The following is a 72,089-nucleotide window of genomic DNA, read 5'->3' as shown; positions in this document are numbered from 1 at the left end:
AGAGGGCGGAGACACAGAGAAACTCGAGGTTCCTTGGTGCTGAGCTGCATCTCCCGGTGGTTGATTCAATCTGTCACCTTAATGTCACAGCAGGATGTATAGCATATGTAGCAGCATATGCGGTATAAGGGAATCTGCCGCCATCTGCTCTTATTGTCACCAGGGAGCTCTGTGTCGTAAAGTGGAGAGATATATTCAGGTCCCAAAGAAGGTTCTCAATCCCACAAAAAGCTGCAATGTCAAAATTGCTGATGTCTTCCGTTGTGTTGCTATGGAGGAGCTGCCCATTGCTCAAGGTCCCAGAACCTACTAGATCATCTCCCACCTCAGACTGTGTGACCACATGCATCTTCTCAGAGCTGTGGAATAGCTGACATAGAGGTCCAGGACCTTGAGGTGTCAGAGGAGTGGAAGAGGAGCTTGTGAGCTCATGTTAACCCAGCAGGAATTTGCCCATTGTAATCACCTGAGTGATTACCCTTTGCAGAGTTTCCCCAGCACAGAATGAAAAGCTGAGAGAAGAGATGAAAGACATCAGCGAGTCCATCAGCGAACCTGCTTCACCAATATTGATGGTCTGGAGGAAATCAGGGCAGAAAAAATCACAAAAGCAGTGGAATATATGAATAAAGCAGGCGATGAATGTTGTTGATAGATCTAAAAATGTAGAAGTGTTGTCTGTCACTCGATGTTTTTAGAGGACTGAGATAAAATGGGACTGAATAATGACTTCATGTGATGTATCAAGCTTTGTGGGATGAGTGCAAAAGAAATAGAGCATTACAACATTTTTCAAACCAAATAATTATATTTGAAAAAACCCTCATTATTTACAATTTTGACATAACGTGCATGTTTGCTCGACCTGATGGCAGAGAAGGAGATGGTGGCTGCTGGAGGGATGTGGTTCACTGGGCCCTGGAAGCTGTTTATCTTCTCTTCTGTTCTGTCCATCCCCAACAGCAGCAGATCTCTCCCGTTTCACACCTCTAAACTCGACCTTCAACAGAGATTTACAGTCATTTCACATTCAGTTTGAAATCATCTGCTGCTGAAAACTTCTTCTAGCCGCTCCGATGTCGACTGAATGAAAACTGAAGTGTTTGCAAGGTGGTGGGTAAGCCCTTCATGATTTCCCAAGCGCCCATTAGTCAGGGGTGAGAGGCAGATGACGTGTGTGACGAGCTGCCTTCTCGGGCCTCCTGTAGGTCGTGGGTCACGGACACAGAAGAGGAGAGTCTACCGATTCTGAGAATACTGACACCATATTTCTGTGTATCATCATTGCAAACATATTGATAGAAACATCAAGACGACCCCAGAGGGTTATTAATGTCCAGTAAATGTCCAGTTCTGCAATTTCCCAGCTTGGGATAAATAAAGTATATCTATCTATCTATCTATCTATCTATCTAAATCCATGCTGACGGGATGAATAACTCTGATTAGAAAGCCGTTCTGCAGCTATGACTGTATCACCTTGACACATGACAGGGACTGGCTGTATACATCTGAACACATAACAAATGAGTTTCAATAACTGTTAATGTCGTTATGTAGACTGTGTTTAAATCAATTTCATCACTGGAAAAAGACAGCATATTACTTACTGTGTTTTTTATGTCCTGTGGGTTTTTTTTTTATCCTAATAGCATTAAATGCTGTTACTGTATAGATAGCTCTGTAGTAGTGATGCTTATTATTCATATGTCTTCACCTTATTCCTTTTATTTAATTCTTTACTAAATTTTCTGTCCTTGAATGAACACCCGGATGAGAGTTGGTATCATAAAATGAATATAAAATTGAGTTTAACGTTGTGAAGGCAAAATATTGTGGTATCATTCAAATGCCTTTCATTATCGTATTTAATTCTATACTTAGTTTCAATTCACTTGGGTGAGCGGTAATAATGAAAAAAATCAACAACAAATCTTTTTTTATTTCTTTATATTTGGTGTTCCTCTAGTTGAGGATGTTGACGACACCTTTGCTTTGACCACTGCCTCGAAGGCTCTGTGGTAATTGATGAGTATTATTCAAATGCTTTTTTACTGATTTGTTACAGATGTGTTTAAACTTGATTGTCAAGATGTTCGAAATTCCTTGGTATGACGATGTTGGTATTAATTTATGAAATATTAAAATTAATGTTTTGCACACTGTGTGTATTTGGTCCACATTCAGAGCAAAACCCAAAGCAGTCTACTGCAACAGTCCTGCAATAAATCCTCCCCTCGTGAAGGTCATAATGTTCAGTGTTTGCTGAAACTGTTAGAGGTGTTTCTATTATTCAGTCTAACCTGGGTGTGGGCTTGATATTAGAAATTTCTCTCACGATATCACAAAACAATTAAATAGCCCCACAAACTACAGGATCTGAAATGAGCTGTCGAAACAACACCTCTCTAAAACAGTTTCAACCAAAACAGAACATTATAACCTTCGTGGAGCTTGGATTTATGGCAGGACTGTTGCATTAGGGTGCATTAGTTTTAGCAAGGTGCTCATAAAACACTGATCTATTGATCTATTGATCTTTATTGATCTATTCTGTGAGGAAAGCTCTGTTGGATGTGTTTGGTTGGCTGGCCAGCAGTTCTCTCTCTCTCTCTCTTTCATATCATCTCTTTTCTCCTCTCATTTGTGGTCATTTTTCCGGTTGTTTTTCTGGATTACTCATTTTAAGTGTAAGTCTTATTTCAGTCGCTGTGGGTGTGCAAATTTGAAGTGCCGGAATTTCCCACAACATATTCCTGTGATTGTTTCACAATGAAATCCTTGTTAAGAAATGAAGGGGTACTGCCACTGAAAAGCTAGAGGGCTTTTAATTTGAGAGGGATACAGGGAAGTGCCAGGTTTGTATATGAAGTTTAACAAACAGGGCAAACAGGAGCTGATCTGACAGTCTCACAGTTGTGGCCTCAAAACCTGCTCATTATATCTACCAGGTCAGGGACGGAGAAGGAAATGAGTGTGTGGTGCACCGCATCTTGCTTCTTCAGGTCAACTTTGCCCTTGGATGAGGCTCTGGCTGATGAGACCACTCATCACCACTCGCCACTCAATGTGACCAATGGCCCCTCTGTCCGGTCTGCGTGAGACTCCAATGTCAGTTGTGAATACGGGAGCTGCATCAGTTGGGCCCTCTCTTGCCAATTCCCTTTCCTGCATCAGTGAGCATGATGACAGCAACATGGATCCTGCAACAGTTAGGGCAACAGTTCCCCACTGATATAGGTCCAGACACTGAACTACGTCCCCCGTCCCCCGGGTCTCTTTCATTGAGCCACAATCCCTCCCTGCCCACTCTATGCTGAACCTGGGGAGTCAGCTATGGACCGAAGACTTATCACCGTTTGGTTCCGTCATTAGACCAGCATGTCCTTTGACTGAGTCAATGGCTCAAGTTAAGACACTCCTTCGTGTGAAACAACTTCACTCTTCTGTTACACTATAGATGTGTTATTCTGTTAGCAGTGTTTGACCAATTACCATTGCTGTGCAAGTATACATAGGCCATAATTATACTTTTTGCTAATGGTAATGGACTGTGTTCCTTAAGAGTGAATGCCTATTGTGTATGTGTATTTGTGTGGTGTAAATGGCACCTGATTTTGTCTGTAGAGTAACCTGAGATTTTTCTGTGAAGACTCTCAGTCATCCAGGTCATGGTTATCCAAGGAGGGTTGAACAGGGCAACTGGACTGGACTGGTTGTAGATACTTAAACATGTGTCAAATCTCATCCAAGGTGCTTCTTCCATTTCAACAGAGTGGTTTTGAGTTCCAGGCATTTGACCTCCGTGTTGTTATCAAGGTCATGATACCATCTGGTTTTTAGTGCTCCTGGCTGTTGTAACTGCAGCTGTTGCCGTCGCTGGAGTCACTTGAAGCCAAGTGAACAAAGAGGCCGAGGACTTACTCCAGAAACTGATATAATATCTGCCCAGTGCAGTCTTTGAGAAGGCACAACCATCTCAACACACCAAAAGAAAGACACAGAAATTCCAAATCCTATTGTCATCAGCCAGCAACACAAAGAAGGTAGAAAAACTTACCTGGAGACAAAACAAAGATAATTCCACATCTGGATGAAACACAAAACAAATGGTTGAAGAACATGTCAGACCAGGAACTTACTCAACCAGAGTAAAATGTCCCAGCCAAAGCCATCACACTACAGCATTTACCAAAAGTTGACCTCATTGTATCAATCATGAGGAAAAAGAACTTAACAGAAGCTTAACAGGTCAGGTTGAAGGTATTGGCAGCACTTTCCAATGCAAAAGCACCTCCTTCCAGCCTCTGCACCCAGGAAATAAGGGACGTGGCATCACTGAGCAAGGACCAAAACATCATCTTCCTACTGACTGATAAAGGACACACATAATTACAGCAGACTACCATGTCAGCATCACACTACTGAGTGACACTAATACATAGGAAACACCCAGAATAGATCCCACCAGTGGATACAAGAAAAAGGCCATAAAATGTTTACTACAGCTACAGAAGGAGAAGAACATCAGTCATGAACAATATCATCGCCTGTGTCCTAGAGAAGGACGCCCCTCAGGCTCATTATCAGCAGCATTAACTCTGTTACTTCAAACTTTGCCAAACCTTACCAACACTCCTCATTCAAAACTCAGTGGACTTGGTGAGCAAGGTTTGAGGATTGAAACTGGACCCAGATGAAACCATGGTGTCTAATGATGTGACCTCATCGTTGACATGCATCCCAACTATGGAAAACATTAGGAAACGACTGCTACAAGACAGTACTCTGAACAATAGAACCAACCTCAGCCCAGACCAGATATGTGAACTGCTGGACCTCTGCCTGACACCACCTTTTTCCAGTACAATGGGCAGTTTTACAGACAAAGGCAGGGCTGTGCCACAGGCTCACCGGTATCCGTCATTCTGGCCAAACTTTCCATTCAAGAAGTCGAAGGCAGAGCCCTTAGCTCAGTCAGAGGAACAGCACAGTGCCACTGGTTTAGATGTGAGCTCATTATAGTTTTATGCCACTTAAAGACATGAAATCAACACAATTATTGTAGTTAAGAATGTCAAATATGTCATCTGCTAAATGGATGTGTTGTTTTTGGATGGCACTTTCACTAATAGCAGAGCTGTCTTTAAAGGAAAGTGATTCAGTGATTCTGGCTCATTGGACCTCATTGGCATTATATTTTTTACATACTTTGTGTGAACCTCAGACCTCTGAATCATCCCTGGCTGACACCAGAATTCAGCACAAACAGCAGTGACAGCTTCATTTGTTTTTTCTTGTTCTTGCAAACTTTCCTTCAGTGCCGCTTTGGTTTGTTCAGAGTCTGCTGCTCACCTTATTTCACAGCCTGTTATACTCTCCTCACTGCTCATGTACTTAACTGCTCCTTGACAATGAGAAGTGTTATTTTCTGAGGGTAGACATGCTCAATGCCCTGAAGGAACACACGATAAGCAAGGTAGCCTTCATACCCACATAAATAGGTAGTTAAAAGAAAGTGTTTTAGAGGCCTCGTAGGTGGAATAAAGGAAACAGGTGAGTCAGGAGGATGTAAATGAGTCACAGTTTTTTAGCCATTGTTCAGACTCCAGGCAAATCAGATTTATCAAATCAAATCTTTAAGACAGTCTGTCCACACTGTTGTTTGCAGGTAATCAGATGTGTTCACACATCACCAGTCTATCTGTGTGGGTCACTGTGGTAACGATGTGGGTGTCAGTAACTATGTACATTGGTGATGTGGCTTTCCAACACGAAAGTTTGAGAAATGGAGATCCAGCATCTCGCCGTCCAAACAACTGGTCTGTCAAGTTGTGGTGCAGGAGACTGATGTTCTGTGTTTCCCTCCGTACCGCACATCTGTCACTATCACCACACCATCGCTGTGTGTCAAGTCTACAACCGTAGAAGTGTGACCCGGATATAATTACACAAAATCTCTGTGAATAGTTTTTACCCAACATGTAGGGCCTCCAGAGTCAGCAAGTGGAACGTTTTAGACTCAGGTTGTGTGCCCCAACATTGATTTGTCAGAGATGAAGCAGAGATCACCTACAAAGACATCTGGTTGTGGGCCTCATTCATCTTAAATACAGTGCAGAGGACTCTTAACGCTAACCGCTTATATATACACTTATATGTTTACTTAACAATTACTGGCGAATTAATTTAACAGTGAGATTACTCAGGGTGTCAATTAAAGGGCATTAAAATCCTTCATATTTCACACACGGTGGGCAGCATGTGTTAATGGAGGGATGTAGTCATTGGAGGATCTTCACAAGTGCTGCAATATGAGTGAATACTATCTTTTCACTGGTCCATAGATTGCAGTCTGAATGCTCCCGGGGGGCTCATCTCAGTATTGACACAAAGGACTTTATGGCTCTTAGTGTGGCTCTTAGACGACTTTAAAGAGAGGTGGAGCAGTAATCCAGGCCACAGAGGCATTAAACAGGACCCTTGTTGGAGCTGAGTCTCAACCTTTTAGGCACCTTATCCCCAAAAATACACATATCAGCAAGTTACATTCATTTGGTTATTTTGGACACGGATCAGTAAAGTCCACATCAGCTGGGACTGGGACTTCCAGGCTTCCTTATGTTTCACAATTTCTTTTTATCTTCTGTCTCCCGCTCCATCCTTCATAACTTCTCTGCATTATTTATTTTCCAAACCCTACTTTCCATAGTTTGCTTTTCTGTGGGGTGCTATGTAATGGTGCGGGGAAGTGCCTCAGGGAGCACATCACATGGAATACAGAAACGCTGCTTCTTACCCGCAAAAGGGTTGTTTGTTTATGTGGCATGAACACATGAGTTTGTACAAAAGATGAGTGTTTGAGTGTTTATACTCACTTCAGGCTATAAGAAATGATCAGTGTTTATACTGAAACAGAAATTCATCCTGAGAAAAGTGGAAATGCTGATTCAGTCTCAATCTGGAGGTGAAGAGTGGCCGTAATACTTCATACACACAAATCATGTAACTTCATCATGAATGAAGCGCTTATTGAGCTATTATCTGTTGTTATCAGGAGGCAACCAAGTGGCCAAACTGTAACACTTACCAGAGAAATTAACTTAATACACCATTCAGATGATTGTTGTAAGAAACACCTGAAGTAACTCAATATCGTGCCCGTGTTGATGGGAGACTGTAATTCTAACCAAAAACTTAAGCATTCTCATTAATCTACAGCATCAACCTCCAATCTCAGGAAAAGGTAAAGTTTCACCTGGTGGTTCAGACAGCCAGGGGAGAAGTTGCTCTGCAGAAGAGAAGGAGGCTGATGATCGTTGCCATGTGTGGGCCACTCTCTGGAATAATCTGGCATTTTTCAGGTGCACTTTGTCCAACTAATATGTCTGTGTGTCTGTCTCTGAGCGGAAGGGGTTAGCATGCTAAGCAGATGCGTGACAACTCCTATGATTGCTTCCTGCTTTTTTCTGTCTTTATCTTTGCCTGCAAATGTTGTAAAAGCTTTGTATTATAGGTGTTGCTGTGATGGAGTGTACAAAGAGTTAGCAGAGAGGTTTCTGGGAGTTTAGGGAGGGATGTGTGTGTTTGCTGGTCGGCTTGCTAAACACCCGTGTGGAGTTCACCAAAATGACAAGGAAGCACAGGATTAAGGTTGCGCAGGCTTCCTCTTGTACAGTGGAGGACTGCAGTCCGGCTGTGGGGTTGTTGACCACAACAGCATAAAGCCGCTCGTCATATGAACCATGATGTGGTCATCTTTGTAGAAGCTGTTGAAAAGTTGACCGTGGCGGATGGAGAATGAGATCTCAGTGAACGATATGTTTGTATCTGTGATGCCACACAAAAAGCCGACTGACTATCCCTCGTTCATTAGCAATGAAGTGTTTCGTCATGGATAAATAGTTGTGGGCAGGGCAGAATGTTTCCAACGCGGCACCTTCTGACAGAAAGGAAACTGAACAGAACCATGAGACAGAGACAAGAGAAGACAACCAGGACAGTGTGGTGGGACAAAAGGAGACGGGTGAAGTAACATAGGAAAGGCAGAGTTAAGGATCAGAAGAGCTCACAGTGTTGGACAAATCTAAATCAAATAGTTGTTACAGAGAACAAAGAACATGAAGGCAGTGAAAGCAGAGGATTACTTCTCTGCCAAAGTTACCCCCTAAACCCGTCCAGCGACATATGAGCAGTAAAGGGAGAGGAGGTTTCACTATGCAGGAGGCGCACAGACTGAAGGAAATGAGACAAGATCGAAATAATGAAGATGATGCTGAATATGATTCAGTGTGATTGATATTTGCTTTTGATAGAACAATAATAATAATAATATGTGCAAGACACTCAAAGTGATGGTGTAAATTAGCCTTTGCACCAGCATCTCTGAGGTAGAGCAAGTAAATATTGAGTATTTTTTTATTTTTAGGAGATTTTAACTGGACTGAAAATTGGGAAATGGATAGTGAGGAGGTAGAGATAAAGCAGCTTTGTCAGCAGTACACTCTTGTGTAGCAGAATCCACCGGAAATCAAGGCCGTGATGAAGAGCTGAAGTCTAAAAAAAATGTGCTCTTATAGAGCTACTAGGCATTGTGTGAATAAAGAATACAGTCCTGCCGCTGGTCAACAAAATCACAGCAAAGATTAGTGGACAGATGAAGTGGGTGAATGAGACAGATGACAGATTAGATGAAAATGGTCGTGAGGATGAAGTGACAGTAAACAAAGATGATGCTGAGGCAAAGTCGTTGCATTTCAGCAGGTATTATATATAAGCTTTTAATGGGAAGATTTATTCTTCAAATTTGGGGTTGTAGATATACTGGTGTAGTTCTATTGAAACATGCTACAATTAATATGGAATCAATCAACACTATCACAGCCAGCATAGAATTGATCTGCAACTAAATGAACATGTACTCAATCCAACGGCATCATATCCTCCATGTCAGCAGCGAACCATACTGACTGCACCAGTAATGATTTTTCAATGCAAGATAATGTTATGACGGCATTCTGCAATCATCAATTTGATCTTCTTACTTCACTATATTACATCACATTCATTTAGCAGATGCTTTTGTCCAGAGTGCCTGACAATGAGTGCATCCAACCTCCACTGAAACATGAGCTATATATGATAGTTTGTTTTTTCTGTTTGAAGCATAAGCATGGGTTGTGAAGGTGTAGTCACCACAGGCTACCTGAACTTCCCGTCACTGCCCTCTAGAGCAGGGGTCGGAACCTTTTTGGCTGAGAGAGCCATGAACACCACATAATTTGAATGAAATTCCAGGAGAGCCATACAATATGTTTAAAACTAAAAATACAAGTAGGATATTTCGATGCAAATGCAGCATGGTGTGTGTTGAAGTGCCGCTTTATATTTGACCGCTTCATAGATGCAATTTTATCATTGCATATTAGACACACAGCAGAACCAGCTTTCTCCACAAAGGCAAATTCCTCTGTCCATTCCTGCAGAAAAGTACGATACTCGTCGTCTTTTTTTCTTTTAGCCATCTTCTCAGAAGCGTGTCAAAAATTAGTTAGCTGACAGCGGGATTAACGACACTGTAGTGCGCCCCTTTGCGCATGCGCACATCGACCGCTACTTTCGACAGCAAAATACGGCAGCCTCACTTAAACAGTGCCTGTCACTACCCGATCTGCGTTGCCTCGTCTGCGTTGCCTTTGTGATTGATGGATAGATAGATAAATAGATAGACACAACGACATGTATGTTTGCCACTTTCCCACTGAAATGACTGCGAACCGGCTTTCTAGTCGCTGGCTCGCGCGTGCGCAAAGGATTTGTCTGCGAGCCAGATGCAGCCGTCAAAAGAGCCACATCTGGCTCGCGAGCCATTGGTTCCCGACCCCTGCTCTAGAGTCTTGAACTGGAAGTGAACAGAGCAGAGAAGCGTGAGGCGAAAACAGTTGAGGTTGAACTGGACTAGATGCAGGGTCTCATTTGAAGAATGGATGAGAGTGACAGTAAAGGAACATCAGACACCTGGTTTCAAAGGGTAAAAACTACTTTTATTATGTGTTTCAAAGAATAATAAAAGAAGAACAGCTGGTGGTGTCATAGGTGGAACAATACAGAGATAGTGTGTCTAATGGTCCATTCATAGCTACTGATCAGGGTGAGGGTAAAGTGGAAAGACCCAGTCTCAGCCAATGAAAAAAACCTGATAAGATAAACCATTCACTGTGCAAAAAGAGCAAACAACACTCAACCCTGCAGCGAACGGAGCAGTCACACAACTCGCATCAAGCCTTGGACAAAGGAAAATACACACTTCAGGTTTGGCAGATGGTGAGTACACACACAAGAGCTAACCTTAACGCATCCAATTAAGGAGCCTCTTAAATAACAACACTGACAAAACAGCAGTCAGCACAGCAAGAAAGAAACAAACAATAACACACCGACATGAGCCACTACTGAAGAATGATCTAACATATTTTACCTCAGCAGGGACCGAATGTGTTCTAAATCAGCTGTTGCTCAGGGCTCAGGCGACAAGTTAGGGTTTCTAAACAGGAAGCACTCTGCAAAGTGGAGCTGTATTGGTAGCAACTCGACATACCATCAGCGCAGCTTCAAGCCCGTCTTTGCATTTACTGTATACATCACCAATCATACGCACATCACTTGCGGTCTAACTGCTCGTTTGTGCAGGAGCGTGCATAAAATTAGACCACATATCCATCGGTCTGCTGCCCCATTGTTGGGAGGCTTTCTGACAGAGCAACCCATTAAAATGCTACAATTCCCCCACCAGAGTGTCTAGCTGTCCCCAGGAACCATGCGACCATAAAGAGGGTTCAGAGGTGAGGCCAACACTGTCACAAAGTTGGCCTGATCCAGCCCGTCCTGACCAGAAAAATTACTGTAATCCACTGTGCAATCAGGTGTTATGACCCATATTTACACTTATTGTTAGGCAGCAACCTCTGCCTGTAGCAACCTGTAGCCATAGTAATTATGACGGGAGAGAAGTAAGAAGTCAGGTGACATAGTATAAAGAGCAAGAAAGTCCGCATTTGGACGAAGGTGGGGCGGATGATTGGGTGAAATAAGACTTTGACTCAGGTGGCTGCTTTTAATGTCCAGTGTGAATCTGTTAATCAACTTTGACCTATTTTAACCCTATAATGCCGTGGCTATCATATTTGATACATGCATTTCTGAAACGTTTTGCATTACCATATGGTAAAAACTTTGCTCAAAACGATACAAACAAAAAAACATATTTGCTAATTAAAAAAAAATATATATATTGTTAAAGGGCCAAATAAAGTCTTCAAATTCAAAAAAATAGAATTTTCTGTCCATTATTTCTTCGGTCAGGGATTATAGGGTTAAGTAAGTACTGAAGTTACATCACATACGAAACTGTAGCACTTTATTGTAACCCATTCCTAAACTACCCAAGTAGTTTGGTGCCTAAACTAAAGGAAAAGGAAGCTACAACCATTTCTCAACGTTAACGACACGTGGAAACTGATACGACGAAGGTGTGCCTCCATCATACCGCGGGAGTCTGGGGCTGTTACTCAATCCCAAACACCTCTACAGACAGAACCAGGAGCCAGCACGTCAACATCCGTGCAACCCTTCAAAGCACAGCTGCAAGGGACCATGGGAGTGCAGCGTCGGCACCCGCCGTGTCTTTCTGAGCAAACCAGGGACATGGTGGACCCCAAGTCTTTTTGTCCCAGTGCATGCTGGGAGGCTTTGCTACATAACAGTCTTCCCCTGGAAAAGTACAACAGTAAGATGACAAAAGGTCAACAAAACTGCAATGTAGCAATATATCCACTTCAAGTTGAGAAACAAGCATTTCCTCAAACCTGACACGCTCAGCCATTTTTGTTATAAAAACAACTCTATCTTTCACTTTTCTAATGGATTTCTCCCTTATCTCAACACATTAACGGGCAACTACTCTCTAATTTCTAACCATTAATGTATTCAGTTTCTTGCTGATTTTCAAACATATTAGCTTGCAGATTTTGCAAAATTTAAATGGATCTCTTTTTTTGGCTAATTTGACCAAAGTGCAGAGGGAGGCGTAAACCAATCCTGGACAACCTGATTATCTGTGGTCATTTTATCTTTCGAGTCATCAATATGAGGCATTTTAACCCTGCCATTATTGGTTGGAGCAAGACAGCGAGTTATGTTGTTACACTGATGCCTGCAGTCCTCCCTATGCCTCACCAGCATACACACACACATATATACAAATTTTATACTCTGCGATGTCCCATAGCGCATGCACACACACACACACACACACACACACACACACATTTCCAAACCAACTTTATAACTTATCTCACCCCATTCAGCCATGTTAATGGAAGCAGACCGCAGATCCAGCACGGTTTTAAATCCCACTGTTAATTTCCCACTGTTCACTAATGCTTCCCCCCAATTTACTAATGCTCCATTGCCACAAAAGCCACGAGTCAGCAACCCTCTCTCTCTCTCTCTGTATCTCTCTCTCTCTCACACACACTCACACACACACACACACACACACACACACACACACACAGGCCACTACGGCCCATTAAGTGGCATTAGAGCCTCTTTCTGGCAGATTATTCTGACTTCATGGCACCGCAGTAGCATTCCACAGTCACCCTGTAAGACTCTAAGTCTCACCACACATTTCACATCACAAACCACGGCTAATGCACTGCTCACAATATTACAACATACAGCAGACCATCACCAGAAGCCCCCTACAGAGCCATTCTGTCATTCAGTCATTCTGTCTGTGTTATCTGCTCTTTACCGTATTACTGTGACTTTGTCATACTGCAGGTTTCGGAAGAGTGCTGTCAAACTATATACTGAATAGATTGCTTTTGTGCACTGCATCATCTTCAACTTGATCACACTGAACAGGACAATTCTTAGAAACTGCTTGCAGCAGAGCAAAAAATATAGGCTTTGGAGTATACTAGACCACACTACACTTTTATTTTTGTATTATACTGGACCTTCTTTGGTGTTTTTGGTCATTGGGGATTTATAAATATGTAAGGGATAATATATACTGAACAGGTTCCTTCATGTCAGGCTTCTATGTCATCGGGGTTTATTTCTCCAAAGGAAACTGCTCACTATACATTTTCCCTTACATATATAAGAAAATGTGGTTCTACACCTAAAACAGGAGTCTAATTACTTGACTGTACCCACATACTTGCCCTATAAAACAAACTCTGGTCCTGGTTCGACAGGAACAGGCAGGCTCTGTGATGGGCCAAGGCCATCAGATTATGAGATATTTTTTTTTGTATACGAGAGGAAATTGTAGCCTAATGGTGGTGCTGAAGTAAAGATTGTTCAGTCACTGAGATTTATCTTCTAGAGACCGTGAATATCCAAGGCCATTGTCAAAGAATCTGACGACAGACATGTTGCACTGCCAGACTGACAATAGCAGCGTCCTTGGGCCTGACGAATAATCCAAGCACAAATTTTATGCATTCATGTCTTTGTGTTGCACTAAAATGATCCGCTAAAAGCCAAATAAAATAGTTTAGCCTGGGTCAGTCGTGTTTTTATGAATTCTGTACTCAAGGAATAAAGCTGGTGATAATCTAAATATGATAGGTTGTCTCTCAGACTTTCTCTACCCTGTCTTTGGCTCTCAGCTGCGAGTACAAAGACGTAAATCTTTGAAACCTCTTCACAATATACAGGTTTAAATTTAAAAAGGCTCAGTAATTTGCTAAAACAGACAGCCAGTGTAGTTTTTGGCTAATTTTACTCAAAACAGGAGGAAACAGTATACTTGTTGAGCAGTATTTTCAGTGGTGGATCAATCCACATTTGGCACTTTAGTATTTGGGGCAGCGGGACGGTGTATGTGAGATTGAAAATAAACTACGGTGTGTGTGCATGGTTGCAAGGGAAAATGTCACCCAGAGCAACAGTGTGTCTCACTGAGGTCTTTTTAATAGTTTTTGAACAATAAAGCTCTATGGCACAGATGACGAAGAAATATCAGGTTTTAGATACACACACAATGCTTGTTTAGTGTGATACACAGTGTTGTTTGGGTGTTTCCATGGGATTTGATGAGTATAAGAAACATAGAATATCATCGGACTTATCCTTGTGTCAATAATAACTCACTATCACAATTGAATGACAAGTTTTTATGGTCACATAATATACCAACAGGTCATCTAACCTAAATGACAAAACCGATGGCTTATCATTAGATTCCAAAACAAGCCATATGAGCATTTCCAAAAATCTGTATGACATTACAAAAATGATTCTGTTCCCAGTGTGCCAGCTCTGTGTTTAAGATCAGGTTAACTTTAAGCAACTAAGCCAACCTGGTGATGGTTGGCAAAAAGCATCAGCCTGATACACAATTTTCCAGGCCGAAGCAGGCACCACTCACTGTGTTCTCCACCAGCTATGCCGATGTTTTTAGCTTTTAGCCAGCCACACTTCTACCATGAACATCCCCACAACAACGGCCTCTAAAATGGAAACTCGCTCCTGGTGCCACTGCCCTGTCAGGTGGCTCAGTGTGAAAGTCTTTCTAATTGAAAAGGAGTTAAACTAACCTGAGCTGGAGAACGAGAAATGCATTGTAAAACTCAATGTCCTGTGCAGCATCACAGTGAACCTGTAGCTACAAGGCACAGGCCAAACTGTAGCCCAAAAAGTTGTCAAGTAGTTGCAGAAGATACATCATATTTTTTTCACCCTATTACAAAGATCAATTCTTGTCAAAAAGGTCTCAAATGCAACCAGTACAGGGTTAACTAATCTAGGCAGGCCCAATGGGGATAGCTGAAATAGCTGCATATCTGCCAGTGACGCACAGTGTCAGCTAATGGTTTTAATAGTCCACGACAGGACTGTTGTGTGAAATCCCTCATGCACAGAAGACACTTGACTGTCAAAAGTGAAGGTCTTCTTGTCGTGTTCAAACTGGAGCCTTTAGTTACTACAGAAAAATCTACCTTTGCTCTCTTCTAGTGGATTGGGATTGTTTGAAATGAAATGCAGCATATTAATATCCAGGCATGTTCACTTATCCAGACAAGCTGGTGCGTTTGAGAACAGCGGTGTTTGCATTCTGATCTGCTGATATGTGTTAAAGGAGATTGGGAAGGATCAGGAGGAGCCAGTTTGCCGGAAGGTTGATCTTGATTTGTTGAAATAAACGTATCAGAGTTATTAGTGTCAAGCTTTTTTTTAATTTATGTCGGCCTGCAAGCCGGCACCTCACTGTAATCGGTATGTGTTTTCTCTGAGTTTTTGAATTAACTGCTGATACAGAATGTGTGAACGGATCTTTTCACGCCTCAAGACTACGCTGAATCCATTTTGCAGTTGACCGACGACAGACCATCCGGAGGCACGTGTGTAGCCGAAAGTATTAGTGTATTGTTGTTCTGCCACTGAAGCTCAGCTGTTTATGTGTCCAAGTATACATCTGATTGACATCTTATCACACAACACGCTCAAAGTCAGGCTATAAAGCCACAAAAAGGTGTGTTGGATATGCATTCAGCCACTTTCTAAAACTGTATCTCATAAAATATCTGCTTTATAATTTGCCTCTCATTCAGCCATTCATACACACACACACACACCGATGGCAGCATGCTGGCCCGACCATCGGGAGCAGGACACTTCGCCATGTGCACAGGAGGAGCTGAGGATCAGTGGACGACCCGTTTTACCAACTGAGCCACAGCCGCCCAATACATTGTAAACATTAGGGCCACAAAATGCGTTATCTTCAGGTCATTAATACACAGGAGATTAAACAAAAGAACAGAGAACCCAATTATAGAAAGGGCCGGAGAGATATAGACGGAGAGAGCGATAGTGGAAGAGCAATATTTAAGGGAATAATGAATGAGGAGGTAAAGAAAAAATAAGAGGAAGAGATTTAAGATTACAGCACTAAAGGCCATCCTCTCTTCCACATACATCACATCTGATCGTGTGTGTGTGTGTGTGCGTGTGTTTGTGTGTGTGTACGACCACGGGGTTTGTTCTTTATTAAAGTCATTACAAGGACATCTCCTAACCGGCTCACCACAGAAATCTAAGCCCATATTATTTGGAATACAAACACAAACACACACACACACACACACACACACACACACACACACACACACTCAGGCTTCTTGTTCATTCTACTGTAATAGGAATCGCAGCAACTGGTGCAGGAGAGAAAGTGATAAGAAAGATGAGAGGGCTCTTAAATAAACACTGAAAAGGTCAGAAACTCCAAGAAAAACTTTATTGGTAGATCAGCTACCTCTCATTCCCACGTCACAAACCCATCCACAGCAGCTGTAGATGCTCATGGCTCATAGGGCCCACCCATTTCTACCATAGTAGAGAGAGCAACAAAGTCCTTGAAGAGGTGGAGGTTGGGGTAGAGTGGTGGGTCAGAAGCTAAAGCTGGGTGACATGTGCTCTCAAAATAAGACAAGTGGGTGACACTTGAAAGTGTAGCAGTGTCACTCTCTGCCTCTCCGTCCCTCCCCCCAGCCACATCCCCACTTCATCAAACCACCATTGTTTTCCTGTCCACCTTCATAAAGGTTACCATGTTCCGTTTTTGTTGAAATGTTCCACAGACCCTTGTTGGTATAAATGTGGTGGACAAAATGACTCAATGCGTCAGTTTTTAATGCATGCACAGCAGCAGCAGTAAAGCTTACCGCAGCAACAAAGTAAGTAAAAACTAAACAATCTGGAAATCTGGAAAAATGCAGAGCATACTGCTTGCATAATGCTAGCGGAGTGAATTATTGGTGTAATCAGAGTACAGTGCCGCCATTCACGTGGTCCCTTCTTTCAGGGGATTTGGTGTCTCCATCTGGACAAGCAGCTGGGACCATCTGCTGCTGCTTATCTGGACAACCTGCTCTGCTAAAGGTGCAATAAAGATGACTGTTGCTGCCCGACATGCTGTAATATACTTACAGGGAGCTGAGGGGCTTGCTGATCAATACTAGTGGCTCGGCAAGTGTTTGGATAAACAGTGGAAATTTTTCATTTTCTAAGGATATTTAGTGGTTCGACAACATTGTTAAAACACAGAATTAGAAAATAGTACAAAAAGATTGTCTCCTGTGTTTTTTATGTTCCACTTACAGGAAAAATAAAGAGGCTCCAGAACAGCTTCAGTGCTCCTTTTCATTGACCCTCCAGGTGCCTGCATCCCTGCTGAACGGATGAGCAGCGTTCTTCCAAAATATATCCCCTCATTTGGTGTTTTGATGATGGTGGTGAAGAGCACTGTTTAACACGACACTCCAAAATCTCCCATGGGCAGGGCTGGAACAACGCTGAGGGTTTCCAGGATTTTTTTTTTTGCTATCTCTAATTGTGTAACTTTTAAATCTGGTGTAAATTAGTCAGAATAATAATCAAGGACCACAAAGACTTTCACTCATTTTTTAGGAAAGTGTTTGGAATATGTTTGATCAAATTCTAAAATATCCTGGACTCATAACCTCATTACTTTGAAAATCTTGGCAGCTACCCTGATCAGTACCAGTAGTTCCCCAAAATTAGCAAGATGAACTGTAGAATGAGCTGTGTGACCTCCACGCTGCACATTTCCAGATTTGTGATTTAGTCAAAACGAGAGAGCAGACAGGTTCATCTCCTTTAAGAGAAAGCAAAGTACTCTTGAACATTATTGTTGGTAATAATGCAGCGAAAGCAGTGGTGGGTATTATGTGAGGCTGTAAAAATAATATAAAGAAATGTGAAAATACAACTGTGAAACACCTGTCTCCAGCCCCGTCTGTCCTGTGCTGAAAATGAAGTAGATAGAGCTATGGTGTGAAATCTGCCGGCAGCATTGCAGAGTCTGCAGGTCAAACATCGCAAAGCGCATGTCTGAACAGCCACGGGCCCTGGCATCTGCTGGGCTTCGACACTGACACTCTGTTAGGATCACTAATAGAGCATCAGCTAACTAATAGGAGTGCCACAGAGCTGCTTTCACATGGGAACCCTCAGCCCTTGACCTTCATCATCTGTCGGGGAGTTCTAGGTTTCAGCTATCCTGTTTCAATGATAAGATCCACTGCTGAGACAAGACAGGACCACACTGAAGGAAGCACAGTGAGGGAGTCGATCGCATGAACCATCACTATCCCTGCGAGCTGAGGGATAAAAGGAAGAAACAGATTATGGCTGACTGAAAGCTGCCCTGAGACGGTTTATCACTTACTATTATCAATAGCTATTTCATATGACTTCTTTGCAGTACTGTTCGAGGGTCGTGCCTGTCTCATTTATTAGCATTAAGAACAAAGACTCTGACTCATTTTTAAAGAAGAGACAGAAAGTGAATGAGCTGACAAGAGCCAGCCAGAGTGAGTGAGAGACAGGAAGCAGTGGTCGAGCGAGCTAGTGACTAAAGAGAGAGCGGCAAAGTGGGTGATTTAGAAAAAATAAAACTTCAGCAACAGCAAGAGGAAATACAAGGATGACTGTGTTTTTGTTTTATCTTGTGACAACTGCATTTCAAACTCCACAGTCATTTTTTAATCCACCATGGGTCTAATTTGCATAATGCACATTTTTTGATGCAAACAGAAAATTGTCAAACGCTCATGAGATTAGTTCCTCTGGTTTCACAGTTTCATAGTGGAACTTTTTGGTTGATAAGGGGCAACAGATCACAGTCAGGTACAGCTAGAAGGCCGTGGGCTTTAGATTTGTTTTAGTTTCGTTTTAGTTTTGTTCTGTCCTTAATGTTTGAAAGACAGGACAAGATTTATGCAACAATCGCAGTGGCACTAGGTCTTGGCGAACATACAGAAGTGTATCATCAGCATAGAGATCAAATATAAAGTTGTGTCTCATTAAAATGTGGCCAGCTGGCAGGATATTTAAAACAAGAATGGTCCCAAAATGTATCCTTCCAGGACAACGTAGGTGAGGGAGGAAGATGTGGACGAGGCCTTTTAACCACAGAGAAACTTCAGCCGGTTATGAGAGCCATAATACCAGTCCATTTTTCCAGTTGTTCTGTTGAGATTTAGTGGCCGACTTTGTCAGACCCGGAGATTAAGTCAAGTAGGATCATGTTGAAAGACGTTGTGTGCACGTTGACATTTTGGTTTAAGGACGACTCAAGTGAAAAGGTCACCAAATTTGATATAGTCCAAAAAGTTAGTCAAAAAAACGTTAGCTCTGTTGGCGCAATCAGTTAGCACAGTTCTTCTATGACAGTAGGATTATAGGATAGTGTGACTTTGTAGGATCAGTGTAGGTCGCTTATATAATTTGGAGGGACTACAATGTCCATCTAATTCTAATTCTGAAACATATGAAAAAAGATGGATGTGTGTAATGGAATATGTATGACAATGTCGTAAAATATAGAGTCCAGCTCAGTTAAGGAAGTAAGGAACGTCCAAATCATACATTTCCTGTTGCATTCAAGCCCTATGAGCATCCAGCATAAAGACAGTGAACATGTGGGTAAATTGAGATCAGCCAGCAGAGAGTGAATCATCGCAGCGTTCCATTCATTGAGGATCAGTGACCTTGTGCTCAGCAGCAGGTTAGAGCTTCTTCAGTGTCGATAAGTGAAGTCCCAGTTGTGAGCACTGAGTCCACTCAGTCACGCTGGAGATGGCCATAATGGCCATACAATACTGAAGCTGCTGACTGCATGTCTGCCCACTGCCACTGTGATGTGCTTCAGCTACAAACCTGTGTGTGTGTGTGTGTGTGTGTGTGTGTGTGTGTGTCCCTGGTGTGCCTTTTCAACAGTGGACCAGTGTCATTACTCATTTACCCACAGAGGACCGGTGAGCCATGTTTTGGAGGTCCATTGTTGGCCATGCTTTGAATCATGCTAAAATCATATCTAAGACCCTCTGGACTTTTTCTTTATATAGTATATTTGTTTAAAACCTGCAGGTATGTGCATGGTAAAGTTCATTCTCGGCCCTGCCCCGGCAAAAGTCCTAACCCTAAAAAAAATCCCCTGACAGGATTTCAATCAATTTTAAAAATGCTCTTGTCATCCCCATCATTGACAATGTCTTTTTTTTTTTTTTTTGCACGTTTACTGTACAGATAAACAGAGACCCAATTGCTAGCACACAGCAACATATAAACAAACATCTTAAAATTGTTAAAATTTTACTGCATGTATGTGTTTTTTTTTCCAAAATGACCATAAACAGAAATCCATAGTACAGCCCACTATGGATTGGTAATATAGGAATATATTTATGTGTGTGTGCGTTTACGTGTGTATGTGTGTGTGACAGGCTTTGTCTCCACATCTGCTCTCTAAAGTCAATACAACACACACCATGTTACTTTTCCACCAGATGTAGCCTTTGAACTTCATTATTGATTAGGTTAAGGTCAATCTCTCTCTCTCTCCATCTCTTGTGCCATATATGAGCCAGGAAGCAGAGCGGGGGACAGAGTGGTCACATTATTGATTAGACAATGTCTAACAATGTGTATTAAACACTCTGGTATTATGCTGCTAACTATGTCACTTCCTGCCTCGTCCATTTACTCATCTGGGAAGTCTCGCTCTGTGCTCCACTCTTGTCGGACAACAGATGCACGGAGACGTCAAATTCCTCATCTCCTCAGATGTGACATTTATTCAGACTGCAACACTGATGACTGACGATGGTGTATTTTGTGTTTCAGTTTTCACTCTGCTGTGGAAGAACAAGCAACCCTCGGAAATGGAAGCCAGAGTCTTGCGTGGCGAATTGATTTTTGCTGTCTGCATCGCTGTGCTAAGGAAGCATTGAAGGCATAACATACACAGTCACAAAAACAAGCATTCATTCACACACATCACATAGTCTACAAGGTTAAGAAGATTATCTTCGTATTATCAATTCATGTTATTGCTTTTCCAATGAAATTTGAAATATTTCCAGTTTATCAATGTTCATCATCGTCGACTGGCTTGCCAATCTCTGGCAACAAACCAAAAAGTTCATAATTCATAGTTCACCCATTCTGCAGAATCAGATTATTCTCCACCTCCATCCTCTCCACTCCGTTGACCCACCGTCAAACCTCTTGGCTCTCAGGCTGGTCGCTCCCTGGAGCTGACAGCAGCGCACTGGCTTTATACGAGCGGGAACACTGGAGCTGGCAGCGACAATGGTGAGAAGTTTCATTTTACATTGCAAACAAACAGTGAATGATTGCACTCGGCTTTTACGGTCAGCGCAGGAGCTGATGTGTTTGAGTCAGCATTAGCAAAATAATTGATTGACGGCTCCTTGAAGAGTTTTAGCCATTACTCGAGGTAAATGCAGACTGACTCACAGGAAGCAGCATTCTGAGCTGCTCATCAGGAAAAATACTGAAATTCAATACGTGGCTGCAGAAATCCTTATAAAAATATGAAAGTTGCATGGAGTATTAGAATCCACTAAATGCTACCTGCAATATTCATATCATATTTAATTATCATTATTACTATACCTATTTATATTTGCACACAATTGTTGACTTGCATAATGGAAACCTTGCAGAGGAGCGTTGAATGGGTAAGGGGGAGGCTGATCAATTAAATGGCGGCAGATGAGCTCCTTCAGCAAGTGACTGAATACCTCCAGGAGATCAGGGCAACTCGTCGCCATGCACACTACGCACAAGGTAAGCAGTATTGTGTTGTGATGATTGAGCACAAATGATGAACCCTCTGGGAGATGAATTGAACCTCACAATTAACAGTGCTCAGTTCTTCTCAGAGCTCTTGCTCTCTGGCTGCCCATTGAAGTTTTTTTTCTGCAAGCTTGTGTTGGATGGTTTGAGTTCAAAAGAAATATTGCTCAGCCAAACACAGGTGACGGTAAACCGTGGGCTTGTTTAAGGACTGCGCACCAACTCATTCATTAAGAGCCAGCTTGTGCTTTATTCACATACATTTCATAAATCTAAAAACAGTACTGACAGCGTTCACTTATTCCAGCCGGTTCCCGTTACAAGGCCTCGTGTCATGTGAATTCGTCTCTGTCTGCAGTTAAACGGCACTTGAGGTGAGTTTTGCCTGTATGGAAAATGTGCCATCATGGCAGTCATTATTGAGTGTCCTGCATCTGTTTGGAGAGTCGGTTGTGCACGTCTGCAGGAGAATGTCACACCAGCAGGCGATTTGAGGCTCATTGGCGTGTCAATCACTCACTCTCTATTGGCAGCAGTGTCAGGTTAATAGTGGTGCATGCCCTCAGAAGAAGAACACGTAGAAGTGTTGTTCTTTCTCAATTATCAATTTCTAAAGAAAAAAAAATCTAATTCTAAAATTTTTAGAAAGACTTGGATGTAAATAGTGACATCTTGTTTGCGAATTCTGTCCGACTCTAAATGCCAAATGTTCAAGCCACTGTATGTGCTCCTCAATGCCAAAGCTTTTTCTATTTTCTTATTTTCTTTTCTATTTGTATTTTCAGAGGGAGGGTTGTATGCATCTTAATATTTGCATCAGGTGCCTCTCGGCTGGGATTCCCTGTGAAGCCCAGGCTGAAGCTTCTCCACCAACAGTTTAACAGTCCAACCAGGACCGAACACCTGTGCAACTGAGATGAGGCCGCCTATACACAGCACTTACAAAAGCACAGTGGTTTGTTCAGTCAATTGATTGATGCGCCATAGTCCTTGCTGGAAATGTTACTTTGGTGCATCAGTTAGAGTCGGGCGATGTGCTGCATATTCAAATCGCCCACATTTCTCCTCTGTCTGTCTCCCTCTCTCTCTTCCTCCCTCTCTCCATCCCTCTCTCGGTGCAACACAGTGAGAATGGATTACTGCCTCTCAGAGCAAACGGCTGCAATACATAACAAATACAATCCATTGTTTGATGTTATTGTATTATATCATATTATGTTGGTAAATATGTGGTTAAAGCAGGACACGTGTATAGGTTATTGTTTAAATGAAAATTTGTCAATGACAGATACAGTATTATCCTGTGGATTGGGCTGATACCAGCGTCAGGTTGTTGTAGTCAAGGCTGATGGAGCATTCCAGTGTTCCATTCTGCAATGGGACGCACAGCCATTCAGGTCAGCAGGATGGATAGATAGATCAACACAGCTTGCTCTCACCAAGGTATGAAAATCCGACTCTGCTGTGGGTTACTGTGTCGGTTTGAAAAACTTAACAATGTAGTCTGTTCACTTATTTCATCATATAATTACACCCAATAACCTTACAGATGAAATAAAACAAAATGAATTAAAATCCCATGCTCTAAATGGCCAAATTTTATTTCAAGAATAATTCAGTTATAAATTGTCCTCTGCTGCCACCCTCAGGAATGTTACAGTAACAGCAGGCATCACAGATTTGAAAATAATCAATCATGTGTATGAATAAGGATTAAAATGATAAATAAAATAACATTCAAGTGCATAGTTGGGGTCTTCTTTAGGCTACCCAAGTAAACAGCAAAGGAGATCAGTGCTTGATTGGTGTGGTCTGCCCTTCTCCTTCACTGATTGGGTGATTACAGGTCCAATTCACTGGCTGTGAAATCCACAGGGTGGAGATCATTATCAAATACCACTAGTCGTTTCATAAATGTCACCCCAGCTTTGTCACACATGGTTTAAACGGTGTGTAGCATTTAATAAACGCCTGGAGGTGATTAGAGTGGGGTGCAAACACCTGGTTGTGGGGAAATCGAGCCAGACTGTGACCCTTTTGGCTTTCGATATCACAGCACTTGGTCATGCATGCTGCGTTTTTCATTTAAAAATGGAAGCATTTGAAATAGTTACTGCATGTAACTCCAGGTCTATGAGTATATTTGTAGGTCTCTTAATGGGCTTTGCTATTGGTTTTGCACACCCTTTTTTTCAAACACCTTACTGTTCAAAAATCAGATTAATGGCATCACTTTGGTCTTTTTTGGCAATAAATAGATCAATGCATTCTCAGCATTGAGGGACTGTAGAGAAGCCATGTTCTTCTGGTAAACACTCATTAACTTGTGCTTCCGCATTCGATGTTATGTTTGGGTTGGGGTCAAGGACAGCCAAATGATTCCTATTTGAACTGAACAATTTTCAATTTAGTGGTCAGTGCCAGTAATTACAGTACATGAATGAAACGTTTGCCGGTAGATCATTGTTTTCTACTGTTGCCATGCAGCGTGTATGAGCCAAGTTGTGTAATGGTACCTTTCTGGCAAGACTCATTGACTTCTTGCTTATTCAAAGAATATTTTGTTTGCATGCCCCCTGGCATTTCTGAGAATACCACAACGACTATAAACAAAGTGTCATGCAGAGCCATGACTGTTGTCCTGTGTGTGTGTGTGTGTGTGTGTGTTTATACATCTATAAAAAAAGAAGGAAGGTGTAAAGAATAAAAGAACTAAGGAACAAGAGGACGGAGGTATGGATGTAGCAGCTGGAAGGTAGGGAATAAAGGGAAGAAAGGACTGAAGGAAAGGATGGAAGAAAAAGGTGGTTGGCAATTGAAGATAAGGGGGGATGAAAGAAAGTAAACATAAAGGGAAGAAAATCAGGTCTGATTAGCAGGAGAAAGTGATTAGGAAAGGAGAGAATTTATATATATATATATATATATATATGAGATATATTGTAGATGACGGTTGAATCGATATTGATTTCGTGTCACTTACCGTTAAATCCAACATTTAGTTAACATCAGTCATAACCAGAGATGGCAATTTCTGAAGAAAGTGTGATGTGAATGCTGGATGTTGAATAGCTGAAGCTAAACTGCACTGCTGGCTGTAAAAGTTCAATAATACCAATAACGTATGAAAGATGTGGGAGATTTTAAGGTTTAAATGAAGTTTCTGGCTTCAGGTATAAATGAGCAGATAAGAGCTGAAAACAGTATGAATGGGACTGAAAAGCTGAATCACTTGTTATGTCTGAAACATGTGGAACATTTTAAGGTTTCAATGGTGTTTCTAGCCGAAAATATGAATGAGCAGATAGACTTGATAAAGGCTGTGCCTGATCTTAAATATGATTTGCGTTGTATCCGCGGTCACTTTTGGATGCACAGCAATTTTAAACACCATTCAGTCAGCAGGCACCTTCATGGATTATGCAAATGATGTACCAGGATCCAGTGACATCATTCGAATATCAGCTGACATTCTTACGTTTAAAAGAAAAAAACTGATACTTTGGAAAATATGCTTTTATGTTTTCTACCAAAAGACGATCCATACCGCTCTCATGTCTGTTGAGTAAATAAGAAGCAACAGCACAGCAGCCAGTTAGCTTAGCATAGCATCAATACAAGAAAGAGGGGGAAACGCTAGCCTGGCTTTGTGACGATGTCATGGACACTATAGTGAACCGCATTTCCTGTTTTATTTTGTAGTAACTCTCCTTGATGCATTACAGTATGTTTTACTTCCTGTCATTGTTCAGTTTCAGGCCAGTTTTATCATCACCTGTTCTTAATTATCCAATCAGTCCTCCCAGTACTTATAGTCCGAACTATCTATCACCTGTTTGCCAGGTTGTCTTTGTTCTCCGTGCAGACTGAAGATCAAGTGGAAAAAAGAGAAGTTATCAAATCCCCTGAGAGAGTTGCTAAGTTGGACATCAAGTGCCATCTCAGTCAAACAATCAGAACAAAAAATCCATGTTTATCATCTTTAGCCACTTTGAGCGTCTCAGAGCTGTGGCGGTGCACTGCACACACACCAGAGCTCAGTGTGGCCTCTGCTTCGTCTTTTCAACCAGCACCGTCTCTCCCTGCGCTTTGCCTCGCAGGTTATTTGTTTTTCCATCCTTCATATCCCAAATCTACCCTGAGTTTCACATCAGCAGTAGCACATACACACACTCACAGGCCCGCGTACACAACCACTCATTATTTGTACACATGCACGCACACTCGGTACACACACTCGAGCCCTTGTGCCACATGTATCACTCACTGTAGGCCCTGGAGCTTTATTACAACTGAACCACCACACTGTCAAGAGGCAGTGTGTGTGTGTGTGTGTGTGTGTGTGTGTGTTGCAGGGCCTGAGGGGGTCATTCAATTTTAATTTGAAATGGGATTTCTCTTTGTCTGCTCAGCAAAACAAAAGCAACAGAAGAGAAAAAGACCTCAACTCAATTATGCTTCCATGGTCTTCAAGGGGATTGGGGGGCGGTTGGCAAATTTCTTTGTCTGAATATCATGTTGTCTTTGACTACAGACCTCATTAAAGTCTCACATCAGGGCGACAGTATCGTTAGCACTCCCAGCGCTGGTGTAGCAAAGATGTTTCCCTTTTTTTCCAAAGAGAATTTGTAGCTTTTACAGATTCTGTCTTTTTATTCTGGCTAAAAATGCAGAAAACAGATACGACATCAGTATGAAAGAGGGACGCGAATATACTGTAAATGGGTTCAGGTTTCCACCACACAGCGGAGGAAAGGTTCCCAAACATCTAAAACACTCATCTGTGTTTGAGTGTAGCTGTGGCACTGAGATGATACAAAGCATCACATTTAACCCTTTTCTAAGACATGGAAATGAAGTCTCAGAAACTGGCCAATATAAGCCCCACCCATTTGTGCCAGGAAATATTTTCCTCCATTGAAATCTTTTCCAAATCTTTTTTCACTACTTCTCATGCAAATTTTGAGCAATCAGTATCAAATTCAAATTATCAAATTATCTGGACCAATCGGGAAAGAAGTAGGGCCTACTATTTTTAGAAATTCAGTCTGGTTTGGAAATTATACAATTTTAAACCAGTGTTTTTAAATTCACTTTTTCATAAATGCTCATAAATCAAAACTGGCTCAAACTCTGCGCATGTATACGGATGCTAGGTCCAAGCTTCTGGGCGCAGTGCTGGCGCATTCTGCCAGTAGGGGGCACCAGAAATGCAAAAAGATTTCGAAGGGTTATCAGATCGGTCAAACAATGAGTCGGTGGTGATTATTTTTTTAATAATTTAATTTAATTTATTTATTTATTTATTTATTTAGGACAGTTCACATTGATGAACATTGCTGTAAATGTGCCAGTTTATAGCTGATTAGCTAATTTGCAACTGTAGTCCTTGGGCAGAATGTTAGTTGCCTAATAAAACAACATGGAAGTACACATTAAAAACATGGAAGTACACATTACATAAAAATACAATTACAAAATACACATTTCAAAGTTACATTCACAAGCACACAATTTAATACAGTCCAACTTAACCAGATCCAGTGGTCTCAGTCTACTTAATGGACACACTTCTGGGCATCCTTTAACCAGTCTTTAAGCTTTGCTTTAAAAGAGGAATATGTAAGACATTCCCTTACCCCCCCCCCCCAACACAGACAACACATTTCTACCAAAGGTGGTACGTCTGGAAGGGATCTCTACATCTCCTCTGCCGCAGGCCCTGGTGTTCATACCCCTGACAGTCCTGTTTTTTATAAATTCATTCTGAGTGACAATGTGGTCAATCATAATGTTTTCAGTGAAGCCCTTTCTGCCTGCTGAATGTGACAGACAGGACAGTGTGAAATGTTGTAATGGATGTGTGACTGTATGTGTGTTATGAAGCACTAAAGGTATTGGTTCTTTTATATTACTGGAAACTACAGATGGCTAACATATTGTCACATATACACCAGCAGTGACTAAAATAGGATAATAATACCAGCTTTTATTTATGGAAATGGAGTCAGAGCATATTCCACACCTCCACAGATGACGCAGGCCTTCACAGCTGCAGCCTGCTTGTCACTGAGGGACACTGTTGGGTACTGTTTGCTCTGCACATAGTGCACAAGGTCTCTCAGGCTCCTGGAGACCTCCTGCAGACCATGGGATATAAGGATGACTTCCTCTATTTGTTCAATGACCTCATCGAGGTCTGTGCCGTCATGTCGACTGAAAAACATATAAAACATAGTGTATTAACTCAGACTTTACAACATTGTCTACATATTAGGGAAGAATAGTTGTTCTATATTTTGTAGACTCCTACATTTGTTCAAATGAATCCCACACCAATCACAGCACATCAGCTGGGACCTTCAGTATGTAATTTATCACAGACATCGTGCTGACCTGCACTTGCAGGGATGCGAAGAGCCCAGGGCTCTGACCCTGCCAGCTAAACCCTTCGTCAGCAGTGCTCTCCCTGTGAGCCTCGTAGTGGACACCGTTTCGAAGCTCTGTGGTGCAAAACACACCATCTTGTCCAGGGGGTCTGTCTCTGTTGTGGTCGTCACTTCAATAAATCTTGTGCACGTGGACTTACAATTAAACAGCACAATAGCCTTTGAACAACAACCTGAACAAGACCTGTAACATGGAGGCTCTGTGCAAAAAACGGACAGAGCTGACTGTTCTTCCTGAAAAGCTTTAGATCCTTGAACATCTGCACGCTTCGTCTGTGCCCCATTTATTAGACTTTTGTGGCCAGTGCTCTGTTCTTCGCTGTTGTTATTTTATTTTATGTCAGCTCTCATCATTTACTGCAACCTAATTTGCTGTGCCGGTCAAATTGCACACTTGGATTACTTTTGCACATCTGGGTTATTTTTGCACACCTGCATTATTTTGCGCAACTAAGTTATTGCCCAATTGTATTTGCATGAAACACTTTTTGATTATTGCTATTATCATTTTACAAACATCCATGACATATCACCAGTCATCACAGTTATTTCTCTCGCTCACTCTCGCTCTGTCTCTCACAGTGGAGTGTTTTCACAGTGTGGTATTAGTACTTTTACTTAAGTGAAGGATCTGAATACTTCTTCCACCACTGGATTTCACTGAATAAGACCTCAAACTTCCGGTGGCGTTAGAAAAAAAAGGAGGAGATTTAAGACTTTCATAGCAATCCATCCTATAATTGTTGATCTTTCATTCTGGACCGAAGAGGTGGACTGAGTGACAAACTGGCATCCCCAGATCTATGCCGCTGGTATGGCTAAAAAGTGTTCTAATAAAAATCTTTGTACATTAATAAGTGCTTTATAATGACTAATAAAAAGCTAAAATGCTACAAAAGCTAATAAACAACTTGTCATGGTGCATATGTGTGCCTCATAAAGTATGACCAATTCATTTGACTATGTTGAGGAATCAGAGTTGGTATGAGTTCACTCCAGATGTCACAGAACAGCTGAACACATGACGGATGAAGCAGAGAGGAGGCCATGCTGTACAGAGGCCGCAGTGCTGTGCAGCCAGGCTCATGTCTGCAGGGTAGCTGCGGAGGAGGTCTCAGTTTCCACCAATGCAGATTTAGCCAAGGCTTGAACAGTACTCCCCACATCAGTTCACCACTGATCTGGCGATCTTTGGGATCAGTGGCACAGTGCAAACTTCTCTACAAACCCACTGTTTCAAATATCTTCCTCCTCTGTGCGCTACTATGAAACGTGTAATTATTGAGGTCTGAGCTTCTAACAGAGAAATATCAAGCAGGTTGTGTTGTCGAAAACAAACGTGATTCAGTGTCAGAGTGTTCCTCCCTGAGCTGTGGTTAAGATTCTCTTGTTCTCTGAAGACTGCATGTTCAAACTTTCAGTCTCCTTGTAGTCATTATCTCACATATTACCAAACAGACTCATTTAAATAGAGCTTACAACTCTATCAAAATATAACTGTCACTATGTTGTTGGATGGAGCCTTGCAAATGCTTTCAACTCTGTAACATGACAACAAGATTATAAGTCTGAAGCTGCCTGGACTGTATTCAATTTCGCCGTTGTTTAGTGTCCATTTTTACCCAGAAATCATATGGATGGAGGTGGTTGGAATGGCTCTTCGACGTCAGAGACAAGGATATGCATTCCAGTAAAGCTGATTATGTTGTAGGCAACCTGTGTCTTGCTGAAAGTGACCACATTGACCAGCAGATGTCGCCAGAGAACAGTGTGACAGGCATCAAATAAAAAAATCTGTGGCCCAGCTCAGGGGTTGGAAAGACCTTGGAAAGACCCAGACCAGACAAGAGATTCCTCTACACACAGTGTAATTAGTGAAGGGTCTTCTGATGCTCTGGGAGCTTGTGTCACTGATTCATTTTATTTTAGGAATTTTAAGATAGGGGAACCTGCTGGTTGAGCCACGGCAGTGAAACAGGACAGGCCTCACTAAAATCTATTCTGACAGGACAGCAGGTTACACACTAGCACTGTGTGTTTGCTGTCAGACAAGCAATTAAGAACCTTATTCCTTTCTAATACAGGTTTGCTTTGAAACAGCCAGTGGACTGTATTGTTGTAATATGAAATGTTAACATCCTGATGGCGCTATTAATCCACATTTTAGGCAGTGCCTCTCTATGTTCTTACAGCTGACAGTTTTCACAGCCAGTGCACATTTATATAATGTTCATATCAACTTCTCCCTCGGACAGAGACGATGCTCTTTGTCCACTTTGCCAGATTTTGTCCGATATTTAATAGGAAAATCCACTACTCATGTATGGTTTCAATCAATCACATGTTATTTCTGTACACGTGTGAATGTAACCTGCAGAAAGACAGAAAATAATGATGATTGCATGTAGAGACTTCCTGCTCTGCAGACAGTGAATTATAGAACGGCTGGACATCCCACACATTTTCTGACTCACAGCGTGGTGTCTGCACTCCAGCTACTATTATGAATGAAAACAGGACACACATCACAAAAGAATTAATAATAAGAAGTTTATATATAAAATCCTTAGCTAAATTATTTACAGTGCACAGCAACAAGTTCCATTTGTTGTTGTATTCAGTGTATCAGTTATTACATTTACTTAAATTATTTCATTTCCCTCTCTCTGATTGTGGCTGCCATTGTGTGTGTGTGTGTGTGTGTGTGTGTGTGTGTCCAACATTTTCCGCACGCAGCCCCTGCAATATGGTTAAGGTAAGGGCAAGGTTATTGGTATTCTGGTCTCCTGCATGGAAGTCTGTCAACACAACCATCCACTGTGCCAATAATCACCACCATTAGTATTCGCTTTGTTTCCTGAAGGGTAGACTGCGTCACACATGTGCACTAAACATTGGCACTCGCCATAACCTATGAGGTACAGAATCATCTACGCTGGAGTCAGTGGTTGGAAGTAGAAATTGGAAAATGGACATTAGTGGATCCCTGTGGTCCACTCTCATTCGTTGTTGTATTTTGAAAAACTTTGATGGACTTTATATGTTAAAATCCCTTTTTGGATCTTTGTTATACACATTTGCATTGTGACTGCCACACAGCCACACTGTGTGTGTGTGTGGCCCTCCTGTTACTGGACAGTTAACGGGGGTGAGGCAGGTCTGAGTGCCTTGGCAGACAGAAAGACCAGACCGGCTCGTCGACATTCCAGACTCGCATGTTTTGACTGAATGGAATGTATCTGAGTCACATGACCAGCTGGTGTTCTCAGGTGTAAAATGTAAACTGCTTTATCTTAATGCTTGCTTTCAAACACAAAGCCACGGTGCTATAAAAGCTGAGCGTTTTTTTTTTTTTTTTCTGCTGGTCCTCGTATTTGTCTTTAGCTGAAAGACGAGGGCCTCCTCAATGTAAGAGCTAAAGCTATTGTGTTCACTTTATTTGCACTTTGAATAAATGACTTGGCATGTGCAGTTACTGTAAATCAGTATCTTGTTGGGGCAAGGAAACAATGCAAAGTATTCTGCGCGGTTGATATTGTGGTGCAAAGCGGAAGAAGAAAAGTTGAATTTGTCCAGTGAGTAGCTGTCGGGAAATAGAAAATGAGTATCACTAAATGACAGGTGGACGGGAGGAACGAAAATTCTGTCAGTGTACATATGGGCAGTTGAGAGTTGTATTTATATGATGATGAAATTATCATTTGATATATATTTAGATTTAGTTATTATGTGAATGTATGACAGTTCAGGACGACAGCCTTGTATCAGTGATGGGTGGCTATTGTTAGTGTTCGTCCTCATTTTTCTAGAAAACATGATTTTTTTTAACTTATTTACATTGGAAGGACATTATTTATGAAAAGAAACAACTGAAACACTAGGATGAAAGCAAGACAGATGAAAATGTTTGGGGGTTAAAGGGTGGTGCTGTGTATCGTACAGAGTGTAACTTGGATGAAACTCACACTGGCTTGCATCATGGTGTACTTGTCCTGTTAGAAAACATTCTAAACATGGGTTTCACAGCTTTTTACAATTGCAAACGGGCATTTCTCAGTACTGAGTTCACCGCTTCACACAGTCAGAAGTCACTGTGGACTAAACTGTGGTTTACTTTTCATCGCTTTGACACAAAATGCATTTAATGATCACGTTTTTCAAAGGATTCAAGACAGTCAAGATGCAAGGACTTTGTCACTGTGGAAGCACGACAAAACTGCTAGTGACACATTTATATTTACATACTAACTAATATTAACATACTTACACTAAAAAGTACAGAATCTAAGCAATTTATGTACAAACTATAAGCAAAATAAAGAATAAAATAAAAATATAATAATAATAATAATAATGCATTTTATTTGTTAAAATCACCTTTCAGGACACTCAAGGACACTTTCCATCACAAGTAATATCAAACCACAATATGATAAAACACAATAAAATAAAGAAGTGATAAAACAAATAAGTGTAAAATCAGACTGACCAGTTGACCTCAAGTAGGATAAGCGAGTCTAAACAGGTGTGTTTTGAGTGTGGATTTAAAACGGGAACGGGAAATTAACAATAAAATGCAACTAATGAGTATTCAGCACAGTGTTCACACAGTCCAAAAGAAGGTGTGGTGTGACAGATGAGGAGTGATGGTGTATTGGGGTGTTGAGTTACATGTGGTTGGTGTAGAAATGCTGCACATAATCAGTGGCTCAGAGTGACATGTATGTAAATATAGCACATGCTTCAATGATGGCAGCACATAGGTCTTGTCAGACTGAGGAGACTTCTGAGTTCAGTGGTGCCACAGCTTTCGGGAGAAAGCCTGATGGGGGAGCTGAAACAGATGGTGTCCAGGGTGTGCGCTGTCTTTTGTGATGTTCTTAGCCCTCCTCACACAGCGGGTGCTAAGAAGGTGTTCGAGTGATGGAAGCGCGGTGCCGACCGTGTCCTGCGCTGTTTGCGCAAGCTGTCTTGTCAGCTTTGGTGCAGCTGCTGTACCGGACCGCCATGCAGTTTGTAAGGATGCTCTCCGTTAAAGCTGACAAGCAGTTTTTGGGGGAGGTTGGCTCTCTCTTGGCTCAGGGTCAGGGGTGTGGGATGCATGCTTGCCCAGTCTAACATTCTGGGAGCAGTTGATGAGGAAATCCAGTGTCCAGTTGCACGTGGAGGGCGCAATTGATGATGTTATTAAACACCAAGCTGTGAAGATGTAGCCAAGTCGGTCAAAGATTTAAACATACATGACCTGTCATACCTCTCAAACTCAACCACCACCAAACCTCTGTGTATTTTCAGTCCATTTTCAATCACACACTAGCATACAAACTGTGACATTTACATTTAACACCCAACATGACTGAACAAGACTAAAAATAGAGAAGACCAACCACAGAGGATTCCCATTTTAGCAGAGCACCTACCAAAGTGATTGTGCTTCAATTCCACACCATTTATATAATGTCAAATGTGTTTTTCTCTGTAAGCATGGAGCAACACAGGCTTCCCAGCCCCATAGAGGCAGTATTTTCCTCATCAGACCTCTCTATTGGACACAATGAATGTTGGATGTCTGCAAACATGCAGAGGGGTTGCCAGGGTTGGACCAGGTGTATCACAGGAGAAGACACAAGGTGTGATGTGAATACGAACTTGTATCCAAATGCAGAAGACACCGTTGAATTGCACTGCTACAGCTCTCCTACATGAAGCATGTGTAGTGAATATGAACAGTTTTGCACGTGATACATATTGTAATGCTATCTATCTGCTGTCACCGTATAATGAGTGACAAAGTGTGACTGTTTGGAGACAAATGTTGCTGCTTAGATGTATATCAAATGGTTTGGTTGCATTAGTGCATTTTGAAAGTGGGATTAACTGAGAGTGAAAGTGAACTCAGTATAAAGAAATGTGTGTTCCCAAAAACCTGTAAATGTACTTCTAGGCTGTCAGTGGTCATGGTTATTGTTACCCTGAACAACCAATAAAGCGATCATTCAATCATCTGGTGCAGGCAGACACACTGGTATGTAGATCCCACTGTGACAAGCAGACAAGGGGCCTGATTCACATGCTATTGTATGTCAGAATGTGTGTGTGTGTGTGCGTGTGTGTGTTTGTGTGTGTGTGTGTGAGAGAGAGAGAGAGAGGGAGAGGGAGATAGAGATAGAGAGAGAGATCCACCCTGTATTGTTACACTGGCCAGCAGCCAGGGATGAATGAAGCCACCTGACTCAGATAAAAACCTGTCCTTCCAGTCAGCACCTGTCACACCCTGACACACGAAACAAACCTACCCTGACCGGACATACCGCACATAACGGACATACGTGAGCTGGACTTGATTTAACGCACCTTGCCAAGAGAGGCGCGTGACTCACAGGACTAAATAAAGTCTTCATAAAGTCTCGCTTCGCTCAAGCATGCCATTTATTGTCTGCGTACTGGAATGGTGGTTTCCATTTTGAGCAGTGACAATATGAGCTTCAGTAGGGTGAAGACAAGTGTGGAGTGGGACTAATAATAAGACAGGCTGAAGGGGAAAAAAACACACTGCATGGTCGAGATACTTTGTGAAGGCTGAAGCTTGAAAGAGAAGACAAGAAATAAGACATAGGATAAGAGATGCAAAAGTTTGAGACATCAAACAGGACAAAGGACAAGAAAAGACCTGAAAAAGACAAATGACTAAATGAGAGAAAAAGGAAAAAGGAAAGAAAAAATGTGACATGAAACAGATGAGAGACACTGAGACACGAACAGGGGAGAAAACATGGTCCATGGAAAGGAGACAAGGTGACATGAGAAACAGAAACAGCAGAGGAAATAAGAAAAGGAAAGAGGAAAACGAACATGACGAGACGAGAGGAGCGTTAGATTAAAAGCAGTAACAGGTTGACTGGTTCGCATAGCTGACATTCCTGCTCACATACACACTTCTGTCTGTCTCTGTCTCACTCCCTCGCTCATATCCCCAGAGGACGAAGCAGGAAAGAGGTGAGGTGTGAGTCAGGTTTAGATTCACTGAGCCTGAGTTATCTGGTTTCCTGGGTGTGGCTGCAGGTTAGTAGAGTCACATACAGTACCTCTGTCTCATCATACCACATACCATGCATACACATTATAGACCTACTTATCGGTTCTAGCAGTTGTTATAGAGAACAGTAGTTACTCTATTTCTGTCATAAAAAGGTTCTTTTTCAGTGTCTCTTTCCAATAAATGGTCCATTCATTAACCAGTGCTATGGCACAGAGTGCAGCATTAGAGTCAGGGCTGGATTAACCTGCGAGGAGGCCAAACCCTAATTTGGCTTGAGGCAAAAATGAGGTCTGGTCCCCCACTGATCCCCTCCTTCCTCCCACTGTGCACTCTGTGTGTTGTGTATTGATCCCGCCACCTTTAAAGGGCCACTCGCCGGAGTCAGTTTGCCAGACATCACAAGTCTCGCTCAGTCTTTGAAAATGGTTGTATAATGGTGAGGCTCTGGAGGAGCTTTGTCAAGTCTGAGAAATAATCCTGATGACGCCACAGTGATGTCAAAGTCCACATTACTAACTAGAGGTGTGGAGTTTGAAAGACGTGGACCTTTACCAGGCAGGGAGGGTCTGATTAAGGCGTATTATCTGCGTGCATTATGGTAATTGCATCTAATATTTTCGGTGTTTGACTCATACAACGCCAATTGCAAAAAAGCTGGGATGCTGTGTTGAACATAAGTGAAATAGAATGTGATGATTTAATGTCTTTGTAATACATGCAATTAAAACACTACTACCTAATCTTCTTATTCTGAATTTGATGCAGCAACATGTCTCAAACAAGTTGGGACAGGGGCAACCAGGTAAACAGGTTGATTGGTAACAGGTGATAGTAACATGATTGGGTATGAAAGGAGCATCCAAGGATGGAGCGAGGTTCACCACTTTGTTCCAACTTTTGTGGATTTGGGTCAGAATATCTCAGCCTGTGTGGCTTCAGTTTTGACCATCTGTCTCTCAAGCGACGTCCTGGTCAAAGTGCATACCACATAACATCCCTGGTCCGATTCCAGCGGGTGACTGCCGCTGCATGTCTCCTCCTTCCCTCTGCCTCCTGGTTTCCTGTCTGTATCCTGTCTAGAAACTATCAATTAAAAGTGGAAAGGCCACAAAAAGGTCTGTCAAAAATCTGTCTCTTGTGAGTCTTGTGAGTCTCTTGTGGAATTCTAAATTACTGGAGCACTCTTAAGTATTAAGGTACACTGCACATGGGAGACTGTAGATGTAAATTCCTCAACAATTGCTTGTGTGTGCCTTTGGTAATTTGATTGAACACAAATTTATTTATGAGTATGTACAATGTAAGCACATATCACAGAACAAACTGGAAACAGTCTAAAAGGGACTCTTCTTAATGTTCTTATTTAGAGTGCAGGGACGCAGGTATCTGTAAAGCTGGAGAAATAAATGCTATTGTGACTCTCATATAGTAAATTAATGGACATTTAAACATACTATATATATATGCATGGTGTTGATGGTCAGTCAAATGGTCATGTGATCTGTTCATCCAACACTTTGGTCCAGAGCAATACATCTCGACAGCTTGCGCTGAAATGTGCTGTGGATGTTCAGAGGATGATTTCTAATCATTCTGGTGAGCCCCTGCCATTTCCTCAAGCACCACCATCAGACCAAAATGTGCTCTTGTTGACAAGAAATATTAAAATCTAGCAAGCAGACTGCCGTGGAATTTACTGAGTACACTCTTCCTCCCCAGAGCATGAACCAGTTCTATATTCAGCACTCAATGACCTTTCCCCTGCTGTCGACCCCAAGACAAAATGCAGACTTTGCTTGATCTCTTTTCATTTTTGATCTCATAATCTGAAGGGCAGACTAGTGCGACATTTGCCGAGCACACTCCTGCATTCAACGGGATGAACCCCTTTTTAAAATACCGTCTCTGTACTCTCATCCTCAGGTCAAACTTTACATTTTTAAACAATGGATCTGCACTGGTAAAGCTCTGCGCGTGTGCATGAGTAAAAATGTTCCCTGTGTGTGTCCTTTACATTTAAGCTGTCAGAGGAAACTTGAAGCATCACAGCAAAACACAAGTGACTCAACACTGAATCATCGCTGTCATTTCTAGTTTCGTGAGCACAAACACACACACACACACACACACACAAACATCAAAGTTTGGGCTGGCTGTATGAGATCACACTGTCAATCCAGTCCTCCCATTTCCAACTCTCCTTGCATTCCTTCCTACATTCCACCATCGCTGAGATAGGAGGAGGAGGAGGAGGAGGAGGAGGCGGAGGAGGAGGGGTGAGAGTGGAAGATGGGAAGGTTGTGGCAAGGACAAAAGAGGAGTAGAGGGAGAGGAAAGAAGAGGAGATGCCGGAGAGGCAGAGTGTTGAGGCAAGCAGAGGAGAGGGGAAGAAGAGAAGGCGTGAGGACAAGGGGAGGACGAGGGAGGAAAGAGGATCGAAATTACACAGAGGATGAAGAAGACCTGAAGGAGGGATGATAGTTCACGATAAAACACAATTTTTCATTTTTTGCTCTCTCATTCTTGCTGGAATGCACCCTTATCTGGAAGGCTTACATGTTGTTGGTAATGGTACAGCCTCTTACATAAGCATGTAGGTCCTGCCATGATACACACACACACACACACACACACACACACACACTGGCCCCAGTACAGGCTGGTACTGAAATGATTAGGACGGGTTAGCACGGGGTATAAATCTGGAGAAGGAAAAACTGAGCAGGAGGAGGAAAAGAGGTGAAAGGCTCAAATAAAATACACACACACAACTGAGATAGTGTTCAGTCTTAAACCATTTCCACACATCACAGTGACTCATTTTCACATTTAACCCGTAACGTGTGAATGCAGACAACAGTCTGATGTGTTGTGACACCTGATGAAGATATTATTACATCAGTGTGATGAACTGACAAACGGGGAGTGACTAACTCTTACTGTTTGTTCAGTGCGATCAGTTGTGATTATAGATTTCACTACGTCTGCAGATCTAGAGATGATGCTGAACTTTGAGCGTTGATATGTGGGCTCACAGAATAAGGCGGTGTGCACCTCTCCCAGCTGACAGTTCTGCATCCCTGTTATCACACTGACAAGATCTGAGCAAACAGAAAGACACGTGGTCGCAGACCAGGCATGTATCACATCCCTGCATGACATCATGTCAACAGCTTTGTTATACCTACTGGGACAGCATTAATGTAACTAAAGCTGGTTTAACAGGCTACTTAAGCTCTATTCACAGTGAACTATTAGCTGGGCTGCTGTAGAGGTTATCTGTGGTCAGGATCCTATGTATATCAACAAATATTCCTTGGTTTACTTCTATGAACTGTAAAGGCTGCTGTGGGAATGATTGCTATTTCTGCTGGTGGTTGTAAAAAACAGGACTCAGGAAGATATTTTATTTCAGTCATCCCTGGAGACAATCCTTGGGATTTCGTCAGTGAATTTGGCAAAAACACACACTGTTTGAGGGTTCGGGAGTCAGATACATGTTCCTCCAGCTTCACGCGCTGCCTCTTGTCCCAGCAGGGCCGGGATGATGGTTTAAAAAGCAGAGCTGTAGTCCACAAACGAGATCCTGGCATAGGTTCCTGAGGAGTCCAGGTGCTGGAGGATGAAGTGGAGGGACATCAGTGCAATCAGTTTTCAAATATAAGACTGGTCAGTTTGGTTCTGGGTAGTACACTTTTGGGTCTTTTTGGGTTCGGGCACAGATTTTTGGACCTTTGAAAACCTTTCGCCAAGATCAAACAGTTGGCTATTAACAGGTTGGTTATTTACAGACAATGCCTAATGCTACTTGGTGATCCGATCAAATATCTATAGATGTCCACATTAGCAATGTCTGGTCACTGTGTGTGGTTACTGATCCACTTGGACTCCCTCAACACACATCAAATTGCATTGACATCTAGAGAATCTGGAGCTTCCTGTCACCCCCAAAAATTGCCTTCAGGCAATCTGGTCACTCGAGAAGGAATTACTGTTGGTTTGCACATGAGGGCTCATTGGCGGGATGCTGTTCCAGTAATTTATAGGCCCTTTCAGACACAATACAAACAGCAACACAGTGGTCTGACACCATTATTTCAAATGGATTGCAGCACGCCATGGCAGCTTTTTGCTGCATTGAGCGAATCGCATGCTCGATGAGCTCATGCCCGAAGGTCAATTTCACAAATGAACGCTAAACCAGCGGCCAAGCCACCTTAAATTGCATTATTCCCTGAAAGGACCTTATGTGTTGACGGTGTGAATGCACCTAATTTTTTGTTTTTGTTTTTGTTTTTGTTTTTGTTTCAACCATAAATGCTGCTGTTTTGTTCAATTATAGGTACAATTGTCAAATTGTGCTTGGGACCTCATAGTCTCAAAGTCACCTAGACACCAGCATCCGGCCCAATAATGACCAGAAAAAAGCCATTCTGTAGGTAGGTAAAAAGGTGAGATAGGATAGGATAAGATAATACTTTATTACCCCACAGATGGGAAATTTGCAGTGTTACAGCAGCAAAGGGGACTGTGCAATAGCAACAAGCATCAATAATAAAAAGTAAAATACGATACATAATTAGAGTTTGTCATTTCTTGTAAATCAATAAATAAATGTTCAATGAAACACTGCATGTTTATAATGGTGTATAAAGAGAAAGATGCTGCCAGAGAGTGTTTCTGGGGGCCTGGGTCTCAGGGATTAGTGTACCATAACACAACTTTAGAACTTGTAAAAAAAACAAAAACAAAAAAACCCACAATTTTGTAACTTCATACTTCATTCAGTGCTGTGGGTGAAAATGGATCATATATTATGGAGAAACGACCGAAATACCGACAGAGGCCAGTTGGGACAGGGACAAACGTTACATTACCAAGGTGTCAGAATGTACTGATACCACTTTCTTCATCAGTCGAGTACCCGTACGAGTACTGGTTAATTTCATTACAGTTCTAACATAATTAGCACACACACACTGTACCTCGTATCGAGTACAGTGGCACTGCAGTAGAGCCAGGAGCGCGTGTACACACTACCAGCAGTGTTGTGGTGTGGCTGCTCCAGCGTCTTGTCCCGCCCCCTCTCTTGTGTCCTCCAGTCTCGTCAGGTTGGAGGAGTAGGAGGTGGAGGAGGAGGAGGACTGGTTACACGAGCACCTCAAGTCCCATACTGGATCTGCCGGACTCCACCTGTCGCGAGCGCTGTGCTTTTTGTGATTGTGTGTGAGCGTGTCCGTGTCGTAAGCCAATGAGAACAGCGCGCTCTGACACAGGACGGCACGAGACACAAACACAGGCGCGAGACCTGGCTGCTTTCTGAACCGAGTGTCGGAGGAAAACGGAAAATTAGCAGGCGGTTGGAAACGCCGCTTCGGCTCTCGTCGCCCGCTTTATGTTTTGAATAATTTCTTTCTGTTACCGGAGGAGCCAGGAGGAAACACCGACCGTAATTCCGGTGGATGGTTTTATCCGCAGTGCCTCAGCCAACCAGCCAACCGGGGAGCAGAATGTCAAGGCAGCAGCAGCACCGGACGCCGTTAAAACTCACCGACAGCGTGGTGGAGGTCAAGAGCAAAGTGAGTGGTGCTGTGGTGGGGATGTGTGGCTGTTCGTGTCAGGGACAGGGAGACGGTGCGGGCTCCGTTTGATGCTGCCGCTCTGCCGGCGCACTGACAACACCGACATAACCTTGTTGTCGTCGGTCGGAAGATACGTGATTTCTCTCCTTTTCGCTCTCAGACGAACAAACCGCGTTAGTGCTCGACGCTGATAATTCAGGGTGGTATTCGGTATTAATGACAAGCGACTGGGGTGCAACTGCCAGGCGGCCTGGGTGCGCCTACTGTACGCTAAGCAGGCTGCCAGACCTGAACCTGCGGTCGTCCTCCGCTCCGTGACATCCCGCATTCACTCAGCCGTTAACTCCCTCTGTCACAACAGCGAACCTGCCCCGCAGACCCCGCAGCCTCTTCCTCTTTGTGTTTCGGCGTCTGCTGGTCTGTCTCTTCAGTTTTATCCAATCAGTTGTCCCGCTGGACCGCTCCTGTAACACTGTAGTGTAGGCAAGTGTAGGTGTTAGAAGGCTATTGTACATCGCAGCAGGGGCGTTTGTGAGATCAGACCTTCAGGGGGGCTCAGCCCATAATGAGGACGTGACAGGCATGCTGTGCCTTAAAAAAGAGTTTAAATTTCTTTGGATAACAATTAATACATTGTTATTTTATATATGAAATTTGAATGTACAATTTATTATAAGGTAATATGCTGTTTCCATACATTATTTTTAGCTCAATACATTACAGAATACAGAATACAATTCTATTGTGAATGTAATGTTTTTTTGTCTTGGCTGAACAGTTACTGTTTGCCACAAAAACAAGCTTGACTTCACTGTCTGCCTACTTTCTCAAATGCTTCTTCCTGCTCTTGCCAACTCTCTCACACAATCACACACAAACATACTGTATACAGCTACAAAATGAAATATAATATGATAATATATCAAGCAAACAGAATATTTATGATGCAAATTAATATAAGAGACGGTTGGAGGGAATAATGTGCTTAATAATGTGGAATCATTGTGGAGTTCACTGCACTCAATACTCATGGGTTGGACCACACCCATCTTCAAACTCGGCCTTCATTTTGATCTCAACTACACGCCTGTAAAGTTTCCTGACTATATCCTGCACAGTTGTGACACTATTGTGTTTGCAAAATCTGTCCAGAGACAAACAGACATATACACGAACACCTGGCAAATTACTCTAAACCACTTTTGCGATAGTGGCTTCTACAAAATGAGATATTATCATTTTTCTTTTTTGAGTGGTGAAGTAAATATTTTGGAATTTGCACAGCACGTTTTTCTGAGTACATCTTCCTGTATTCCTGCATCTGTGGCAGCACTTTTTAGGGCAGTTGTTTTGCAACTTTCTCTGTGTTTGATATGTGGAATCTGTCCACTGTTTTCAAGTCAAGTCTCATACTGAAGTCTGAGTTGTAATGATGCTATGTGAATGAAAGCTGAGTCTTTCCTGCCCTGAAAACTGCTGTCTTCCTGCACACTGTATAACAGTCTAATTATTTGGAGATTTTTTTAGCACATACTTGTGCAGCAAGTCATGCCATCATGATTACATTGTCACTACTGGTGGTTGCTGTGTATGTTAATGCAACGTTGTTAGTAGGAATTGATCAGCCGACTCTCAGTGGTGATTCAGAATAGGTCTGACTGGTATATTACTGAATTTGCTTTCCCATCAGGCTATTCAGCTTTCCACAATAATCTGAATTACACAGACTGCTGCTGTTCCATTCCCGTGTTAATAATGGCTTCATTTACTTGAGCACAGTATTGCACGCCAACACAGGGGGCAATAGTCCTGTTAATCCATTTACATAATGACATTAACCTAATTTTCCAAATAATAATCCATTTAACTAGACTGAAGTATTTTTAGTGTTTTGGTTATTCATATAAGTATTCATCTGCCCACCCAAAATAGCATGTTTCCTGTCCCGATACAATAACAACCTGGAAAAACAATTATAAGTAAGTCTCTGCTCTCACATCACATTATGCTGTTGATGTATCGTAGCATTCAGACTTTTCCTAATGAGGACTGATGTTGGTCGGGTAGTCCAGAGGGACTTCAGTGATTTACAGTGGAGAAGAGTAGAATGAAGCTGGGCTTTACATAACAGAATGTACCTGAAGGCTGTGTACCCGGTTTGAAAGAGCAAGGTGCACAAGAATATGTGAGTGATGAGGCATGTGATACTGTGAAACACCACTGTTGGTGGTATGTGGAGCACACATGCAGTACCTGCCCCGCCAGCTCCAGAGAACAAAAGAAATGTTGTGGCCTGAAACGACAAACCGGACAAAGAGAATACCTGTCCTGACTATTGGCAAATGATACACAAAAATTATGGGATTTTTTAATGTGCACGTGAACATGGATTTTGAGCTTTGGTGAAAATATAGCAGAGATACATAATAAGGATGTGGTAGTGCACTTTATATACTCTATAGACAGGCTCATTGCAACTTATGCATACTGTACAACTGACTGTCAGTTATAAATATATACCCCCTTTCTTCAATACAGCCTTACAAGATGGCTGGTGATGATTGATGACAACTGTAAAGGGCTATGGATACTGGAGCAAGTGCCATAAGTATTGTTAAACTACTGTGCATAAATCAAAAGTATATAAAGTCGTTGTTGACAATCTGCTCTAGGTATGACATATTCAGCTCAGGCCCCATCATGTCGAAGCTCAAAAGTACAAGCCATGCAGCATTACAGTTAGAATTCCCTCCCAAAGCATACCTCTTTATTTATCATGTTGCTGTAGGATGTTCAGTCGCTCCTGGGCACATGAAGCAGCACTGTAGCTGTGGGATATATGATCATGTGCCAAGAGGAAATTTGTTTAAATCATCGTGTTTCTTCTCTGTACTGTTTGTAGACAATGCTTAAAGATTTACTGAAAGACATAAATATCTAAAAGTATACTGCAGCAAACATGGCATGATTATAAAAAACGGGTAAAACAAAGTAAGTATTGATGACAATAAATGGCATATTGAGTGGCTCTTCATAAGGCACTGGGACAAGTACATCTAACTCAATGTTCTCTGCTGATTGAAGCAAACTGTCCTCCCTGAAATTATTGAGTGAAATGCATAAATGTACTAATCAGTAAAGATGTTTCATATTTTAGGGGGAAAAAGAAAGTGAAAGAAATCATCAGTAAGTCAAAATCTACAGATAATGCTGCATGCATGGATGGACTGACCCTTTAAGCCTGTAGCTGATGTTTTGTCATCTTTGAATGTTGCTTATATATATATATATATATAAGAGAACCCTTTTTCAGTATGTCAGTATTGGCTCTCTGCTCACAGAAAGCTGCTTTGAGCAAGGATACAGGATGAAATTGCCTCTCTGTGTTTTTTGAAAAATTTTTGGCGTAAACACTGATACAACAGAAAGTGCATGAATTTCCGGTGCCAACGTTAGCATGTACTTGAAGGACACCGCTATTTTTATTTTTATTTTTTATTTTTTGGCTCACAGCACATTCATGCACATTTGTAGCAATGTAAAAAAATAAATAAATAAACCTGATTAAATGTCAGGCATTCTCCCGAGACATTTTCTGCTCTAATGGACACTGTTAAAGTGTTATGCTGTTACATGATATTACTGCAATGTTATGTAATTGTATGTATCTGACAGTCTCTCTGTCTTTGATGGCAGCTGTGCCAGCAGCCAGACACACATTTGAAATGGCAGTTGTAACATTATGTTCAAAGGAAATTGTAAACTGAAAACATTGAGAGTAATCTAGTTTGTATCAGGCGTGTATTAAAACTACGCTGAGAATGACCGTGGGGGAAACACCACCTGACGTTTGTGTTTGTTGTCTTCTCCAGTTTGAGGCAGAATACCGTCGCTTCGCTCTAAAGAGGAATGGCCCGGGTGGCTTCCAGGAGTTCTACCTCCTCCTCCAAACCATCCATCGCATCCCTGGTGTCGATGTGCTGCTGGGATACGCCGACGTCCACGGAGACCTCCTTCCGATCAACAACGACGACAACTTCCACAAAGCTGTGTCATCAGCCAATCCTCTGCTCCGCATTATCATAACCAAGAAAGGTAAGATGATACAGTTGGTTTCAGAAACAGTCTGAACCCCCGCTTCTCTAAACCGCTGACTCTGGAGCAGCTTGGGCTGAAGATTCTCAGTGCTAGACCGCTCTACCTGTTGGCTGTCCTTCCTTGCTTTCAACCATGGGGCTGTGCACAGCTGCAGGGAAGGTCTTTGTTATTCTCATTAAACATGGTTTATTCTTCATACACAACACAACCTGATGACTTCCTGCCTGCCTGCTTTTTTCTTATACTCTTTTCCTGCAGTTCTCCCTCTGTGTAGGCTGTGTTACATTTTTTTTCTGAGTCATATCAACTTCATTAGACGCTGCTGTCTAGGAAGGCAAAGAGAGACTGAATGGAGATGCTGTTCGACCCATTGTGCTGCTGTGATCTGTCATTTACACTGTGTGCATAAAGAAGCCTCACATTAACTTCAGAAGTTAGATGTGTTGGTTTGTTTGTTATATAGAGTATTTTTTTTTGATTTTGCAAAGTACGGTGAGTTTAATATTAGAGCGGTCAGTGATTTTAATTCTATCTGAAACGTGTTTGTCTGATTTTTCAGCCCTTTTCCCAGTAATACTGTTATTACAGCCCTTTCTTACTGTTTTTTAACTCTTCTTTATTTTAATGCCAGTTCAGGGACACTTTTAAAAGTGTATCTCTGAGTTTTTATACACAGAGTTGCGTTTTCTCTTTACTGAGTTTGATGGAGGTTGATGTCTGAACTGAGTCAGTTCAGCACATAGTGTGACAGCTGCAGACGTAGAAAAGGATTTTACTAACCTAAAGTAACCCCATCACCAAATCGGCCTCATACAAAGACAGAAAAAGAAAAGATGCATTTTACGACACCGACACCCTGTACACTCATCAAACAGGCTGCTGTAATGTCACGTTTCATGTGATTCAGTCTCTACTTGTTTACCTTTGTGTAGCTGAATCAATTTGATAATGAGCTTCATATATTCAGCCCTGCTGCAGACACCAGTGTCTGTCTTCCTCTAAAAATGAGTTGGTACAAAGTTTTAATAAAGAATTCATACGTAGCGGAATCACTAGTGAGCTCTGTGGTGCAAGAGGGATATTTCTGTTGGTAGGGATAAAACAAAGAGACTTCTCTTCCTTTCTTCTACTCTCTATCCATCCATCCATTCCCCTTCATGCTTCTTCCATCATGTAATATTTGACTGATTATTGCATACTATACCACTGCACTGTTGTACCCCAGCGCACCCTGGCTTCCTGTGTATCTGTGTCTTGCAAAATTCATGATGTAATGATGCTAATCTGCTGCTTAGCAGGCTGCTACTGTTGTTCAGAATCACAGACAGCTTCGCGTTTAATCAGATTAAGTTAGTGGTCTGGAAGAGAGCTAGAGATGGCAAGGTGTTTAAGGTGGAGAGACTGAAGACAGAGAGAACAAGAGAAAATCAACATCTTATACACTTTTGTTTTAACATCCTGTTTTGCAGGGCTGCAAATTTTCTGCTGTACGCTCAACAGCCAAAACATGGAGAAATAATTCTGAATTCCATCAAATGCAACACAGTAAAATCTCACACTCACACACACACACACACACATTGCATTAGAAATAATGGCATAATTTAATCTCCATTGTGCTTTAGAAGCTAGCCTGCACCTCATTAGTAAGGATTAGGCCATGAGTTAGCCGACTAAAAATCTACTCACCCAATCAGTTTATTTTTCCTCCCTGAAGTGTAATCCTGTTTAGACACCACATCCACATGAATGGAGAGACTCCTACAGCTGAAGCCTCGAATAGAATTCATGCAGCTGTGTGTCTCTCTGTCTTCAGGCTACATGATGATACTTTTTTTTTTTTTTAATTTTATCAGGTTTTTTTTAGATTCAGTTCAATAAAAATCTTCTTGAATTATTCATAGTGGTCTTTGCAACATTATAGCAGCTCTGATATAATATTGCACTGCATTAGGACTTCATAATGTGTTAAGTGTGTTTGTAGATGTATGAACATCAATAACCTCTTTGCATCTTTGCCAAGGCAAAAAGGAGTTCATCTTGCTCACTGCACTTTCAGTGTGTGCATCTTTCTCTTTTTGTGTCCTTAAATTCATATTATTTCCTTCATTCTCTATGACCTTTACTTGTCGTGATGTGTTTATGTTTGTATCTGTATTTGTGTGTTTGTATTTGTGTGTGTGCCTCTGCATGTGTGTGTGATTTAGAGAAAGTGTTAGAGACAGAGAGAGTGATAGCGGCCCATCTGGTGTTGTAAGCCATTAGCCACTGAGTGGGATTATCTTACTCTAAAAGACTTCATCAATCATACCAGCTCCACTCACTGCCACCACGCTGCGTGTTTGTGTGTGTGTGTGTGTGTGTGCGTGCGTGTGTGTGTTAGAGAGAGAGAGAGGGAAAGAGAGGATGTGATGTGCATGTGTATGTGATGTGCACAATGTAAAAAGGTCTGAGAGGATTACATGGAGGAGGTTGATGTCTAATGCAGTATGTGAATTATACGTCCATCCGCATCAGTACTGCAGGGGTAGCCTGGCTGACAGTCTCATCCTGTATTAGTATTACAGTGGTAGTCATGGTAACAGTTCTGCAGTTGTACTATAGAGGTACATAGAGGTCCATATTAATGTTACGATAGTGGCCATGGTAACGGTTCTGCAGAACTACAGTGGTAGTTGTGAAACAGTTCCATATAAGCAGTGGTAACCTTGGTAACGGTGCAGCAGGAAAACTACAGTTTTGAATCGACAATTGTGTGGCGCAAATGTTGTGGTAAGGGTCCCATATAGATATTACAGTTGTAGTATTCCCGCCGAACTGTTACCATGGCTACCACTGGAGAAGTACTACACTGGAAGTTGTGACAATTTTAGCGAAGCCCGGGAGGGGAGGGGCTGTAGGTAGATTGCTTATATTGTAAATATAATAATAAACGTAAATCCACGGTGTACTCAAACGCACTTTATTAGCAGCTTCCTCGTAACATTGCGCCAACAACATGTGTCTTTTAATCCAGGGTGCTTGGTCTCTAAGGTACGAAGCAGTTTTGAAGGCTTCATTGCCTCACTAGAGAGCCGGTTGCCACATGTTTATGCAGAGCGGGCTCTGTGTGTGGGACTCACCTGTTACAACGAATCCATATTTCAAGTAGGACTCCTGGTATTGTCTGTCTGTTAGAAGCTTTCTTTCTCTTGGAAGTCGTCAGCTTTTCTTCTGTCTCTTCACTGGGCCTTTTCCCCTTCGCAAAGAAACTCTCCAAAGACGTCTGTTTTTTACTCATTTTGCTAGCTTTTGCTGTGGGTTAAATTTGAGCGCTCAAGTGACTGAAATGTAACCTAGAGTATCCGGTCAATTTTCAAAATAAAAAAGGCCCGGGGGTTGGGGACCACTGGTTCATGGCATAATGATACAACTGGTAAAGTACAGTTAGTACAGTTCTCAGGAGGTGAGCCAATGGCTGGTTCATTTTGCTTCCTGTAGGGGAAATGTACATATTATAAGCTTTGAAATAGAAACTGGCATACCTGTACCCCAAATCTTGTTATGTGTGTCTGTTTGGGACAATGATGAAATGACACACACTCACATACAGAGAGAGAGAGAGACATAAAGAGAGGGAGGAAATAGCAGAGACACAGAGAGAGAGAGAGAGAGAGAGAGAGAGAGAGAGAAGGAAATGAATGATGGAAAAAGAGATTGGAAGAAGGGAGGTGGAGGGAGAGAAGGAGAATAGTAGGAGGACGAGAAAGGGAGAGGGTGGATAAAGAAAACGGTGGAGAGTATCTTCTTCATGACAGAGGGTGCCACAGAAATAAGACCAACACACAGACATACACACATTCAGACACATACTGTAGAATTCTGCCACAGTTGCTGACATACTTGTGTCTATAAATATGAAAGGGAATGTTCTTATATAATGTTCCAGTTGTGAGTGGCAAAGCTCCCCCAGCCCGCTGACTGATATTCTCTGTGTTATGGATGGAGAGCTGTCTATAGACGGTTGAAAATATCTGTGTACAACATGATGAGAGGAGGGGGAAATCAAATATTTATACACAAGCAGCGAGCTGCAGACATGGCGGGAAGGAGAGAGAGAGAAAGATAATCAGAGAGCTGGAGAGGAAGAGGATTTCTGTCTGCGGCTCTTTTTCTCTGCCTTCTGTCTTGATAACCTGCCATCACAGTAATTCATTTAATCAGCTGAAATGAGTCAACTTGGAATGAATTGCTACAGTAGGACTTGTGACATAAGGAAGACAGTTAATGTTGTTTGTGGTGCTTTGACACTGCTGGCACAGAGTGTGCACATTGCTCACATTGGAAAAGCAGCAAGCTTTTACTATTAGGAATTATTGGACTGAGTCTACCTTTGTATCGTATTGATTATAGAGATGTGTTGTACATGAATGCCTCTGCTCATTTTCTTCACGTGCTCACAGGGCTCTGAGATTCATAGCAAACTGTGGTCTTTAAACTCAATTCAAAAGTGAATTGGTCTGCTTCACGTGCACGCTGCCTCAGTCATGGGTATTTTTTTAATTTATAAAGCCATTCTTGGCAGAAATCATTTGTACTCATCTTCTCTTTTAACTTGAAATATGGAAATCACAATCTTTGTACTGCGATGTGTTCTAGCCAAAGTCAGAAAGGAATTGGGAAAGAAAGCTTCTAGATATTCTACATGTCCTGCATGGAACAATTTACAGACCGATCTTAAACTTCAAAACATTGTATCCCTGAATGATTTAAAGCTGTGGTGAAGTCCACATTTTACTGCCTGTTAATTTACTCTTGTAACTCTGTGTTGCTGCTATTCTTGGCCAGGTCTCCCTTGTTAAAGACATCCAGACCTGGTTAAATACAGACTAAATTAAAAAAAAAAAAAAGGTAGTTTGAAATTTATCATTGACAGGTGAAAACGTCAGAGAGACAGTGTATGTCTATAGAGATAGAAGACTGCAGTGTGATAAATGAAGTAAGTAATGAATGATATAAGCTTTTTTTCGTAATTATGTTATCAGTGACAGTCTGATCATCCAACTGTTATACTGACTGTCGAGGCGTGAAGAGGCAGACACTGAAAATGAACTACAACAGGCAGCTTTTTTCTCTTGTTGCAAAGCCCAAAGGGAAGTTAGTGAAGGGTCAAATTACCATACGTCTCCTCCTGCAGCAGTTTCTCTGAGAAGCTGCTGTCAGCTGGCAGCGTTATCAGTGTTTCACACAGACTGAGGTGGCTATGGGAGAATCTAAAATCCTCTCTGTTCTGCTCGGGAGGGAAGAGAGGAGGGTGAGGGCTGTTGAACCCTGCTCTGTGTCTACTCACCAGACAGAATCCACAATGAGAACCAGTTCTGTTATTTGCACTTTTTGGATTGGTTGGTTGATTTGTATCACATGTTGTGACTGCGGATGTGATATACAAGTTCTATAGACAGCACAGAGTTATCATTGAGCATGGAGATACAGTGAAGGTCAGGTGGACACGCAACTATCGAATCATGCTTCAAGAGTACCCTGATACTCTGCAACAGACAGTAGGAAGAGTACTGCTGTTTTCTTTTGCATACATTAATATTGTGATATTGATTTAGACATTAAGCAGTTTGCCCTCTCTCTTTCTCATACACCAACACACACACAAACACACAGCAAAGACACACACCTGCAGATTTTCATACATTTACACAGAGTACCTGCCTCCAGACCTCCCTGTCTCAATTTTCCTTGCCGGCCACTGTGTGTGGCTATAACCGTTATTATTTATGTATTTTGCTAGACATACCACACAATGCAAAAACATTGGAAAAACTGCAAACTATGATTTTGTGTGACAGTTGTTTTAGTGCTGCAGCAGAAGCTATTAGAATTGTGATTGAGTTTAGGGTTAGGGTTAGCCTAACCCTTACCCTTCCCAAATATCCCCGACTGGGGATAAAGTTTTATCTTATCTTATCTTTACATTCATAAGAGCCATTTAGGTTAAAGGCCATTTGTGGTTTTCTTGACCTTAAATATTGAGATAATTTTGTTTTTTGTTCAATGTGTTGTTCATTTAGCTTCACACAGTCACCACTACAACCAAATTAGCACTCTTATACAACAAATACAGTACAACAAATGTGATCTCTGACCCTGCTGCTGCTGCTACACATAGTGGATTCATCTCCTCAGTGTCAACCAAGAAGGAAACACTCCAGTGTCCCACAAATTGTTTCAAACACGGCATTGTGCTTATGATTAGTGTAGAGGAGGTGTGTGCAAATGATTGAATAAGGTTTGTGTGTGTGTGTGGCTTGGTTTAAAATCACAGTAAAATGACCTTTCCTCCTTTCTTAATGTATTACCTGTTGACTATAAAAACTGTTGCACAATGAAACACAATGATTATGTAATCAATGGGAAGAAAAATACAATCACAACATTCTGTCTCTTAAAGGGAAGTGTGATATTGTATTTTCCAGGTGCAGTTGTAAGTAGGTGGTGAGGATTAATAGTGTGCTCTTTGTTTCATGCCGTGCCCTCTGTGGCTCTTCACTGTAAGCACCAGACCATTGGAGACCTGCACTGGATTCAGCCATATGGCAGCCCAATGGGCTCCAGATGGTGGCCACTACCGAGTGAGGTCACCGTTACACACACACACACACGCGCGCACACACACACACGCACTCACTCATCGTTTACACACACACATGCGCGCACATGCACACACACACACACACACGCTTATGACAGTTGCAGTTCTCAGACAGATGATGCATTTGGGACGGACAAACAGAGGCAGATGATAACATGATAATATCCACATTATATTTTGTCAATGATTATCTATTCATTTGTCATCCATTGTTTCAGACACTAAGCCACTCTCTAAGCTGCAGCTGCTTAGCCACTCGTGTTTGTTGTAATTTAGCTCAAGAGTCCACCTAACCCACCTAACTAATACTAACTTTACAGCAGCTGCTTATTATCTTACCAGAATGTAACCCAGGTCTGTAATTGCAGTAATTTCTGTGGCTTGTTCTTTAATAATGTGCGATGTGATGAATGGTCGCAATGCGTAATCAAGTCAGACTGCCAGCCAGCCATTCACTAAACGGATCAGTCAGTGAATCAGACCAACAGTTAAGTGCTGGAGACACTGATCTTATTTCCACTCAGAATCTACACTAGACTGTAGACTCGTTAAGTGCCAGACGAAGTACATTTTGTGAACCATCTTAAATATATTAATAAGTTTGAATGACAATAAGGTAGCTGATTGTTTACTACGGTTAAATTCATCATAAACTAGCACAAAACTTGAAACTTGTTGTTTTCTATATGTTTTAAAATAAATTAAATTGCTGCTGCAAATGGAAAAGTTACTGAAGCTGGTACTATCAATTTCTAACTATCCTTATTTAAGTTGTAAGTGAGGAAATTAACCACAAGTGTCCCAGTGTAAGTGAGACAGGAGTCAAAATGTTGGAGGAATTGCAGCAGGGGGCTAGAGCTGGACAATTTCATCTTTTTTCAGTGAGAGTGACAGCAGCAGGATGTCATGTCGGGTGTGTAGGCACACACTGGATTTTGTCAACAGACATACAGAACGAAACCAAGTTAGATGTGAATACTGTAAGAGAAATATTTGTGGCTTCAAGAGAACACTAGCAACTTGTTCCAGCACCTGAAACACAACCATGTCACTGCGAGTGCTTTGCGAATGCACGCCTGAGATAGAATGAGGGACGGCAGAAAATCACACACTTTACCAGAGCACACTCCATACCTGAAAACATCCTGCAGATGGAACGAAATAACATGAGATCACAAAGCTAGTCACTAAATATGTGAAACAGAAGCTATTTTTACTATGATTTTATACATTTAGCAAAACACATACCTGAAAGGATTCATATGTATGTTAAATGGATATTACAAAATCATAATGATGATGATTTTCAAACAATTAATAAGAGCTCTACTGCAAGGACAGGTAATCTCTGCACAGGTGTATTTAATAAGACATTGTTTTACTAATCAAGATTGAGATAAATGTGACAGTCATGATAATGATTTCAGATATTATATATTACAAACCCTATGCAATAACCAAATAGGGCCAGGTAAGGTGGGCAAAGAACTCCTGCATGTTGCTGCAGTAATTATGGCATGGCATAAATGTAGCATGTAAATATTTTATTGTTTACTGGCAGATGAGTTTATAGTCAATTTCAGACACAGGTCAGTCCGTCATTTAATCAGCCAACACTCAAACTCGTCAGTGAAGCAGTCAGTCTGCATAATCCAGGCAGTAGTTTCTAGTTATTTATTGTTCTCTGTGTCTGCCAGGGAAGAACGACCTTCATATCAATAAACTGAGCCCCAACAATTAAAACATAGAAGCATTCCATTCTGTTTACTTTCTATTCTGTGCTGGTTGTTCTTCGAGCTTATGAAATACGGATCTTTATTGACATTATGAATATATATTATCAAGCTTTTTGCAGCCACAGTGCAGAAATATACAACTGACACAACACAAACACACACCTCCTAAGATTTGTGTCTGTATAAGGGTCCTTCATTGTTTGCATTCATTCCGTGTCCCCTCAACCTAAAACTAACCATCAACTGTACCTTCAACCCCCATCAGAACCTCATTTTAAACCTAAATTTAAATTCAACTCCTGGAGCCAGATATGTAACGATGTGTGTTTTCTTAATCTAACGCAAGTGGTCAATCCAGGCACTGTTTCAGAGCCTAGGCCACAGTCCAGTCCCATCTGCTTTGGTGCTATTTAACCGTTCACAAGTACTACCAGGCCTACTACTTTATGAAATCTGTAGTAGCGCATCGAAAAAAATGTAAACGCTCGGGACATTTGCCAGAGAGCAGGAAAGGAGAATCAGTGTTTACTCTAATGTCTCTGACCACAAGAGGATATCTATATCAGTATATGGTACAAGGCCTCACAACAAAAACTAGCGCTACCAAACTTCAAAGCTGTTCTGGTGCTATTGGAGAACCTCTGTGATGCAACACAATGGGTTAAATTAGACTGTGTCTTCTTTTCATTGGCAGGTCTAATGAGTGGTGGAGCAGACACTAGTCAATATGATCAATACGCAAAATGATGTTGAAAGGAGTTTTACATCCGTCTATGGATAACTGTGTAATCGTGTTTGAAACATGCACCCGTTCCCACAATGGTTGAGATTTGTAAAGAGAAGCAGGCACATGCACAGCCTTAGAAATCTGACGAAACGGATGTGTTTGCATATTTCTGTCTTTGTGTGTACACAGAGTTCAGTCCTGAATCTACACAGTTTTATGCGTCTGGCCCCTTGCTCTTAAACAGCTCCTTGAAAACAAGGACCAGCAAGAATGACTTCACTTCAAAAACATGTCCTCACTCTGGAGTTTGAAACACGCAGATACACACATGCCGACAGTACCAGTCAAAAGTTTGTACACGCCTCAGCCAGTGGTTTTCCTTATTTTTATTATTGTCTGCATTGTAGATTAACACAGATGACATCAAAACTATGAAACAACATGTAATGTATTTTCCACGTAAATAGAAGAAGAACATACAATCATACAGTACAATGTAGTGACATGACATGAGTAGCATGAGGGCAGCCGCTGCCCGGGGACCGATTCCAGCTTCCGAGCCAGAGCCTTGTAACACAAAATACAATCCTTTTGTTCCTCAGTGTTTCTGCGCATAAAAGTCAGAGACTGCCTAAAAGCTTGGACTTTGTTCTGGATGATGCTGTCATACACTTTCCAAGATTAGACCAGAAATTTGGGAACATGACAGTCTGACAAATACTGTAGGATTTACATGGCATTACAATGATAATCAGATTTTGGTGCAACACTGCATTAAAGGACCCAGTTGATCTCATATTTTGGGGAAGGAGAAAGCCCTCAATATCTTTCTATCAGTCTACATTGTGTGTTTGTGTGTGTGTGTGTGTGTATTTAGAGGGGGCTTAGCAGTGTCTGTGCCTTCAGGCTTTAGTCTGGCCCTTTCTGCTTAGGTGCTGTCTCTGTTCTGTCTGCCTTGTCAGAAAACACACACACACACACACACACACACACACACACACACTCTTAACAGAGACAGTGTGCGTATAAATGAGACGTGTGTGCATTAGTGTGTTCCATCTTACATTAACGTCGCTCTCCGTTGGTCGATACTGCTGCTCAGAGAGTGACCTAATGCACTCACACACTTAAACACCCACACACACACACACGCAGTGAGGGAAACAGCGTGTGTGACAGACAGAAAGAATGCTGTACGAGGAATGCAGCAGGTCAGGTATTTGTCTCCAGCAGAGAAGATGCCTTCACTGTGTTTGCCCTTCTTCTTTTCCAACTAAATAAAAGCTCGACATGAGAGTTGGCAAGTAACGTGTGTGTGAGTGTGTGACTGCTTCTTTGAAATGCTGTTTCTTTCTCTTTCTATTTCCAATAAGCAGTTTCATCAGCGTTTGTTTTACTACATTACTGCCATGTATGAGTGACTAAGCTTTAGAGGTGTATTTACCTCAACCAGTGACACAGTTTACAGTTGCCTTATGCTAAGCTCTCTTATTATCTGCACTTGATTCAGCTTTGTGACTCCACATGCAGCACTGCTCCACAAGTCTCTCAATGAATAGAAATGCAGTGTCATCAAAGGCAGGTCCTTCAGTCGGGTAATCTGTAATGAGCATAAGGATGAAATAAAAAGTACATAGAGCAGAGTAAATGAAAAGAATAAAGCTCAGCACAGAAACACATTTGAAATAGAGGTTAATATTCCAACACAAACACAGCAGATGTTTCTGTCGGCTTTACAATATCTATGCTGTACGTTCTCTGATCAGCTGCCAGCTCTGTGTCTGCAGTCATCGGCCAGTTCAGTCTTGCTTCGGGGGAGCAAACTAAAACCCCAACTAAACTTAACTCACTGACCACATTTCTGTATGTTTTGTAGCTGTTTTGGAAACGTACAATGTAAACTGTGTTTTATACTTAACATTGTTGCCAGGCTCATTCAGGGCCCTGGTACACAGTGCCAACATTAAAGAACCAACACTGCTCCCGAGTCTTAGTTGGGTAAAAGATACCTAGGATATATAGTAAAACCAGCGAATGATTTAGAGGCAGGTCTTGAGGGACCTTTGCCTCAGGGCTGATCTCAAGAAACTGTTTCCCCCTCGCACAGCAGTCTGTTTTATTTAAAGGCTAAATGAACACCGACTCACATGAGGGAGCAAACAGCTCAGTCAGTGCTGTTTATGAGCTGAAACTATGCAGCCTGCACTTTTGGTCACACCCCAATCGATGACGTCACAGCAGGTGTTTTCCCTCAGCTGGCACAGGCAGATTTTATTCAAATAGTTTGCAAAGGCTGACAAGGAGGCTAATAGGTCTATAACCGAAAGGTTGGTTTGTTTGGCTCAGGACTCGTAGCAACATAGGAAAACAGAAGTGGTGAGTCTTGGATGCACAGACTGCGTGAGCATCTCTACCAGCTGTTGTGGTTCATGTGTGTGCAGCAGCAAAAAATGAAAATGGGCTGGGTAAAGGTGAATAATAGATATACTCTCATCACACCAATGCTCTCGTGCTGTAGTTGTTTGAATGTTGCACAGCTGCCCGACCTGAGCACACAGCACCAAGCAGCCTGGTGTCATGTACATGTAAGTTAATGAAGCCAAACACAGTGTTTGGTTGTGCAGTATAATGTCACTGCACTCTGCTGCAGGGGTTTAATGAACTGAAAGAGAAGCTTTTTCTACAGTATATAGTAGCTGCGGGCAACAGACACTGTAAGAATCACTTATTTTAAATCGATAAACATAGACTGATTGTCAATGAGCCTTCTTTAACCGCATTAAATGTCAGTTGATGCTGATTTAAATGCATCTACTGGTTTAGGAGCGTTTGATCAAAATTGTTAATATATTTGAAGCATTACTCTGGTATTTCTGCACATTTGCTCCAATATTCAGTTTGCAGTCAGTGATCGATTGCCATAGAAATCATTTAGTTTGTCATTTGTAAAGAGTCTAATATGAAATCTTCCAGGTTTTTGCAACTGACACCAGCCACTGATGATGTCACTTGTATTTAAGGGGAGACAGACATACCACTAAATAAACAGCTTTGCCTGAAATTAGCTTTGTTTTAAGTTCATTCTCTCTGTAGGCTCTTCAGTCCTACATGGCTCTCCATCCAGGATCTCACCCAGAACGACAACACACGACTGTTCCTGTTCTTGCAGCATTTGCTTGGTCGCATACCGCCAGAACTTCAGAGGTTCCTGATCAGTGGTTCAGTGTGTTGTTGTTTACTCAGTCGCCATGTAATGTTCCATCCTGACCAAAAAAACCTATGTAAGTAGGTGCATACAGACTTAATGGTGGCTTGACTGGTCTCTGTAGGTTTCAGCTGGTCTTTAAGTCCCAGATTTAAGAAGGAATGGTCATGATGTGATAACAGCAGGTTGTAAATGGGGGGGGGGGGGGGGGGGGGGGGGGGGTAACCTCTGTCTCTGCGCTGATGCTCTTTGGCCTCAGATGCATATAAATGCTTTGATCTTCTTGAAGTGTGACCACAAACAGAGTGAGATAGGAGTTGTTGCAGCTATGATGCATCGGTCTGAATGTGTAAAGAGACCTGATGACAGTTATTATGTAAAATGACAGTTATTATGTAAGTCCAGCAACTGTTGTTAAAACAACAGGACATGTGCGAGTCCTGTATGGAGGCATCTGCATTCATTATGGTCCTCCTCTCCACTGTTTCCTTTCAGTTGTCACTGCACTACACTCTACATCCAGATTGTACACTAGTTAACATCGAAATGAGAAGCAGTTGTGATGTAAAGCTGTCATATAAACTGGTTAGGAGCGATGTTGAACAATTCTCTTAATATTGCCAGATAGAACCAGAAAGAAGACATGCTGAAAACAGAGAGAGGTGCGGCTGTTGCATTCTTCTCTGTGACGTTCAAAGGCAAAACTCAAACATCAGCTGTCTGGCACAGAGCTTCAAGAAATTGCCGTCAAACCGAGAGTATAATTGAAGACCTGTCACACAGTCATGTGATAGACGTTGCACACTGCCTCCAGTGGTACAGGAAAAATGTGTGTGTAAACTCTGTTTACATGCCTGTAATGTTGCTTCCAACAAGTGATCTTCTGGTTAATGAAAAATCATCTTTTTATACCTATACCTATACCTAAATCAGTGGATGAACGGATTCATACCTAGAATTGAAACCTTTCATCTGACCCCTGTCACCCTGCCTATTCAACACACAGCTGTGCTTAAAGATGCTCCCAGAGTCCAGTAAAGGCTGTCACTCATATGGTTTCACAGTGTGTCCGTGTGCGCGTATACGTGCACACACACTAACAGAGGCAGCTGATACCTCAAAGAAGGAGACAAAAAAGGAATCATCTGGTGCTGAACAACAACAATGGGATTATAGATTGAGATTAAATCTGTCTGTGATTAATCTGCTTCAGTCTCAATCCAAGACCCAGACCCTCGACAGGTTGCTCAGACACAGAGGTCTTCTGCAATCCTTTGGTATTAATCTTTAATCAGTAAGGCAAGTTAATGAGGGCTGTAGTCTTAGTGAAAGTGTCAGCAAGGGGAGCGGTGGCAGTTTCACTGGGATGCGCACATTCAGACCGGAAAACATAAAATCATATTCTAATATTGTGTGAAAAGGGATTTAAACTCATTTTACATGCATCAATTACTGAGACACAAGAGTTTGAATTGTTCTCCCCTGTCGTAGTATACATTGAAGCCTTTGTCAAACTAAGCCATTTATGCATCACAAATTCTCAAACACTGGCCTTTATTTACATCACCTACAGAAAAAAGACTTATTTAGAGCAGCTTCTTTAAGAGACGGGCCTTTCTTTGCTAATCTCTGCTGCTTTATAAAAATATTTCATGACATTTTAGTAAGATGCTTTCTAATCTGCTCCTGCTCCATGACTGTTCATGTACTGATGGAATTTGTTCTGTGGAAATGTAGAATATGCTGAATTCACCATGTGACGAGTAGGAGGCAACACACACACCACCCCCATGCATGTTATATCTGGTAGTGGTGTCGACAGGACTTTCAAAAGCTCACATTAATCAGACTAACCAAATAGAAAAGTACTCAAAGAAGTCTCCGTGTTTGAGGACCTTTGGGGTTGGGAGGCGTGAGTCTCTAATTCGGTAATCCAATATGCTTCATATTTCAGGAGGGCTTCCCTTTGGTTGCCTGCTGGTCTGGAAATTTGAACTCTCTCACTGCCAGTATACCAGTCTGAGAGGCTGAGGATGTTTCATATGTGTACAATTAAGGGCAACCGCACTGTCTTTGTTTGCATTTCTAATAGCAGAACAATGTTCCGCATTTCTTGACAATGTGTACTTTATTTTGCTTTATTTTTTTATCAACCATTATTTGAATACCAACTTTTATTTTATAATTTATGGTAGATCACATTGAATTCTGATCTTTCATGATTGGAATTTGTCCTTGACTTCGGCTTTAATAGATGAAATGATTCTTTTGCTTATCAAATAATCTATAGATTAATCTTGAAGCAATAATTATTAGTTGCAGCACATTCAGCAGCTGTTAGTAATCTTTCTAGTTGTACTGATAGTTGTTTAAGTAGCCAGAAAGTGGCTTTCAGGAGTCGCAGTAGTGGAACTGATTATAGAGGAAGAAGTGAGGAATATTTGTTTATTGAATATCCCGTCTTTCTAATCTAATATCTTTTTGGTGAAGTCATGCTGTCAGCTGGTCTTTGATGTAGCTGCGCAGAGAGAGATATGGCAAAACAAACAGAAGAGAGAAAGAGGAAAGAGATATGGTGATGCCCATGGTGACGTGTGAAAGTAGAAAATTATGTGAATATTGTAATGTAAATATTTCTAAATTCCCCTTGCATATACAGTAATGGATCCAGATATGAAATTTTACACAGAGGATAATATTTTTGGACTGAATTCTATTAAAGTCCGCCAAACAAAAACGAAGAAAAATATTTCGATGTACTGTTCCACTTGATTAGATTACATAGACAAACCTGTGATGGTGCTCTCAAAGTATGTGAATAACCTTTTCTCTCCCTTTTCTCCCTTCTCTCCCTCTCCTCACCTCTCTGTGAATGACTGCCAGGGGTCCCCCCGGCTGAGGTTCCCCACAGCCTTCTCATCAAAGTTGATTTTTAACAGTTAAATCTAGATTTCAGTAAAGCTTTTTAGAGGCTACTCCCCGATTCCCTTTAATTCCTTTAATTATCACAATAATACCCGCATGTTTCAGCTACTGTATGTCACGGTAGGTTTAGTCAGCTAAAATACTTGGTCGTTGTCATGACTCAGTGTGAGTCTAACACTGAAAAGGAGCCCGCGCTCAGTGGCTCAGTGTCACTGTCACTTCCACTACACTATAAAATTATATGAACTAGCTCTTGGACTTCTTTCTTGAGCTGCTGATATTAATTTGCATGTATAATTTCAAGGAGACTGGGCTCGTTCCCAGCACTTCATCGCTCTTCATATTTTCAGACTCAAAACAGTTCTGCGCTATGGTTAAATTACTGTGACAAAACTGCTACTACTAATGCTTTAACTGCTGCTTTCTGATATTCTCTTATTTAAACACATATCTCTATAAGATCGAAAAAACATTTAAAAAACAGTATTGGCACCAATTAGAGTTATTTGTCAGCTATCTTTTTTATTTAGTCTTATCTTAGTCAAAGACAACTGCAACTACTCTAGTCTAGTTTTAGCAAATGAAAACTGTTGGCGTCAGATTATATTCAAAATCAATCGTCAATCTTGGCTTTCTCAAAGAAAAACTCATCATGTTTAGGAGTACACCTAGTCGGTGGGAGATTCTTCAGTGTTGTCAGTAGTGCGGCTCAGCATGAAGCATACTGTGAGATGACCCAACATTGTGTAAACTAAGGTTGTAGTATGGGCGAGTATAATTATAAGCATGGTGTGCATGTTGTATGCTGCATTAGCCTGAACTAGTGATGCACCTATCACTGTGTTCCCTAGCTGTGTCACTAAGTGTTAGCATTACATATACATGTATAGATACATGAAATGCATACTTAAGTTTTAAATTGGGAGTGCAGTCATGCAACATGGTGTGCTGTGTGATAAGATGCTAGCATGGAGTGCTGAGTTCATTATGCACTCATGACAAAAGGCTAATTTTTCTGTCCATGTTTCTGTCACTTGACAGCTCAGTCATCAGGCCAGTTCTCTTGACCACTGAATTGAATTAACTTCATTCACATAAAAAATCTCCATAATTGTAAATGTTTAAATGTTTTTAAAAGCATCGTGATATAAATGATTAACAGTTCTCTCCATCCTTCTGTGTGTGTTCTTTCAGAGGATGAACCAGTGGTCTTTGCCACCAACTCCCTCCAGAGACGTAAAAAGGGGCTGGGCTTAACCGGACTGCGCACCACCGGCTCAGGCTCCACCCACTCAAAGAACAAACCGGGCCTTATGATCGGCATGCCGCAGAACTTCAGACAGATCTCATCCATTATTGATGTGGACATCCTACCCGAGACGCACCGACGTGTACGACTCCACAAGCACGGTACCCACAAACCACTGGGCTTCTACATCCGAGATGGGGTTAGCGTGCGGGTGACACCACAGGGTGTGGAGAAGGTGAGACGATTATTACATTTCAACCTACTCACAATTCTACATAACACTCCACCTTTCAAGATGACTACTGTGATGACAAGTTTAACACCACCACAACCCCCGGTTTAATGAGCACAGCTTTTCTGGCCTTTACAGCACTGGTTTAGCAGCCCAGGTAACTCACGGACCAGTTGTATTCCATTCCTAAGCAAAGATGGCGGCTCCCGGTCAAAACATGCATTCCCCCAGAGAACAAGCTGCACATGAAAAACCTTGCCCACGTTCATCTAAAGTGTGGGAGTGTTTTAGACAGAGACCTGACAATGTGGTGCTCTTAAAGCTCTGCAAGCTGGAAATGGCTTCATTCAGCAGTACAACAGCTATATGCGAACACTAAAGCATCCCAGAATGTTTTCACTGCTGCAACAGCATCTCTTACATTTTTGTCCCCACCAAGCCTGATATATTAGGATTATCGACACAATGGAACATTCACATTGATTTTCTTAATGTTTCTTAATTGCCCCCATCATGTTAAAAGTCATTTCTGCGCCGCTGCTGTTATGGTAACAGCAGCATCAGAGTTGTTATTCAGCTGTTTTATATTGTTCAGTTTTACAGCCCTGTATGTTTGAGAAAGTGCCTTAAACTAACGTTACAGACTATTGTTAGCTTTGATGCAAAACTACATGACCAGTGATGCATATTACCCCGGTGAAGTGCAGCAATCCTTTAGAATTGAAGTCCAGTATTTTTCTGATGGGGCATCTACCAAATCGGGTCTATTAATATTATTTGTATCATAACACAGCAGTTATATGGAAATTAGATGATCACGATTAGATGATTGATTAAAATGTTGAAATATTAATGAGACATGTTTTTGATATTACTTGGGGCAAATTCATTGTTATAGTTATCGAATGATAAGAAAACAATTTTTACTATAATTAATAGTTATTAGAATAATCGACAAATCGAAAAATGAATTGTTAGATCAATTGATTAAAAAACAGTTGTTAGATATAAAAATCATATAATAGAGGAAACTAAGTCTTTAATCAAATTTTTTATTGCGTATTGTAACATTTTTGTATATTTTGCTTTCTGTGTGCAGTGTGACTTTGGCCTACATTCAGTCTGTTAAAGGATAACTTTCGTTTTTTACAACCTGGACTTTATTTGTAGCATTAAATACGACCATTTAGACACCCAGACAACTTTGGTGGCATTTGGAGTCGTTTTGAAGAAATTAGCCCCAGAGGAGTGGCGCGTATATCCGTATAATGCGAGTTATCAGGGCACCCGTGCGTAGCCTCTATAAACGCATAATCTGCGGCGAAACTCGTTCATATTCCAATATTTTGTTATGATATGCTGGTGCTATTCCCCTCTGAGCCCGTGGTGGCATGTTATCAACATCCAGTGTCTCTGGACAACTACTTCTGACGTGGATGACGCCACTTTCGAGCGCCGCGCGCTGCGAGCAACCAGCCACAACACGGCTAACTCTGCGGCGGTTGGCTAGTTTAGCTGCAGTTTGCGACTGTTATTTTTCACAAAATGGATGAATATTTTTCCGACTCTGAGGTGGTGGACGATGACTTTGAGCAACAGAGGCATTCCTCCTCTGTTGTCATCGATGAACATTGTCCACAAGAACACCACCAGTTACCGTCTACTCGTGGACGCGCAGCCGTTTGTTGTTGTTTGACAAGCTGTTCCTCTCTCTGCCTCCGCGTCCTCCTTTCAACGAGCTCCTCGTCCGTGTACTCTGGCTCAAAACGGTAAGGACGTCCATCGTAAACAAAGTCATCGTCCACCACCTCAGAGTCGGAAAAATATTCATCCATTTTGTGAAAAATAACAGTCGCGAACTACTGGCTGCTCGTAGCGCGCGGCGCTCGAAAATGACGTCATCCACGTCAGAAGTAGTTGTCTAGAGACACTGGATGTTGATAACATGCCACCACGGGCTCAGAGGGGAATAGCACCAGCATAACAAAATATTGGAATATGAACGAGTTTCGCCGCAGATTATGCGTTTATAGAGGCTACGCACGGGTGCCCGATAACTCGCATTATACGGATATACGCGCCGCTCTTCTAGGGCTAATTTCTTCAAAACGACTCCAAATGCCACCAAAGGTGTCTGGGTGTCTAAATGGTCGTATTTAATGCTACAAATAAAGTCCAGGTTGTAAAAAACGAAAGTTATCCTTTAAGTGTCATTTAACAAAGAAGCTGAATTAACAATTATTATTGTTAGTGATAGCTAACGGACCAAGTTTTGAACGGGCACTGCACTAGTGATAATGAATATTTGGACGTGTTGACTGTTGTATGTGTCATAGATATGTTCATGTAAAATCTCAGGTTGTAAAACAAGTGGAAGAGAGATGTCACATTTAATCTGCTCCTTTCCCCTCTGCTTCGTCCACGTGTAGGTTCCGGGGGTGTTCATATCTCGTCTGGTACGTGGTGGGCTGGCAGAAAGCACAGGGCTGCTGGGCGTTAATGACGAGATCCTCGAGGTCAACGGCATCGATGTAGCAGGAAAATCTTTGGATCAGGTAAACCCAGAGTCCAACATTCATCTTCTTGGGGAACTTCCAAACCCCAGCGAGAGATTAAGTGTGATGAAATAAATGATTCCCATGACTGCCTTTGTCTGGGAAATAAACGAATCCTTGAAGTTGTTTGCACTACTTTCAGATCTGTCAGATGACAGGTTTCTATCTGTCATTTCAGGTTACAGACATGATGGTGGCCAACAGTCACAACCTCATCGTGACCGTCAAGCCAGCCAACCAGAGGAACAATGTGGTGCATCGTGGGAGTAAAACCTCAATGGGTAACTCTGGTTCTGTGGGCTCAGCTGGATCCACCGGCTCCGCTCTGTCACATGACTCACCAAGCCCCGCCTCTCAGAGCAACCCCATTACTGCAAGGTAAGACATGGTCAGGATTGTTTTTTTTCTCTGTAGCTGCTGATAAAAAATACTGTATGTAGTAAAAACAAGGGCCTAAAAGTTTACTTCTTCAAAGTAATGTAACTTGTTACATTTGATTACTTTTTGATATCTTGTGTACTGAATGCTTTAAATTTGGCAACAAAGCAAAAAAAATCCTAAAAACCTAAATTTAAACCAGGCGGTGTAAACCTCACAACACTACTCAGCACTGGTTAATGTCAATTACTTTGTCATGGATGGAGATTAAACATAAACAGGTTTTCTGCTAGAAGGACACCAAGCAAAATATTGAGCTAAATTACACCTTGAACAAACATGAAAAACATGGTGGCCCGGGAGGTACATATATACTGCCCAGTGAATGGAGCCTGTCTAGATGTAGAGACAGCTCCTTGTAAGGACCCACTCTTGATGATGTTGCTCTCAAATTTGTCTTTGGTTTTGCTGATTCGTGTTATCTGGTGATAGGCCTAAAGAAGGTATTTCTGCATCGCGAAAAGATGCAAAGCATCCAGTATTACTGGAGAGAGAGAAGAAAAAAATTCCAGCACTTTAAACCTTACACTTAAACCCAAAGCAAAATATGCTGATGCATACTTTACGTGCAGTATTTGATGCATCATTTCACATTGTGGTTACATAATGTAGCTTCAGGACGTTCAAAAGACAACCAACATTAATCAACCATACACCAAGTGTGTAATTTAAAGTTGTACTCGTCACTATTCATGCATAAACAATGGATAGCATGACTATGTGTAATGTGAAAGGCGTCAGTCATAGTGAAACAGTTCCCCTCAGCCCTACAGAACTGAAAGAAGCTTTGAAGCCTCTTTTAGCTCTATGTTTTGGTTTTACAGCAGATAACTTTACTGCTACATCAACCTTGTTTCTGGCAGCAGCAGACAGCCACAGTTGGAAACTAGCAGGTGAACATGGTGGAACATAAAGCAGCCACAGAGAGCCAGATATCTTTCTCAGGAGTTGGTAAAGACCCGAGAGGAGAGTGCATGTTGGGCTTTTACTCATTTTTATGTTACATGTGTTATATGTCTGTAGTAAACCGTTATTTTTAGATTAATTCTAATTATTTGCCCTGCCATCTGTTGTTACTATAGCAATAGCATTGCAGAGGGGGACAGTGATGATGAAGATGATGATGGCGACCTCATTCTGGAGAATGACTGCCTGACACCCTTCAGCTCCCAACGGGTTACCAACAGCAACAACACTAACCTTAACAGAGACTCACCTGGCAACAGGCCGCACAACTCCACTGTGGTCAGGCCCCTCCCACAGAGCATCTCATTGCCCAATAGCGTTGGAGCAACCCTAAATGACAGCTCCATGATGATGTCCAATCACAATGGAAACCCCGCCCACACATCAAGTAGCAGTCAGGAGAGCATGAGAGAGGACGGAAACATAATAACACTGTAACCATGGCAACACTGACAGCTACACTGTAACAGTGAGGACTGTGGAATGTTACAACCACAGAGTGCTGTTACCATGACAACTACAGGCCGCGCTCCTGTCGGCCAGATAACAGACTCGGCAGCACCTTTTGCTTTAAAGGTTCTCCCTGTTGATTCCCCGAGCGCTTCTCTGAGTTTTTCACAGCTGTGGAACACCGACGGTACCGCAGCGACACAGGACACAGGGTTCTGCTCGCTTCTTTCCCCTTGGATCATGGATTTTCACAATCTATGGGCGTAACAACACTGACTTTTTATATGTCTGCAGCATATGGTACTGGGTTGGTACTGGAATGTATAGAGCTGATTTGTCAGGCTCTGTACGGAAAAGATAATTTATATTCGGATTAGGGAATGACTTAAATGGCCCAATGTATTATCTGATCAAAGTGGTCTGATAGAGAGCAACACGACTGAGAGGTAATCGCAAATGCTCCTGTAAAAGCCATAGTTTGATGTCAATATATTTAAGATTTCTTCTCTCTTCCAAAATTGCTTATGAAGTAGTACAAACCCTGCACCAATCAGAAACATCGCTGTTAACAGCAGAATATCTGACTCATTGACTACATCAAGACAATGAAAAGCAATATCATGAAAAACATTAATGGTTCTATTTTCCTGCCAGCACAACAGCCAGCACATGCGGCGGCCAGTTTGGTATTTTCCTGACTTTTAAACAGTCTTTGCCTGTCTGTGTGGTGTTTCGGTGTCCAGCACAGAGCGCACGGTGCACAGGTGGGAGGATTATTCATATGAGGTGGCACAAAGTGACATGTTGGTATTTTTCAGTGGAAATTGGTCCTTCGACTCTTTGCTGAGAATAAACATCTCAGAACCACATCTGTTAGTAGAGCATGATCACTCTGCTGGCAGTCTGGTGAATTTAGCAGTAAGAGCAAACTAAACTTACCTAACTACTTGGAGCCATGTGCAGCAGAAAAGGAATAATCTTAAAAAGTAAACTGTTTTAACAAGCTACTACTTGCTTTTCAACCAGTAGATGTATTTAGATCAACATGTAACATCAAAGCAGGATTGTTGGTAAATCAGTCTGCATTTATCTATGAATGAATCTGTGTGAAAACCTTCCACTAAAGGCCATTAAATCCCTGCAGCCATGTGAAAGCAGTGGGACTCATATCTATTTTGAGGGATGTGATTGGCTGATAGCTTATTTATTATTCTCACCCTGTGATCTTTATTCACCTTCACCCAGCCTGTTTTCACGTTGTTCTGCTGCACAATGATACAACCAAAAGATGCCCACACAGTCTGTGCGCCCAAGACTTGCCACTTCACACTGGTTGTTGAGCTCGCAACGCTGAAATTGTGCCCTAATTAGGTTGGAAATCAAAAAACACAAAAAGACCCACAAATTACCAATCTAAGAAGCAAAGACATCGGTTCCCCTGCCCTCCTCAGCCATGCAAACTCTAATCACACGTAGATACATACACATGCATTTGGACACACACACACACTACTAACCATCAGGAAGTAGGGGTCAAAATAAGGAAATTCCTGTCATGTTTGAATAGTGCAGTGTGGCACAGTGTTTTTATCCTCTTATCGGGGTCATATAAACCTGTGTGTGTGCGTGCGTGTGTGTGTGTGTGTGTGTCTTGTTGCTGGAGCTCTGGGGGTATTGCCTTACAGTCAGAAATGTTGGCTGGCTTCGCAGTCGCACACTGCACTCTTTCTTTACTGTCCTCCCCCGTCTCACGTTCTGCTTCACATTACACCAAAATATTTTTGGTCTGACTGTCAAACAGAATCAATATCACAACAATGTTTACAAAATAAGATCAGCTATATGATGTGCACCAAGTGATAGTAAATCCTGTCTGTCAGCTTGGCCTCGGTTAATGCCAGCCTGCCCCAACTACAGTTACTCTGTATGCCATAATATAATTATTCACCAGAAATAAAAATCATGATATCCTAACAGAAGTATTATCCAGAGCTCCACAGTCTGCTGTGTTTAGTGTCTTCTGACAGTGTAGATGCTCTTTCAGTGCCATCTTAGACTAATCCTGTTCAGAGGTTCTTGTGCTTGTGGAAAGGTAGAAGAAAACCATTTTTCAGTTCTCAGAGTGAGCCAGTACTCACTGATACGCAGCACCAGTGCTTCTACATTTTACTCGTTGGTGAACCGTGACTTTGTGCCCTGTGCACTGGCACTTCTCACAAGCTGCCGGTTCTCTTACCTGCCAACGCCATATCAGGTTGTCTGGGCGATTCGTAATGGCCCAGAGGAAACTGCATTACCCAGGGGTCACTCTGTGTAGCTCATCTGTTCCTGTTCTCGCCTGCTTTTATCTGTCAGTGGACAGTCTTAGCGCCGTTTCATGAACCTTACAGTAATGGTAGCCTGGCTCCGAAAGGCTGCAAAGAGGACATGAAGAGTCAGACAATGACACAACAGAGTCTTGGAGGTCAAAATCTGACCCAACCAGTACTTAATGCATAACGTTAGAGTCACTCCTGGCAGCAAAGAGCCTGACGATGTGGCGTTAGCATCGGCAAAAACGCCTGCTGTGGCCGACACTGCGACATTAGCAAGAAGAGAAAGTATCCAGGGATTTCACCAAGAAAACAAGGAACGAAGTTCATCCCAGCCTGATGACTTCACCGCACACTAAAGCCAGAGTACATAGTCAATTATTTTTTATTCTAATAATTGAAATGTTGGACCCCTGGGTTGAATCATTTAAGTTGTGAACATCAGCAGTATCTCCTGTTATCTTTAGCTCCCTGTAGAAACTGAGAATGTAACACTTCATGATTTGCTGATGCCGGCTGATGCACGCACCGACGTGTGAATACAGGGAGCACTGGTGCCACTTCTTTCCACTTCAAGCACTGCCTATTTGTATCCTGAACACAAGTCAAGCAGCTGTTATGGTAAATAGCTTTCATTTTAAAGTAGCATCCTACCTTTTAGGGACATACTAATTTACCAGTGATTGATCGACCAATCGGGGCTTCCTGGGTGCGATTTCATCATCGTCCTGCGTAGCTAGCTTTGTAGGACGACGTTTATGAAATATACTGCAGGAAAAAATGGTGACAAGCATTGTGGAAATGGACGCAGCTGTATGGGTTGCAGGTCAACTTAAAGAAATTGTCTCTTCAAACAACGTTCTTGACTGTCTCTGAGGTTGTGAGGAAGTGAAGCATTGCCACAACCTTCTCAGTCTGCCCCTGACAGATGAAACACTTTGTCTGATAGCCCTTTCTCACCCCTGCTGGACCAGTTCATCTGAAACAGCAGTCACAGTTTAATTCCTGGTCAACACCCATTCATAAATTTCATATATACTCATTATACAAAGAATAAAACGACACAGAATTACATAGAATAATGACCTGATTAGAGGTTTGGATGGGCGTGGTGTTTCCCTGTAGCAGACCCATTATTCCAGTCAGATCCCAGTACTATGTGTACAGTACAGCCTGATGTAACTGCCTCCTGCTCCTACAAATTACAATTAAAATGTAGACTGAGCTTTTCCTGGGAGGCAGAGCTGCCAGGGAGGCAGCAGATGTAGCATCTCCAGTCAAACCCTGAGCTTGGAAACGAAACCCTCAGCGCTAAACCGAGATGAATCCACGTTGAACGCCAGGTGATGCACACGGTCTGAACATGCCGCTTATTGAAATGCAACCCTCAAACAGCTGGATGGGTTTTTAAGGAGAGCACGAGGAGCGCTTGATTTATTTACAGGAAACAGTAATCAAGTGCACCAGACCTGAATATATATTGTCCCAAGTTTGATGTCAGCATGTGCTTAATGCACACACACACACACACACACACACAAACACAATGAGATTTTTTTTATTTTAATGTGTGTTACTGTAGATTATGAATCAAATGAGATTTTCAGTACGCGGGAGAAGTTTTTATGTAAGAGAAAATTTTATAATATGTGTAAAATATGGAGAGTATTTTTCTTATTGTACTTTTAAATTGTATATGAGAGGTGACGGGCGACGAGATGAACGGCGCGTGTGGCAGGTCGTTGCTGAATGTGTTCACGCGCACACGGTGTTCCGCTAGTGTGTTGTTTCAGTAGCTTGATCAAAGATGAAGGATGTCTTTTTCAGAGACAGGTATTTCCAAAGTAAAGATTAAACTTAAACTCCGCTTTAGTTTGTAATGAAGGCATGCCTAAATGTTCCATGACAATGGTGGAAATCCTGGAATGTTCCCCAAAACGAAGGAGCATCGGTGTGCAGGTCAGCACAGTCATTCCAAGGTTCACGTGTTCGGTGCTTGTCATGGCTCAAAACTTTATCCATAATTGTATAGATTATTTATCCTCGCTGTTATATGACTGGCACTTTGTGTCGCTGCCAACGAGCACAGGGTTTGAAGTGATGGAGACAAACACTGAGCTGCTGATGGTCAGAACCTCAACGAGAATCAACAGAAGAGTGCAACAGAATGAAAGAAACAGTCCGATATTCTTACCCAGAGTCAGATTAAAAGATCAGTGTGTCGCTGTGTGGCAAGCGCACAGATCCAGGGCATGCTTATCCCAGCTTAGCACAAAGAACACAACAGGAGGAAACTGCTAGCCTAGCAACTCCTGAACTGTTGTATTTATGCATATTTGGTTATTGAATAAAATCAGGATGGAAAAATAACAAGAAATGCTGTGATGTGATTGGGAGCTGATAGTGGACAATAATTCTGATATTTGTACTAAATAAAGTTTCAGTTTGATTTCTGTCATAGTCACACAGTGTAGAGCTGTTTTGAAAGCAGCCTAATAATTAATCTCGTGTTAAATATCATTGCATCAAGCATTGTTATTTACATTGTGTACGGCCCAAATCAGACATCTATGAGCTCTTGGAAGGTGTATTTTCTCTATCTTTGATGATACTAGTTACCAGGTTCCCCCTGCTGTCAGTGTCTCTGCTGGACTAGGCTTAACACATCCTGGGCCTGACTCTGTCCTGGACGAGCAGAGATGAACCCGAAGCTGATCTCCTCATGCGATTCTGGATAAGAGCGCAAACAAGCGTGCATCCCAAAACATCAGAGCGGGCCTTGAGCTCATGTAATTGTGATGACGTACATGACGGCAAACACAAACCCTCCAAACCACACCGCTGATGTCCGACTATGAAGAGCCAATCAGTGCTCGTGATGATCATGTTGCCAAGCCCCTCAGTGTCACATCACTGTTTAGCTCTGTATGCAGCCCATTTCCATGACAACAGCAGGTCAGCCTGCAGGCGGTTAAGAGAGGATGTCATGGGCTGACCGCACAAGCTTTTAGAAAACAAAGGAAGTGCCTTTTCGGGTGAGGATGCCTGCGTTTGGTTGGATGCTGCCTCCCGTGTGACGGACAGCTGAGGCACCTCGGTGCAGCAGGTGGCGTCAGGTGATGGAGGACGGCAGGACTCACCTGCCTGATAAAAGAGCCTGCTGAAGGCGAGCTGCACTGAGCACACAGCTGGTTCCTGCAGTATAAGAGTCTTTAACTAAACTGTGAATGTCATGTGGAGATGAAATAAGATGATTATCAGAAATAAAGTATTATTTAAAGGCATAAAGCTTTGTTTGTAATAGTACACTTTTTGTTTTAACTAATGCAACATCCTCCTCTTTGTTTCTTTCCTTCCTTCTGTTTCACCCAGTCTCATTTTGTTCTTGCCATCCTTCCTCACTTTTTCACTTTTCTCTCGTTCGCCGTTATTTCTCTCCCTTCTTTCTCCCCTCGTTCTTCCCTTCTCACTTCATTTTCTTCCCTCTCCCTCTCCGTGGACCTTTTACCTTCCCTTCTTCTTTCTTTCCTTCATTCCCTTCTGTGAGTTTTCTTTCAGTTTGATCACTCTCATTTCTCTCCTTCCATCTGTGTTACCCTTTTTTCTTCCCTCCTTCCTTTTTCTCTTTTCCTGTTTTCTTTCTTTTCACTTCGCATTTCTTTCATTTCTTTGAACTGCAATACTTTTCTTTCTATCTTTTTTCTTTCTAATCCTCCATTCTTCCAGAATCCTTCTTTTCTCCCTCTCTTTTGTTTCCATTCTTTCTTTCTTGTTACCT

At 41.9% G+C, this 72,089-nt stretch overlaps 1 protein-coding gene across 1 annotated transcript; it reads left to right on the top strand.

Moving 5' to 3' along the window:
• Positions 1-40,342: 40,342 nt before the first annotated feature.
• pard6a (par-6 family cell polarity regulator alpha) lies at positions 40,343-71,830 on the top strand. Its single transcript, XM_041939243.1, has 6 exons — positions 40,343-40,772; positions 44,648-44,870; positions 61,304-61,593; positions 64,020-64,145; positions 64,324-64,523; positions 65,666-71,830. The coding sequence occupies exons 1-6, from the start codon at positions 40,656-40,658 to the stop codon at positions 65,985-65,987; spliced, it is 1,278 nt and encodes a 425-aa protein (XP_041795177.1). The 5' UTR covers positions 40,343-40,655; the 3' UTR covers positions 65,988-71,830.
• The last annotated feature ends 259 nt before the right edge of the window (positions 71,831-72,089 follow it).

Source organism: Chelmon rostratus, chromosome 6 (assembly GCF_017976325.1).
Source record: "Chelmon rostratus isolate fCheRos1 chromosome 6, fCheRos1.pri, whole genome shotgun sequence".
NCBI classification, from domain to species: domain Eukaryota; kingdom Metazoa; phylum Chordata; class Actinopteri; order Chaetodontiformes; family Chaetodontidae; genus Chelmon; species Chelmon rostratus.
The sequence above is the reverse complement of the archived record's forward strand: the minus strand, read 5'-3'. Positions and strand labels throughout refer to the sequence as shown.

What these genes read in the sequence shown, in the direction of transcription:
- pard6a (XM_041939243.1), top strand. Translation starts at nt 40,656, where the DNA reads ATGGTTTTATCCGCAGTGCCTCAGCCAACCAGCCAACCGGGGAGCAGA. An exon ending in CACCACAGGGTGTGGAGAAG is followed by an intron (nt 61,594 to 64,019) that starts GTGAGACGATTA and finishes GTCCACGTGTAG; the next exon opens with GTTCCGGGGGTGTTCATATC. An exon ending in CAGGAAAATCTTTGGATCAG is followed by an intron (nt 64,146 to 64,323) that starts GTAAACCCAGAG and finishes CTGTCATTTCAG; the next exon opens with GTTACAGACATGATGGTGGC.